Genomic DNA, 72089 nt, shown 5'->3' with positions numbered 1-72089 from the left:
CCGAGGAGCCAGACCAGATTTCAGCACTCCTGGGACTCGGAGCCCCACTGTCCTTGATGGCGGCTTTGATTATCTCGGCAAAAGCACCCGCATGTTTAATTTTGTTCACCTTGCTTTCTGTTTGGTGTCAGCTGTAACTTATAGTTATTATGATTAAAGTTTTATGTTTGCAATGACACTTTTTCTGTTGATATTTTAGTATTTCTGGTGGAAGAAGGGGATCATAGCAAGTGGCAGAATCAAATGTAAGTGTTGTGTGAAATGGCCCACTTTTACAAATCTCTCCAGGCTCACCAGACATTTGCGTACACCTGTGAATAATGGGAACGTTACCTGTACGTTCCCATGTTATCGCCAAAATGGGCGGAGATTTATTAGAAACTTAAGGAAACTGAGCACTGCTTTTTAATTGTGGCAGGTTGAGAGCTTTCGTCATATTTTTCATAATTAAATGCATTACCATTTCCCTTTATACTGAAAATTCCCACTTACATAATTGTCACTATTTACAAGGTTAAATGAAACCCCAACTATTGATGATAACATCACTATTTTAGTTTGTAGGGCTATCGTGTCATCTGGATTTGTTGTATTGAATGCAACTACCTTTGCTCAGTATGCTGTTAAGTAATCCTTTGCTAAAGAACATTCCTTGCATTCACAAATTCAAATAAATCTCCAATTTTAAAAAAACAAGACATTTGATAATCGGGGCCTCGCCCTCTGTTTCCTAAGCCCGAGAAACAGGCGAGAGGGAGAGGCACCGACTGGTAGCGCCATTGTGCACCTACTTACTCCAGAAGAGGGCAGCAAACGCCCGTTTGACAGAACAACTCTGCCGCCGTCTCCGGGACAGCCGCTGAGTACTCCGTTCTGTCGTAAAATCGGAGATGTTCCTCCCCTCTGCTCCAAGTGCAAAATGAAATTAGATACCAAAACAAACCAAAAAAGGTTATGGAGAACACTATTTAAGGAAAATAAAAGACATAATTTCACCCAAAGCAGGTAATCTGAGATGTCAAAAGCAGGAAGGTCTTGGAAATGCCGTGGTTTTCTCTGTGTCACTGTTACGGAACTCAGTTAAAACCAGAAGAAAATTGTTTGTTTCTTCATTTACTTTTTGTTCCTGTCATTATGACACATAACCCCCCAAATTATCCATTTGCACATAAGGTATCAACTTACTGCTCATATAAAATGGTTGTAGATTTTTCAGAGTGAATATAATTTTTAACAAAACTTGGGCACTAAAAAAATAAAGATATCTCTATTCATGTTCTTTTTGGTGAGGTCCTCCTTAAAGGAAAATTCAGCCTTGAACTGGCACAAAAAGAGGAAGCAGCAGACTGCTTTTTTTCTTATTATCCACTTTTTTACATATTGTGTTATGACTTCAAATTTGCATTATTTAGGCACATAAAATTGTCCTTTTATATTACTATGAAATGGCTAATCTTAAAAATATCAAGCATGCAATTAGACACATGCAAATTTTGGGAAGTAAATGGAGAGCTGCGAAACACCTGAAAAGGTCAGTTACCGCTGACTTTCTGAGGAGCCACGTGAGTGTCACAGTGTGTGACCGTTGCTGTTGGGAGGGACAGAAGCAGGGCAGGAGGCAGAGGGAGGGTGCCCTACTGAAGCCTGTGAAGCACGGGCAGTCCCTCGTAAGGGTGGTGCCCAGGGTAACGCCCATGGAATGACAGGTTTCTCACACTCTAATATCAATTTAATTTTTCCTTTGGCACTTCTGCAACTTTCAAAACCAATCTTATCTTTCATTAATAACCCAAACTAGGTAGTAATACTTGGTCATGCAAAAGGCCGCCCCGACTCTGAATACTTCTGGGCTAGTCATTATCTTTATTCCTTTAACGCGGCAGCCTCCTCTTTGCCCCAGCACTGAGCCCACGTTCCTATGTCACCTGTGCAGCATTCTTGGCAGTGACGCATGGTGTCCGTAGGAGACAGCAGGCTGGGATCGCCTGCTCTAAGAAAGCATCGCCATCATCCCATCGCTTCAAAGCGAACTTCTTCCTTTTGTGGCCACAAGCCCTCCCCAGCGGCCACGGGGCTCTTCGTGGGCATCATCTTCGGCCCCTTCTCCCTGCGCTGTGTGCTCCACCGCACCTTTCTCTCCTCTCCGCGCACTGCAGTTGGACACCCCAGGGCCCTTGCTCCCGCTGCCTCCTCCTTTCGGGCTGCCCTCCCGTCCTGGGAAATTTGTTTCTCTTTCTAGCCCTGTTGAAATGTTGTGGCTTCTCTTCATGACATTGGAAGTTTTCTTTCAATGATCAAGTTTATTATATTTTGAGAAATTTGATGCATCACGGCACATAGGAAATTAGGAAGCAGAACGGTGAGTTGAACTGGGAGTGCTCCAAACAACACGTGGGAACTGGCTGTGCCACCCCGCCCCGCCCCGAAGCAGCCTAGATGCACCTGCTCAGGCCTCCACCCAGCCTCCTGGTCCATGGACCCCCACAGGCTGAATTTGGGCTCCTGTTTCTCTTGCACTTTAAAACAATGTAGCTAGGTATGCACGTACCTTTAAAAATGTAGTGCGTGTACACTCTCACTTTTGAATTTCACTAAAATGGTTCCTACTGTGTGCAGCCTTCGGCCAGGTGTGCTCACTGCGTGCTGTATTTCTAATATTCCTCCACGTCCTGGCCTTCGGTCAGAGGGCCAGCTATTTGCACAGTTGCCTTGTGTTCCATAGGAGACTATTGTACATTTGGTTTAAATTCCTTTACAATTGAATGTCTGTGTCCTCAGTATTTAAATATTTTGTTGGTTGGAGCACCCTGAGCACTCCAGGAATGAACACATACAAGAATTACTTTGGGGGGGTGTAACTATTGGGTGGTGAAACATATTCCTGTTCAACTTTAGAAGAGAAAACTAATCACGAATGTATGTGTCAGGGTGCACGCCTATCAACAGTGGCCGCTGCCTCTTCATTGTACGGAATCCGCAAGCTGCTGTTCTCGCGCGAGCCCTGAGCTCGTAAGGCGAGGAGCGGCATCCCGCCTGCCCCAGCAACAGCTCAGACACCCAGCTCAGGGACTGGTACACACAGGTGCATGAGAGGTGTGAAAGGGTTGCATTTTCAGTAGCTTAAGTACCAGTTAGAACAAACATCAAGAAAACAGAGGTGGTAGGTAAGGGCAAGAGAAGCAATACTATTATTCAACCTAGGGCATGATTTCGATTCACTGCCAGGCCCCTCCTTCCCTCCCCCACCCCCATGAAATGGCGCCAGAGCAATGGGGCCGGCACAAAATACCGGGTTTGTCTTTTTAACGAGGATTGTTTCTTAATATTCACTAGTTTATATGGAAAAATTTGTCAGTATTGTGGATTTTTGTACAATTTGTTGACATACTATTTTGATTCTAGAAACTTCATATTTATTTGTATTATTTGCTTTTCAAAACAAGAAGGACCCTATTACATTTTGTGGAAACCTTTTATGTAGAAGTGTGCTTTTAAAATTTTCCTTTTATTCTGTTTCTTGATCATTTTGGTGAAGAATATAATGCAAGTTAAAAAAGAGCCTTCACCATTCATAGAGCTTTGCTTTCCCCATGAGTGTTTATATAATAATATTGCTATGGTAGTTCCCCTAAATGCCCTGGGAGTGCAGAGCCTTCCAGCCAATGAGGAAACAGAGGCCTGAGGAAACATGGGACTTGTTTGTGATGCGGCTTTTCCTACTTTGTCTGGTTTTGGATCAATATCGCTCACCTCAGAAGGTTTCCACAGCTCTCTCCACAGACGTGTTACTGAGTGGCTAATAGTCACTCCATCATTGAGCATCACCTCTGCATGTGATTTCAGAATGTTTCTACATACTGATTTTCATCTGGTTTTGTTTATTCTAAAAGTAGTCATGTGACCTTGATATATTTTGGTGTTCCCTTTTTCTTTATATTTTGAATTCCCAGACATCAATAGATACTTTATTTTTCCTGTGTATCTTATTATAGAGCGCACACCACTTTGGAGAGTATGCATCCCCTCCAACTGCGTGAAATCAGATATTCCCCGGAAAGCGGGAATGGCCTTTAAATCTCAGGTTCCGAGGAGACGAGGCCATCTGGCCACTCATGGAGAAAGTGCTAGGGAGAATCCGCAGACTTCCAACTGGGGAGAAGAAGCAGTCGGCTCGGTGCACTGGGTCTCACCGTGTCTCACAAGGTTTTGTTTTCCTAAGACCCTCCAAGTCTTTTCACTTTCACTTGAAATTGTCTTTGGCAAATATTTAAATAAATGTAAACATCACTCTTCCTACGGCTAATTGTGAACTGTAGCACCCCTCACACAGGAAATTTTTAATGTTTGCGGAGGCATTTTGTCAGCGTTTTCTGTGCTCTTTGAAAGATCAGCGTCTAATGGGATTAAGCTGGATAATCAAATAACACAGGAGATCTGGGTGCCTGGTCTGATGCCTGTGGAGTATTTCCTTGATGAATATAAATGAGAAGTGTCTCGTGGTTCGGGGTGGAAGTCGCCATGCCACTGTGCATGGCGTTTCTGCTAAGTCAGCACCTTGGCATGAAATTGATACTCAGAGGGGGGTGGGGGGTGGGGGGGACTGATAAGAGAGGAAGAAACCTGACAAGGTTGCGTATGAGTGGAATGGAAAACGTGATGTGATATTTGAGAAATAGTGGGCCTGGAGATGTTGAAGAAAACCCACTAATGCAGACAACAGGGGCTAAAATCCATTTGTAATGTCCTAACCGTCTACATCCTAGACCAATTCCTAACTGATAATTTCCGCAGCCTCTTGCTCTACTTTGCTTCTCGAGCCAGCTCACTTGTCCTTTACACAGAATAGCAGTATTTGCTATGTTTACTGTTTCACGCTCTATTTTACCCCCAGGGTTCCTTCTTGGTGTTTATTTTTCTCTAAAAATGGTTACGTGGGTATTCACAATTTCTTCTTTTCAATAAAAGTATCATTTAGCTTAGAAACAATTTAAGTTACAGGAAGAAAAAAGTTCACCGATCATCATATCATACTGTTACTATATACGTCATATTTATGCATGTATATGTGCTAATACATACGTGTATGCAATATATATAATAGTTGCAGTCAAAATGAATTCATGAATGATTTTTCACTTAACTTTCCTTCAAGCTTATTTCTTTCATGTCGTCCAAAATATTCCGTGTAGTGAACTGTCCAATAACATAATCTGTACCATGTTCTCAGCCATTTTGTTTTCTCATTCCCTCCACTGGATGTATTTTTACCTCACAGCTCGTTTTATGCGACCTGATGACAAAGACAGAGACCTTTTCCTTTTTTTTTTTTTATAAGTATTCCACATTGTTGTCAAATACTGTTGTTTCCCTTTAGCTCTTTTCTTCTCCTGTCACCCATGTGGTCACCGGCCTCAGGGTGTCCAGTCTCCTGGGCAGCAATAAGGCATTCGGCAAATCATTACATCATTCAATAATTTTAAGAAGTGCTAAAGTGTAAACTATATTTAAAAACGTAAGGGATGGTTTTCTAATGAATTCTGTGTGTTGTCCACCATGTTAGCCAAATTGTTTTAGATAACTTTCCGATGTCCCCAAAATAATTCTGCAACGGCAACCTGGCTTTCTCGCTCTTCAAGTCTGGTCAGGGCCCTAGTTCCTATTGTCTTATCAAAGGGTGAGCAAACTTGGCCTTCAAACTGAGCGGACACCACTCTGTGATCATTGACTTTCAGTGGAAGTCTTCCTATCATTACTGCACACTTCTACACGTCACAACAAGATTCGAGTTAATCTTCATGTTACGTGTACGTGATACATGTGAAATATGATATAGAGGGTTATCATACTGAAAACTTGATGTATTTACTTTATATTCCTTACTGGGCAATCATATACCATCTTCCTAGGTGGAATGATTTTATTGAGAACCAACTTGCAATGTTTCATAAAGTATTTTAATGGTTAGATGATTATTGGTTCAGTACAAAATTGGCCACCGAAATATATACCAGCTCGAACAGCCCATAAACATTTTCACTAACCCCGTGTTGAATACGATACATCTGGATACATTTTGTGTCTTGAAATGGATCCTTAAATAAAAAGAAGAGAAATTGAATCTCTTTTTAGACAACACGGTGCTCAGATCCCTGTCTAACTTATCTGTTTAATGTCTGCTTTCAAAGCAAATAGTTGGGTGCCAATTAAATTCTTTAAGTGTTGTCAATTAATTTCCAAATATTCACAAATTTTACTGGTCAAATTTTTGGCTTTTAAAAATTATCTATACATTATGATTTTATTTTACACATATATTTTATTGGTTTTCATTGAAAAAATTTTATAAAATAAGTATGCAATTTTGTCTCTAAAATATTGATTTTTTAAAATAGTATAAGACTCACATTATCTAGGCAACTGACACGGGTCACGGAGAAGTCAGTATATTAGAACATTTGGCTATTATCGACCTGAAGAAGTTTAAAAATAGCATTTAAGAGGTCAATGTGTTCATATCCTATTACTGATTCCAAATGTCCATTTCTCTTTGTATATGTCCTTGGGCTTCATTATAGGGAAGGGCTTTACTGATGATAATTTGTTCCCTTTCCTTATCTGATTAAAAAATCAATGGCTATGCATTGTTTCATGCGCGCATGCCTGTGTGTACACACAGATAAATTACAGTATATGCTTTGCGAAGCCTCATGGGAAATAAGCACTGCCTCCATTAGATATTATTGACACCTGAGTAATTCACTGTCTTGTTAAGTTTTCTGAGTTAAACATTCTCGACTCCTAACCAGACTAAAAGAAGACCAAGGTATATGTAAACATTTCTTCATTTTTATAATACTATGAAAAGATCAGTTTTAATCTACTATGAATGCAACTCCATTGCAACTCTGGTTTGCTCTTTTTGGTTAAGTTTATTTCTGCAAGAATACAGCATTGCAAGGGAGTACATGGCAGAGACTCTGAGTTGACTGGGAAAGCCATGTAAAAGCCCCTGAGCCTGGGCCCCGCCCGTGCCGGACAGGCCGAATCTCTGGGGATGGGCCCCCGCACGGGTGGTTTTTCTTGGCTCTCGGGTCTGAAAACCCAGGCATTAGGCACCTTCCATTAACTTCCTCTTGCTTAATTTAAATCACGTTTTCTTGTTTCATCAGGTGTGTTTCTTCTCTGGCCTAGAGCACAGGGCTTGCGTGAAATCAGCTTGCTTTCAAACTGCAACTCACCAAGTTACAAGCTGTTACAAGGTATGAGCATATACATGTTTGAATTTGGTATGAATTTATTTGGCCTGCAGACTATAGAGCTCTTCTGAGTAGAAGACCCACTCAGTTCTCCTACAAACACACAGCAAGAAATAGACACACAGACATACACTTAAGCTACACTTGAGGACTCAAAATACCACCCGATTGGTTCCTCCAGTTGAAATCACTCTGATTTCCTGGAAGTTGTTTTTGAGTTCTGAGGGTGATCAGCCATTCTCGTCTGCCCAGGGCTGAGGGTTTGCTAGAACATAAATTCCCCAGCTCCTTGTGCAAAAGGGTTACCTAACCAAAAGGCTTTCTATGAATCCATGCCAGTTTTCGAAACCCTAAAAATGACAGAATTAGTCTTCTAGCTGAAAAAAAGAGCATTGTAAGGTTTAACATTTAGGAAAAGTAGGAGAAGGTTGAGCTGGATGATGTCTAAAGTTTCTTCCAGCTGAAATATCTTGTTATTCCATAAAGAGGGGTATTCTACCCAGTGCCTCACCTGAGACTTACATCATTACTTAGAAATTAACAAGTCTCACCTGATTGTCTACCCGGGTCAATTACATTAAATTACTTAATTTAATTCAATTCAATAAATACTGGGCACTAGTGGGGACATAGAGGCCATCACCTACGAGATCGCCTGCTTGCCCTCAAGGAGTCCCCGGTCTGGTTGGTAAGGACCACCCACAGTGGCGAGGGACCTCTTGGCGGGATCTTTGGCTGATGCTCTTAGCTGGTATGAATTATTAAAATTTACTGCTGGGTTGCTCTTTATGTCCCCAAACAAATATACAATTTCATGTGGTTCTGTATTTGATTGTTACGGTGTGTAGACAGGCTGATTTGGCAACTACCTGAAATAATTCTGCTGACGAGGACTTTGCTGTTCCCGTACAAGGGGAGCAGTTCCCAGACTTTGCCAGATGACCTGCTGTTATCCTTTGCTGATACTTGTTACTCTGTTATTTGAGCTTTTCCAGTGTTTGACAGAAGCTAGTGCAAAAAGAACTGTTTTGGAGGCATCCTTTGGCAAAACAGCTAAAGAAGAATTGGTACAAAGGTACAATCTTTCTGTTTTGGACTGTAATCTCTTCAGTTTTCAGACCAAGTGTTGGATATGGCTCTTCTCCTTAGCAGGTGTGAGAAATTCAGCATGCTATCGAATCTCCCTAAACCTGTTTCTCATTTGTAAAATTGCAACAGTCCCTCTACCTCTTTTATGGGGCCCCTTGCAGATTAAATGCAATAATGCATGGGAAGGATTCATCAGGTTTCCTGGGACATAGTTAGTGCTCAATAAATATGCGTGTCTGTGTTGTAGTTGTAATGTCTCTGTGCCTTCACTTAGGGCTTCCTAAAAATTACTGAATCTTCTGTGCGTTTAACAGATATACAGTAGTTAGAAGGGATTTGGAATTTTCTATACCTGCACACTCTCTTTAGAAATAAGAGGCAAAGCCATGAGAAAAGCCGTATGAAGCCATAGTATTAAATAGACGATCTGCAAAAGACATTTGAGGGCATTGCACAAAGCAGAAACCATTTAAATCTGGGAAACTATGAGGCCATGAATAGTATTTGTTTCTAATCAGGGAGCCTTCCTCCTGCTTTTAAAAATTGTATCAACAAAGTCATCATCCACGTGCCTTTCTCCAAGCTTTTTTTGAAAGAAAGAAAGAAAGAAAGAAAGAAGCAAAGACTGTCCAGAAAAAGTCCAAACATTGTTAATATAATGAGAATGGCTTGTGTGACATCAATGTAACCTGGCAGCCAAGGAGAGTGGGCTGGAATGTGCATGTGTGAGCAAGGACGACTTCACTGTACTAGTCCAGGGGGGTGGTAGATGCCCGTGAGTGAGCATGTGTACTGTGTGGCTCTTATTCAAAATGACTGAGTGAATCTTCAGAGCAACGAATCTGCATCAAATTTTGTGTTAAGCTGGAACATTCCTCTGAGGAAACTATTTGGATGATTCTGAAGGCTTTCAGGGATGATGTAATGAGTGCAGCACAAATAAAAGTGTGGCACAAATATTTCAAAGACAATCAAGAATCTGTTGAGAGTGACCCATGTTCTGGAAGGCCTGCAGCAAGCAGAACCCCTGAGAATGCTGAGCGTGTGCAGGCTGCCATCAGCAAAGGTTGGTGACTGACAGTGTGGGACCTGGAAGCTGAGCTGGGGATTCCAGACACTACTGTGTCTGAGATTTTGATGCAGGATCTTGTCATGAAACATATTGTGGCAAAATTCATTCCGTGGCTTCTGCTACCAGAGTAGAAGGAACATCGTGCTGCAGTTTTTAATGACTCGATTCAAACCACCACCAGTGAACCACATTTCCGCAAGAAGGTCATGACCAGAGATGAATGGTGGGTCTACAGCTACGATCCAGAAACAAAGGCCCAGTCGGCGTCCGTGTCCTTTGTACAATGTTTCTTGTGTCTGGTATCTTCTTCAATAAATGTCTCCAGTTTTCATATTACATGGCTGGATACTCTGTGAACAGACCATATGGATATATTGAAATACTTGGTATATAAATTTTGTTTTCAATACCACTGTAAATAAACTTGGCAGCAGCAGCAATATAATGCAACAGAAAGCAACTGGGCAGTGTTTGTACAGATGGTGATGGGGGGAGAGGTGCGCAGGGCAGAGGGAAGGCCTTGGTTGCAGGGGGGTGCCAAGCAGGCTGCAGTCAGGGGAGCGGGACCCAGGCCTGCTGACAGGTGAATGACAGCGAGAAGGCTGTATTCCACGGTCACAGGCTCTGCTAACTTGCTGGAGCCATCAGCTCTGTGATTATAGCTCCTTTGTCTCTTCTGCTTTATCCATGGCCCTGTGCTTTGGGTCAGCAGACAGCAAACTGAAGGGACAATGCTTCAGTTGTCCTGTTTTTAAGACGCCCTATATAAAAACCAATGCAAACATTATTTTCTTATCTATACCAGTTGAGCAGGGTGTTATTTTCTGTAGCAAAGGACCCCTGTTGTCCCATGGAATGGTCTCCTGGTTTTTTGCTTCTGCCTCAGTCACCGGAAATAGAGGCTTGAAGCTTGACAAAGATGAAGAGGTGATTTCGGGCCAGTGCCTCACAAACCTGAACAGGTGTGTGTGACAGAGGTGACTCCAGCCCCACACTCTGTGCAGCCTCTGCCTTTTTTCAAGGGGACCGGAATGTTTCTCAAGCATGAAAAATCTGTGTCCGACATGGAAAAACAGCTGTTCCTAAAACCAGCGTTTCCCCGACACGCCCCGTTTCTCCATCCACAGTGACGAGGATTGGTAATGGGATTTCAATGAACACCGAGGTTGGAAAGGATGAAAAAAAATTTCACTGTGCTATTTAAAAGTCCCAAACAGATAGTTTTTTGTTTTGGATTTTTTGGTTTGTTTGATTTTATGGAATAGGAATGTGGTTGCTCTGCTCTTTAAAATATATCCTGGTGAGAATTTTGTCTCCTGAGGTCTGAACAAAATTGGAGTTTTGGAAAGCCCTTAGCTTACTAAAGCTTGGGGCTACACCCCAGCCTCTGTTGCTAGATGACTGCCAGCTCAGGGTGGGCGGGTTATCGCAGAGAGACGATTCCTTTTACTTCTACGAGAAGAGCTCCATCACGGGAACCCCAGCTGTACTGAGGGCTGTGGCTTCTCTCTGCACAGTACAACAAGCAGAAGGGCCAGAATTATTCATCAGCAGAGACTTTCCTGGCTCAGTGTATCATGAGATCTCTCCTTGGGTTTTTTCAACATTTCTCGAACTGTGACGTTTACCTTTATATAATTTTATTCTCAATGTGACTGATTTGTCACTGGCTACCTCCACAGAACCAACGCCTGGGAGGTCTCCCTGTCTTTCAGGAGGACGTGCTGCCTGGACAGGAGACTCTTGTCTCGGCATCTGGCTCCATTCCTTCCCTTTCCCCTAATTCAGTGTGGTGCGGCGCGTGCTGAGCATCGTGTGCTGAGCATCAGTAATGTGAGGAGGTACAGGAAATGCTGTCCTCCTCGTTTCTGGATCCTGAGTTCTGCGGTGAATGAGAACACTTGTATTCAATTCTCCTTCAAAGCTTGATAGAGCGTCGGCACACAGTAATTTATTCAGCATCTGAGAGAATTAGAGGAAATCCACAGCAGGGGTGGGCAGGGCTGGGCAGGGCTGGACGCCCCCCATCAGCTCTGCTCCCTATTCTGTGGTATTTGGACTAAAGGACATCCAGACAACTGCCCCTCAATGTCAACTCAATGTCAAGCCCCTTTAAGGATTGTAGATGAGTCAAAGTTTATGTTGCTGCACGATATGTATTGGTAGGAGTTTCCACGGGACAGCTGGGAGAGCCATTTTCTCTGGGCAAAAGATGTACCTCATCAAGGTAATGCCTCTCAGGCCACCCCGTGCTCGCTCTCTCTCTTTTCTCTCCCTTTCAGCTTTAAGCACAAAATCCGTCTTCACTGATGTGCTGGGAATTATGCAGCTTTTCAGAATGACATTATTTTTTCCGAGGGGTCATCTCATTTTGGGGATAACTGCAGACTTTGCTTAGGTGTAGTTTCATTTCCTTTTCTCTTACAAAGCCGCAGGTTAAATTCGGCATGACAGGGTGAGTGATATGCTTGCTAAATTTGCACTAACATATGCAAATTTGGGGAGGAATTATTTATCAGGGAGTAATACGTTTACTCTTTTTTAATAAAGAAAAGTCTAATAAGCATAAAAGCGAGCTCTGTATGAAAGTGGTGACAGACTGGAATTATTTGTTGAAGGAAATGAGCTCATGGGGAAGTTCTAGGGCCGCAGAAACAGCAGGCGGGCAGACTCCCTTCTTGGTTCTGGACTTTTATTTTTGGAGAAGAGTGTAAAGGCCTCACTGGCTTTCAGTCCCATTTCTGGGCTGTGACGGGAGGGAGGCAGCCTCCCACGGTGGGCAGGACCCACACTGTCTGCTCCACCTGCCTAAGTCAGGCTCAGCGTTCCCGCCCAGGGTGCAGGTCAGAGAGACTTCCCTGTGCGGCCCTGGCTCCACAGGTGATCTAGGTGAGCTGTTGGCACCTGTGTGGACGGTTCACCAAATGGATGCTCGTCTTTCAGTCAAGACCCCCTTTTTTAACTCTCTTTCCTTAAGCCTCAGGTCCGCTGTTGCACATTTTTCTCGGTTCATGAGGAGGAAGACAAGGGTTTAAGATTAACTCACTCCAACAAAGCCGTTTTTCCTAAAGCTGAAAGCTGATGATTAGAAAGTTATGGCAAGTAGAACCTTATAGTTTGTGAAGAGCTTTCACACATGTTAGTTCTCATTAGAGAGTCAAAAATAATCACATACATACATATGGTCTAGCGCAAATAACACCCAGTTTTTAGTACAAAATCTTTTATTACAAAGTCATAAGCATGTAATTGTGTAACATAACAATATCACACTCAAGCACACCATATGACGTTTTAGGCGAAATGTTCAAATTAAAACTATAAATTATTACACCCATACTCTTTCCCTACCAACCGCACTCAGGCAGGTCTTACTTCTGCCGGGCCCCATATCTACATAGTGAATCACATGTGCATAATATATCTGGTCCATGCTCCACACCATTATGCTGACTCATGCTCATTGCGCATAGAGACTTAAGTGTTTTCCTTTCTTATCACAATGCTTAGTCATGATTTTGTTTGGCTAAATGTTTCTTATTTATTCCTCTATTTACTTGGTATGCCAGTAAATCAAAAAAGCCGGTCCCACAAGCTGGTGATTACAGTGCATTTCTACTATCGGGGGACTTACACACAGTTTTGCGCGGACCTTTCTCTGGGGGCACCGTAACTCCGGGGCTCTCTGGTTCCTCCAGGCACCCCAGGCTGAGAGGTGAAAGGCGGTTGGTCTTTTTTCCACATTTCTTTTCTTTTTTTGACTTATTTATGAAATGATGCAAATTCAAACTGTTGATTTCTAGTCTGAACTTCCCATTCTATTTTTGAATTTACATAAAGAAGCCACAAAATGAACATGTGAAAACAAGTTTCCAATGGTGGTTCTTTTCACAGTGAAAGTTTCATTTGAGTTCCAGACAGTTTAGTTAATGTGATACTGCTCATGATAAGTTTTTATAAATTACCTTTTTATTATGTATTGGGTAATTCTTGCAAAGTCAGCCGTGTGGTTTCATCCTAACGTGAAACAGCTGCTCTTTAAGGGCTGGCTTCTTCGTCTCTGTGGCAGTGTGTTCTCTCTCTGACAGTTCATCATTTGGCATATAGTTGCTCTTGTGCCTCTGTGTCTTCTCCCAAGCCTGTGAGATGCTTGAGGACAGGGACCCTGTCTTGTTTATTTGTTATTTCTTTGAATCTTTTATTAGTGACATTTGTGGTCTGGAACGGCAAGGAGCCTAAGGAATCACACAAAAAATAAACACTTTGGAAAAAATTGAGTATATGTTTTTTTGTGGAAGCCACTCTCCTTGATTGTTTGGTTAACTTAAGAGTATTCCAATGACTTTTATTCTGCACGTGTCTGTGACTTCTCCTTCCTTCTTTCTCCAGTTACAAGATCATGGACTGCAGCGCAGGCAAACAAACCGACAGGACAGTCGGAAACGCCTCGGATCGGATCTTCTGAGAAGCTGATCAGATCACAGAAGGTCACAGCCCGCTCGCTATGATTTTGTACACTGCCCAGAGAGAACCGAGACGTTTGCTTTTCATCAGGGCTCTTGCTTTTATATTTCTATTATATAAAATATCTATACATAAATTATATATGATGTTATATATATACTTATATGTGCGTGTGTGTGTGTGTGTGTGTATATATATATATATATATATATATATATATATATATATATATGAGAAAAAATGAAAGGCAAAAGTGTTTTTACTGTAGTTGGGTTTTGGAGGCAAAGTGAAATGACCTCCAGGTGTAGATGAATCAGATCAGTAAATGTTCCTTTGTTGAAAAATGACGACTCCTTTGTAAGGTACAGTCTGACCTGGATCCACCCCAGGGTGATTCGGGAAGCATGTTATTATGTCAAGCAGATCCTTCCGTTCGAATGTCATCTTCCAAGGGAAATCGGAAGCTCACCTATGTTTAGTCACTTTGCATGGAATTGGACTTTTCCTGATCAATATTATGTAGTAGATGATGTTTCATTGTGGACTGTGTATGCTGGTCTAGGGTTTTCATGCCTAATTTCTGCTAACCTACATCACATACAGTTATACTGAGACTTGCAGGCCTGCATAAAAGACTGAATTTCTTTTAAAAAACATCTACATACATTTACTCTCATCCATCCCTCTGAAAAAATATAATACCCTTTTTATTATATTTTATTATAAAGAAGACAGAACATAATTCAACATCTTTTGATAGTCTGAGACAGCATGAAATACTCGTGTTTTAGGGTAGTACTTGTGTAGCGGGATTACCTCTGCTTATTGTGGTTTGTGTGAAAGACTCATAGAACTTCTTGCTTTTTTTGCAAACTCACTTTTGTTCAATAAATGATGCTCTGAAATATAGTGATGAATCTCCAAATGTTGGTTTTCTTGTCAAAAATGGCACTGTGTTTATAGTATATGCATCAGCCTGCTTTCAATTTTAAAGAACTAATATTAAAAAACCCTTTGAAAGCTCTGTAAAAGCAGTGGATTTTATTTCATAAAGCAAATCCATTTTAGCTTTTCTGGTTTAGCGGAACTAAGATTAACATCGGAGAGAGGGGAAAAATCTGCCTCGATGCCTCCATTTCATTAAACGAGAGTTGACAACCCAGAATCCATCCCACAATTAGAAAAGGCTCCCTTTGGTTTTAGTGGAACAATATTGGATTTCAATGTCATTATTGTTCCAGCTTTTATGTACTAGTTAAGCCAAGCAAAATTGCTACTGGAAATTAGGCTCTTCCCGCCCCCCCCCCCCCCCCCCCCCCCCGCTTTGGACAGTGAGGATGTGCTAGTTTAAAACAAAGCCCCTATCTTTTAACCCTCGATGCAATATGGAATCAGGCAAGCAATGAGGGGTAATTGTATTCCTGTCTTCAAAATGTAAAAATTTAGTATTTCATTTTAAAGCATTATCTGTGGGAACTCATTTACCTTGAAAATATCAGGTTTTATTTTAGGAGGAGAAATTTTCAAACCCATCTGTGGTACTTGGACATAAGCAGCTGACTGAGATCATTACTTGTGACCTGGGTAAGTAACTTGACTTGAGCGAGTTTATGGGCCCAGGTCATCACTCGCCATCATTTTTAGTAGAGTTCAACACAATCTAAAAGACCAACGCGATGAAGATGAATATCCTACGGAGCCAAGGGCTGTGACGGCAGGCTGGCCCGACTGCGGGTCGGCGAGAGAAAGCTGTGCTGGGAGCACCTTACATCCCTGGAGCTGGCTGTAGCAAAGGACGCATGGAATTGTCTGTGGTCCCCAACTGGGTTGTGCAGGAAATAGGGAACACAGGATGAGTAATGGGGCCCAAACAGGGAGCTTCTTTGTAGACGGAACTTGAAAAACAGGCTGAGAAGAAACACTAGGTGGCCTGCTTGGGAGGAAATCGGCTATTGAGAGATGTCCATAAATGAATGGGCCCTGGAGAGTGGCTATGCCACCCTTTGTGCTTCTAGAAGATGCAGTGCTGAATGTCCTTGGCCACCAATGCTCGACCCTTAGAGCCCGGCCAGTGAAGATCCTTCTTGTTCCTGTCTCTCTCTCTTCCCCACTTACAGCTCAGTGGGCTCCAGGTCATGGTCCGGGTGGGGGTCAAAATGGAGAATAGGCACCAGACATGATGGAATAGACAAGAATCGAATCACACCCTCTTCCCCATGACAGGATTCGAATGGCATGCCAATAATTTCCTATCATAGAAAACCAGATATTTTGAAATGAACAAAATGAGAAGCTTATTGACAAAATGTTCCTGGAGAAACTCATTATCTGAGAGACTACAGTGCAGGTGGGACCTGGTCTAAATTTCAAGCAAGGGGCAGGGAAGACCTGGATGACAGAGCAGGTGGGGGTGTGCGGGGCAGAGAAGGCTGGGGCCCACCCCAGGGAGGGCTCTCTCTGGCAGAGTCCTCACACTCACGCGTGTGCAACGTGTTACAGGGTAGATGACTTTGCACGCGAATGTAAACCTCACGTTGTCTTGTGCCTCTCCTAATCACCTGTGAAACAAATCGAGTGAACTGGAAGGCCTAGTGTGTGTTCAAAGTCCCATGGGCTGTAAATGGTAAAAGGAAGAGCTCCGGTGGCCGACTCTCTCTTCTTCAATGAGCTGCCTCTTCCGATTAGCTGTCTTCATTTACTCCACGCTGTCATTCTTTCCAGAACTATTTACCACATTTGGCCCAACACTGAGTACAGAGTGGGACCTAGCGTGAGCTCAATAATACAGGTTGAATGAGCAAATAGATGGATCAATAAATAACAGCAAGCAAACATGTGACTCGGTGTTCAAGATACAGCGGCCTGAGTGGCTGGTCACGTTTGGCATCCTTCGAGTTGCGCTAACACAGTGGACCCGCTGAGTTTTCCTCCTGCAGACGGTGGCGTAGCCCCGACTTTGTCTCTTTCCCTCTATCCCTCCACAAGCGCTAGCTTGCAGATTGCCACTATTTCGCTTTTTGGAGGGGGGATGGTCATACGCTTCATTTCAGAAACCTAATATCTTATGAGGATCCATCCATTGTGAATGCTACAGCAATTTGCGGTTGTATTCTCATTTCAGTTGTGTTTAAGAAATCTGCTAAATAGAAAAATTAAAGAAAGCCTTTGATATTTTCAGAGGGTACAAGAACCAGGTCCATCTATCTCTTGAACTAGTCTTAGACATATTTTCTTTAGAATTGGTATTTTTATCATCAGAAGAATGGAAACGTTTGACGGTCCCTAATCTTCGCTGGTATTTTCTATTTTCTAGCACAGTGGACCCACAGTGGTCTCAGCATTTAGAACTCCTCTCTGGTCACGTTCAATCCCGTCAGGGACACTTGGCCGCTTTTCCAACTTTGTCTGATAGTCTCTTCAATTGCCCCAGTCAATGTGTTAGTATAAACATTGATTTAATTCTGATTCTATTTTCACTACGAGCTTGTCATTCTGTATTGAATTTGAATTTTCAACCTTACTGCCATGCGTGAACATTTATGCCAATTGTGGGATCAGAAAAGGAGCTGAATGAACGAGGATGAACCGTCAGTGTACATAGTAGCTGTTGCTAGGGAAACAGTTCCCTAGCAAATATTTTTAATGGTAGCTGAATTTGAATCAAGGTAGTTTTCACAGGTAAATGGTAGCATTAGAATAAATGTATTATCTTTTTAAATATAAATACATAATGAAACCACATGGACTATGCCTTTGAACAAGAACTTAGCGGTGCATTCATATAAAGTCTGCAATTAAAAGGATTGCTTGTGTTACATTTCTGTTTTCGCACATTATTGAAAAAGTACACTCGGTGACTTTTCCCATCAAAACTAGATGACCCTTATCTTATACCCATGATTTGAACAGCTAATGAGTTTAGATACTTAACAGAAAAAGTAAGGATTCAGTGACTACATGATTTGGAGCCAATTACTCTCCATAAGCATCGGTCTCATGGTGATAACAATGTGTACGTGGCATGTTAAAAACGTTAGCTTGCAAAATGATTGTATTGTGTTATACTACAGAGTCAAATGCGCTGGGTCCAAAATAGGACTGATCATTTGCCAGGGCACTTGCCAAAGTCAGAGGTGATTCTCTGAACAGTAAGGCAGCAATTTTAGTATACTAAGAGCTCTAGAGACCAGTCAAAAATATTCGTTCCACTTCCTCTTAATTACTACTCAAAGCCGTATTATACAACTGAAGTGCTACTAACTGGTTTCATCATTCTTGCAATCAGAGGGTCTGCCTGTAGCAGGAGCTCTCACACCCACGTCTCTGGCAAAGCCCTAGCGGGGGTGTCCAACCTTTTGGTGTCTCTGGGCCACACTGGAAGAAGGAGAGTTGTCTTGGGCCACACGTTATATACACAAACACTAACGAAAACTGATAAGCAAAATAAAGGTTTTAAGTAAATTTATGATTTCGTGTTGGGCTGCATTCATAGCCATTTTTGGTTGCATGTGGCCAGCGGGCCTTGGGTTGGACACCCCCGTTTACAGGAAGACTCCTTAGGTTGTATCAGTCCTGACTTCCTCCCATCTCTAAAAGAACCTCCTCTTTGTGCTAGAGGCCTTGCACATAGCTCACCCTCGCTTGGTTGCAGACTGCGTTTCTCTCTTCCCTGAATAAACTGTCTGTGCTGGAGGAAGACCTAGCTGACTTTTTATCTAAGGCCAACACTTGCCACTCATTCCTACAGATGTCTACTCTTTTAGAAGACAGAGCAGACTGGCTTCCCCACTTTGGACGACAGGTGGTGACCGGAGTTTTGCCCCCCCACCCCAGGCCTCCTTCAGGAGCCTGCAGAGAACTTCATGCCACCGGCAACGTCCCTGAGGTAGAAAAGGACGGCCCTTCACGCTAGTTTAATGAGCTAGTTTGTCTATGTATTTTGAAGTTATAGTAATAAACAAGCTAATGGTTTTTGAAAATACCTTTTTTACAGGGTAATTTAGAGGTAAATTCCAGACATTTTCCATGGGTAGCAAGGATTTCCATTGGCAACACTGAATCTCAAGGCAGGTGCCCAGAGATCTGGGTTAACGAAGAAGAGTTTACAGTCACAATTTGGTAGTTCCATCTTTTTAACTGCCCAAGAGCAGAAAACACAATGAAAATATGATAAAGATTAAGTGGGCTCCTAGACTGTAAATACTCTCCCGGGTTATCATCTTTTTCCATGTGAACTCTGGTGTATCCATCATTTTAGAGTCCCTTAGACTGAAAACTCCCATGTTCTCTTGAACTTCTTTCTCTCCCAGTCCCTACATGTGCAAATTGGTTGCCAACACCCACCACTGTAAGTCCCTGCCAACATCTGCCAAATGGTAGTAAGTCCCTGTACTACCATTTGTTAGCTGTATGAAAGATAAAAATTTCTTCCTCCACGTCATACATCTAAAAAGTGTGATAATGGAAATCATCCTTTGAAAGTGGTATGAGCGGTAGTGGTTTATAACCTTACAAATGCACAGAGGTTTTATAAATCAAATAATAGCCACTTGAGCTCCTTGTTTAAAAAATATTCTATACACATACCAGTCTGCATTCTCATACAAAATGGGAGCAAAGCTTATATGCCAATGTTTTTTGGAGACTCGCAGGAAGTGAGGCAGGAAAGGAGGGAATGAAAGACAGTGGTTGCCAGGGTTCCGCAAGTAGGAAGACTGGAGGCCAGACCCCGAGCAGGTCTTTAGAAAGCCCTCACAGAATCCCTGAAACTTTGAACAGTCCTCCTCCTTCTGTCTCACCCCTCCTTGGTGCACGTTAACTGTCCTGCACATAGGGATTGTGTTACTCACCCTTCTTCAGTCCTTCCCCACCCAAAGGCCACACCGGCCTCTCAACGCTGCAGGGACAATGAAAGTCAGAGCATTATGAGCAGTGAGGTTGAACTTGTCTGACCCTGGGATGTCAGTGGCCCCCACGATGTTGATGCTGACCAAGATGGAGGCTTTGGCAAAGGGTGGTCCTTGCCCGTGGGTGACCTGAAACTGTGGGTAGTATTAAGACATAGGCAATCCAGGCAAAGACCCCGACACCTCAGGGCCAAGGGAATCTGGGAGAGGCTTGGACTGTGTCTGGTACAACAGCAGTTCAAGAAGATACTATTTTTGACATCTTTGTGAGGCAGTAACTTGAATTTTACAAATACACTAGCCTATGTTGCTCATTAGGTGTCAAAGCAGGAGGAAAAACAAGCAAGTATGTCAATTTCTAAATATGACAAATGGAATAATAGTGGATGTGGGAAGAAAACAAGTGAGAGAGAAATCAGTTAGTAGTTAGCAGTGTGATTTACTGCCCAGCGCAGGAAGACTTCCCCAGTGCCAGTTACCAGTTGCCGCAGGAGAATTCTCTGAAGCAGAGGATAAAAATGAATACGACATCTCACCACACCTATAGATGTCACTGTCAGGGGAATGGAAAGCCGAAATATCAATAAGGTCCCCTGCAGACACTTTGCCAAAGCTCCACAAAGAAGGTAATCTGGCCACTCAAAAAAGAGAATTTCAGTGATTCAATACTTCTATTTTTTAATTATTTTATTGATTATTATTACAGTCTTCCCATTTTTTCCTCCCCTCTACCCTGTACCCCTCTCCCACCCTCATTCCCCCACCTTAGTTCATGTCCATGGGTCATACATATAAGTTCTTTGGCTTCTTCATTTTCCATACCATTCTTACCCTCCCCCTGTCTATTTTGTATCTACCATTTATGCTTCTTATTCCCTGTAACTTTCCCCCCATTCTTCCTTTCCCCTCCCCGCTGATAATCCTCCATGTGATCTCTATTTCTGTGAATCTCTTCCTGTTCTAGTTGTTTGCTTAGTTTGTTGTTGTTTTGTTTTTTTAGGTTCAGTTGTTAATTGTTGAGTTTGTTATCATTCTACAGTTCGTATTTTTGATCTTCTTTTTCTTAGATAAGTCCCTTTAATATTTCATATAATAAGGGCTGGGTAATGATGAACTCCTTAACTTGACCTTATCTGGGAAGCACTTGATCTACCCTTCCATTGTAAATGATAGCTTTGCTGGATAGAGTAATCTCGGATGTAGGTCCTTGCTTTTCATAACTTTGAATAATTCTTTCCAGCCCCTTCTTGCCTGCAAGGTTTCTTTTGAGAAATCATCTGATAGTCTTATGGGAACTCCTTTGTATGTAACCATCTCCTTTTCTCTTGCTGCTTTGAAGATTCTCTCCTCTTTAATCTTGGGTAATGTAATTATGATGTGCCTTGGTGTGTGCTTCCTTGGGTCCAACTTCTTTGGGACTCTCTGAGCTTCCTGGACTTCCTGGAAGTCTATTTCCTTTGCCGGATTAGGGAAGTTCTCCATTATGTTTTCAAATAAATTTTCAATTTCTTGCTCTTCCTCTTCTTCTTCTGGCACCCCTATGATTCAGATGTTGGAATGTTTAAAGTTGTCTTGGAGGTTCCTAAGCCTCTCCTCATTTTTTTGAATTCTTGTTTCTTCATTCTGTTCTGATTGAATGTTTATTTCTTCCTTCTGGTCCACACCATTGATTTGAATCCAGATTTCATTCCTGTCACTGTTGTTTCCCTGTACATTTTCCTTGATTTCACTTTTCATTACCTTCACTTTTTCCTCTAATTTGCGACCATATTCAACCAATTCTGTGAGCATCCTGATTACCAGTGTTTTGAACTCTGCATCTGATAGGTTGGCTATTTCTTTGTAGCTTAGTTGTATTTTTTCTGGAGCTTTGACCTGTTCTTTCATTTGGGCCACATTTTTTTTTTGTCTCCCTGCACCTGTTATGTAGTAAGGGGTGGAGCCTTAGGTGTTCACCAGGGCGGGGCAACCCACATGGCTGTGCTGTGACGCTGTCTGTGGGGGAGGGTCTGAGAGGGAACAGACCTCCTCCTCCTCCTCCTCCTCCTCCTCCTCCCCCTCCCCCTCCCCCTCCCCCTCCCCCTCCCCCTCCCCCTCCCCCTCCTCCTCCCTCTGCCAGCCTTCAGTCACTTCCCCCACTACCCACAAGCAGAGTGGGCCCTTCTGGTGCTGATTCCCAGGTGTGTGTGTGTGTGTGTACGTTCTAGGACCCTGTGGGTCTCTCCAACGAGCTCTCCTGTGAGGCTGGGAGTTTATCCTGCCGCCTCAACCCCCACAGGTGTTTTCAGTCAGAGGTTTGAGGCTTCATTTCCCCGTGCTGGAGCCCTGGGTTGTGGGTCTGTCTTGCTCCCCAGTCATTCCTCCCAGTTCATCTGCTTGTGAAAGAGGGATGGCCCGGTCCACCAGCCACCACCTTGCTGCGAGTCCTCTCTGCCCAGCTGCCCATCTCCGCCCTTCCTACCGGTCTGGGTGAGTGTTTCTTCTTTAACTCCTTGGTTGTCGTACTTCCATACAGTTTGATTTTCCAGCAGTTCCAGTTGTTTTTTGTTTTTAAATTTGTTGTTGTCCTTTTGGTTGTGCAAGGAGGCACAGTGTATCCACCTATGCCTCCATCTTGGTCAGAAGTCCCTTTTCTCTATTTTCAATCAACCCACAGCGCACCATGACTTCTTGTTCACATTTCTCACAGTGTGGTAGCCATTTGATAGCAGGAGCTGAAGCTTAGGTCCACTTGATGGCTGTTTGAAACTAACATGGTTCAAGACAATTAATAAAGCAATGTCCATGGGATTAGTGACTCAGGTTATAAAATAAGAATAAAAAAGAAGCCCTTTTATGGTCAGTATAAAACAGAACTTTTTTTTCCCTGGGATTGATTACTGTGTTGAATCATTGCAATATATTCATAAATATTAATTAGTCTGTCACTTTACATATATTTACTCATACACACATATATATCATTTCCTCATTTGCATGTATATATTCAAAGACAATGTGAATTAATAAGAGTAGCTGCTTAGCTTTTAAAACATTGTATAAATGGAAAACTAAAAACCATTAAAACTAGATCAATTGCACACAATAAATAACATTATCTACATTTATTTGAAAGTTACTATGTATAGAATAATGAAGTAGTCAAGTGCAGAAAATTGAAGAAAGAATTTTAGAATCTAAAATATATGTGTTGAACACCACTACATTTAAGAACATCTTTGGGTTGAGTATGGCATATTTTACATAAAAAGAAAGATTACCCATTTTATATTTTAAAGCTACATTTATAAGCACATTATTCACATATTGCTGGCGATGGTAGCAGGGGTAGATTTTCATCCAGTGCTGCATCAGTACAGTTTTCCCTTGGTTTTGAAGCATAGCCCTTCCCTTGAGAACCGCACCTGTTAGGAGCACCATCGGAGGGAAAACAGGCCTTCCTACATCAAAAATCTGTGGCATGTGGTGTATTGTGCTGAGATTATATAAGTTTATATTCATGAAGAGAGAAAAGAATGAGATGACATAGTTGAAATAAGAGGAGCTTTACTCAGTCAGCCTGAATGTGTCTTCTCCATCGACCTCTGTCACTAAAATGTCCTCACATTCCCGTGAATGCCTCACCTCACTTTGCTATGTATTCCCAAATGCCAACTCTGTTTTTGCTCATTCAAGTTGCATCTACTGAGTGCCAAGAGCTGAGAAGGATAAAAGACAAGACCATAAGATGCTGTCTGACAGCCAGGAATGTACCTTTCGGGGGGACTCAGGGACACGTGATTCTTGAAGATGGTTCGAGACAGTCATTTGCATATCAGAATGGATTAATTCCATAGTTGCCTTCCCCAGAGTGGCTCCAAGGGCTGCTACTGTCTGCAGTCACCAATATGGCCTACCTTCCCACCTCAGTGACAAATCCTCTCAGTGAAGGGACTGAACCGGAGCTGTCAGTCTGTGCTGTCACCCCACGGCCCTCCTCAACCAGACTGTCCAGCCCAGAGACCCACTGTCCCTGGCCAAAGCGTTCATGTATCTCTGCCTACAAGTGTGCACTGGCTTCCTGCAAAGTCTTTGCTTCACCATCAAAGACAAAGGAAGTATGTCCTGTTTCTGTACTAAAGTGTAAGAATTCTTCCTCGTTCTTTGTGCCATTTCGTAAATGACCAGTCTGGTGTCATTAACAGAGTGGCTCGCTTGTTCTCAGGATGCTAGTTCTGGATTCCATGAAGGCTGTAATTAGGGTTTCATGAAAACTCACGGCAAATCACAGAATAATCCGCGATGAGCTGACTAATTGGAGGACCAAGTCTTTGCCTTTAATTTAATATTATGTTAGCTCTTTGAGGAAAGGCTTATTTGAAATCCTGAATATCTGCAGTCATTTCTTGACAATAGAAACCTCTAGGACTTGCTATGGGGCATGGGTACTGCCTGGACCTCATGTTAGGGAGCCACACAGCCGCGGCTCATGTGCCTGGTACACTACCCACCTTGCTCTCCGTGGGAGCTCAAGCCGATCAGCCAGTAACATTAAACGCTACTTTGATGCTTGCATATATAATTACTAAAAAAATTAGGAAACTTCAATTTTTACTTCAGTAGTTGATGCTGATGGGTGTTTTATAGTGGATTAACACCAAGATGGTATTAATAACAACTAATATTCTCGAGAGGTTATTCAATTACAGATACCATGATGAGATATTTATTGGCATTGCCTTGTTTAATTTAATCCTAACAATTCTGTAAGAATAGTACTGTATCATTATAATTTATTTTTTGGATTAGAATTCTGAGTTTAAGTAGGTTAAATAAATTGCCCAGTGTCACACCATAAATGACAAAACCAACAGTTAGACTCAAAATATCTTACTTTTAGTGTGTAGTTTAGAAAAAAGAATAAAGCAGGCTGTCAAACTCATTGTCACCGGGGGCCACATCAGCCTCATGGCTGCCTTCAAAGGGCTGAAATAATTTTAGGACTGTGTAAATGTAACCACTCCTTAACTGTTAAGGAGTTGAAATTACATTCGGCCCTTTGAAGGCAACTGCGAGGCTGAAGTGGCCCCCAATGAAAATGGGTTTGACACCCCTGGAATAAAGCATACAGAAAAGTTGTAAGGGTAATGCAATAAACTCACAATATCTAGGTTCTCCAGTTGTTAAAATTTTGCTACATTTAAACTATCATTCTCTCTCTATCTCCTCCCACATCAGTGGTATTATTTTATTAATTATATATTTATATATATTTATCTATGAAATTAGATGTTATATGTTGTTATTGACCCATTTGAGAGCAATTTATAAACATTATGCCCTTTTACCCCTAAATATTTCAGCAGGTGTCTCCTAAAAAGGGCATCTTCTCATGTGATCGCTGTACAATTGTCACTGATATTTAACACTGATATTTATCCAGTGTGCAGTACCAGTTCAGATTTTGCCAATTACCTGTAAAAAGTCCTTTATAGACTCTAAACTAACCCTTTAATCTTCAAGAATAGTTCAGATTACTTTTCACATGGACATTTAGTAGAGTGCAGGTCTGTTGTTTTTGAACAACGATTCTTAACTTGGGTTTATCTGATTGTTTCCTTATGACTCAATTCAGTTTCTAAGGTTTTGTTAGGGGTGCTGGGTGCCCACTCACTGTGCCCTGAGTGCATCCCATCGGGGGCACTGACGTCAGTTTGCGTCATCATTGCTGAGGTCACACTGACCGTGTGGTTGAGGTGGCTGCCAGCTTCTCTGTACAGTTACTGTTTTTCCCATGGAACTAATAAGTAATATGGAGGACATACAATGACACCATGTAAATATAGTGTCCACCGTCAACCAATAAATCCACTGATAATTCTTGCCGAATCGATTATTGCTATAATGGTTGTATGATGATTTAAAAAGCCTACTGCATTTGTGTCTGAGGGCTGCCATCACAAAATACCACAGACTAGGCGGCTTCACTAACAGAAGTTTATTTTCCTAGAGGCAGGTTTGGTTTTTCTGAGGCCGCTCTCCTTGGCTTGCCGACAGTTGCCTTCTCACGGTCACTCGACTGGCCCTCTGTCTGTGCCGTGAGTATTCTACTTCTGTCTTATAAAAACAAAAGTGTTATTGAATTAGGACCCACCTAATGAACTCAGTTTAACTTAATTACCTCTTTAAAGGCATCCTCTTGAAATAGAGTCAAATTCTGGAGAATGTGCTTGTGTTGAGGGATTTAACATGAATGTGGGGGAGGCCATGACTCAGCCCCTAAGACCTGTCATTTATTCTGCATTTATTAGGTAGCAGTCCACTTTAATAGAGTTTTCCCTTTCCCCAACATATCTATTTTGCTCTCAGAATACACTTATAGATTCTTTTTAAATTAGTGGATTATAATCTGTTATCGTCATTCATTTCATGCTCGAATTGTTCCAGCATTGGTTTGTGAGGATACTTTTGTTTCAAACTGACGTGTGTCATTTTTACATGACCCCCTAATTTGCTGAGCCCTTCCTTACTTTCCAGAATGAAAATCTGAGACTTGTCTCATGCTTTTCCTGCACTAGCCCTAGAATTAGCCACATCTCCAAGGAAGCCTGACTGTGTTTAGTGGGCAACAGCATTTAGAATCTAGATCTGGGCCAGAGCATATATTCTCAAGCATTATATGAAAAAAATACACTGTCAAAATATACAAAATCGGATTGGTACAAATATAATTAAATAGATAAATACATATTATAATGTGGCCAAATTTGTTGAAACATAGGATCCAAGTAAGAAAAGGGTGACAGAAGTCTATCCTGATGAAAAAAAGACTAAAAATTACCTGTATGTAGAATAAATCGGGGTACAGTGGGATACAGTCCTTAAGAAGTACAGAGCAACTGAAAACACTCTCCCCATGTGTTTGGAAAGCACGGCTGAATAGCACACTCTTTCTTATCGTTCCCCCTTTCAGGCCTCTTAAGTCTTCATGTAGATTTCTAATCCGCTTTCCTGGTAAATCAAGTTACAAAAGACCTTTAAAGTAATGCTCAACAATCAGGACTAAAATGAGAGAATAAATTCAAATACCACCCGCTCGACGAAGAGGGAATATTGCTGACATAAGTTGTTAATAATGAAAGTACTGACCAGCAAAGAAACTCACTGATGTGGAGTCTGTCTGAAAGCGTATTGATTCTTGAGTACATTAATCCCTGGTAGAGAAGAATTAATGTCAGAGAGTGAGTCATGGGCCCGAATATAAGATCCTTCCCAGTGGGTTTTCAGAGCTTGCAGTCGCTCGTGTGCGGTGACCCCTGGTTGTTAAGCAGTTCAGCTGCTTTCCATAACCTGATCTTACGATGCATCAGAGAGAAGAAAATAGTTTTTAAGTAAATTTCATTCCTCTTCACCATTTTAAGGCAGCAAAGTACCAGTGAGTATTCTGGGAGGGAGTAATTTATTATTTCACATATATCAGATGCTTTAAAAGATACACATATACTAAGATTATGAAATCTCTTATGTATTGTACCAGGTACTGTCCACATATATTATTATAATGAATTTATAACAATATTAGGCAGCTATTATTATTGCTATTTTGTAGGTGCGGACAATTTGTTCTAAAAGTGTTAAATAATTTTATAAATGCTGTACATGTTTTAGATAAAAGATTGATATCCAGAGATCCTTGTCTCAAAAGTCTGCATTGCATTTCTCGGCACCATTATCCTTCATGACCTCCAGTTATTTATCAATGGTATAAGAAGTGATGAAAATAAACTCGCTATTCTGTGAAGTTTAGCTTGGTTGGTCAATGCCCTGATATGGTGTGAGGTGCTGTGTATAAAACGTTAGGTACAAAATATTATCAGGGGCTTTTGTTTCCAGGACAATGGGGTAGACACGCTTTTACCTATTCCTCCTACAAAGAGTAGCTAACGACCCGGACATTATATAAAGCGAGAACACCCCGGGAAGTATAAAGAAGTCTGCAGACTGGCTGAGCAGGCTGACGGCTGAGCAATGACACAGCGTGAGGCCCGTGGGGGTGCTTTTTCCTCGATTCCCCTAAGGTCCAGGTCTCAGGTGGAGGGCCAGAGTCCTTGGCAACCCAGAAATTTCAGCAAGAGTGGGGAACAAACTTAAGAAAAGTCTGCTCTCCTTGGCAAAAGGCCAGGAAAGTGGCAACTAGCGAGACAGACACCTTTTGGATAATAACCGCTCCGCGGTGACTACCCACCATAGAAAACGCTGCAGGGCCATGCTCAGCCCCACAAGCGAAGGCCATAGGGGGCACTTAGACGCCCCCCTTTGCCAGTCTGCAATGGAGCAGCCCAAACCCTCCAGGCGGCATTTGCAGAGAAGTCCAAGTGAGGCGCTGGGCCTTCGCCCTAGCCGGTGATGATGAGACCCTTCCCCGGTGGAGTCAGCGGGGTGCATTGAGTAGCCCGAACTTCTGCCTGGACTAACGGTACTGAGGCCGCACTCACCCTTCCTGCAGGGGGCGCTGTCGGAGGAGACCCGGAGGAGGGCAGTGATGGGACACTCCTGACCCCCCCCCCCCCCCCCCCCCCCCCGACAGGGTGGTTTCAGTAGCAGGAAGCTTGGACTTCCACCTCACCGGGTGGTAAGGACGTGGTGTACCATTTCCTTATGGGGAACGTCATCAGAGAAGTCCTGCTGTAATAGAAGATTCAAATGACATCAGAGTTTCATATCTCAGAATGTCCAAACGACAGGCAGATGACTTGTCATACCAACAACCAGGAAAATCTTAACTTACGCGAGAAAGATAACAGCAGATGGCAAGATTGAAATGGTGCAGGCATTATAATGATCTGAGGAGGGGTTTAAGGCAGCAATCACGAGAGTATTCAACGAGCAATTACAAACATGTCTGAAATACGTGAAAAGTCAATTCTCAGCAAAGAAATAAAAAGTATAAAGAAGAAAGAAATGGGAAATTTGGGAAATTTAGAAGGGAAAATGCAATAATAAAAATTTAAAAATCTCAGTGGATAGGTTCAGAAAACAATAAACTTACAGATAGAGCAGTAGAATCAGCATAAACAGCAGAGGGGGAACAGACTGAAGTAAAACTGAACAGGGCCTCGAGGGCCTGTGGGGCTCAAAGTAAAGATCTAACATTTACACTGGAGTGAGGAGGAAGAAGGGGGACCAGGGGAGAGAATGAAAAAGTACTCAAAAAGTGGTTGGAAATTTCCCCAAACTGCAAATGATATAAACCTACAGATTTAAGAAGCTGGTTGAACCTCAAACAAAATGAACCCCCCAAAATCCATGCCAAGACACGTCATAGTCAAACTTCTGAAAACGAAAGAAAAAGATTAAAACATTGAAAGCAAAAAGAGAGAAGTGACATTTTACCAATTGGGAACAAAACAACGTGAATGACAATGGATTCCTCACCAGAAACTAGGAAGTGGCCCAGCATTTTTCTAGTACAAAAAAAAAAAAAAAAAAAAAGCCTGGCAAACCGGAAATCTGTATCTAGTGCAAATATCCTTTAAAGGAAAAGGAAATTGAGACATTCTTGGAGGAAAGAAAACTAACAGAAATTGTTACAAGGAGACCTACCCTAAAAACGTGGCTAAGAAAAGGAACCTTGAGGCAGGAGAGCACAATGACAGGAAAATGGGGACAACTGGAACTGAACAATGATAAAAAAAATTTAAAAAAAAGAAAGGAATCTTGAAAACTGAGAAAGGAAGAAAGAACAAAAAACATGGGTTAATACATCTTTTGAGTTTTCAGGATTATGTTTGATGGTTAAAGCAAACATTTTAATACTGTCTTATATGGTTCTCTATGAAGGGGAAACATTTATGACAATTAGGTTATAAATAAGAGAAGACAAAGGAAATTAAGGAGAGTAAATATTGTTATACTTCATTTGGAGCCATAAAATATTGATACCAGCAGACCGCGTCACCACTAAAAAAGGTATATGTTTATGGCAGCGTTATTCACAGTGACCAGACATGGAATCGACAGGCCCCCTCAGTAGGTGGCTGGACAAAGAAGACGTAGTACATACGCTCGTACCAATTAAAAGCCAGAAATTGACAGTGGGTTCAGAACAGAACAAAACGGGATCAACTGTGTGCTCTCTGCAAGACACTTCAAATACAGGTTAAAAAAATCCCTATGGACTTATCTCTCCAGAAATACAGAATTACTCAGAAAGTCTGAGGAATATGGAAATATTTGTTTTTACAAAATATAGTTAAGTAGTGTGCATGAATAAAGCATTATGGAGATTTAAAATGTTAAAATACTGATATTAATTGAAATGTAATTTAAACAAGGACATGAAAATTTCTTTATGTGGAGAAGAAAGTAAATAGAGGGAAGCGGTGGTGTTGATGGTGTTTATTTTTCATAAAATACCTACATCTAGCCCAGAAATCCAGCATGAAGAAGAGCTAAAATTGTGCTGAATTGTAAACAAATATTTCTTTTGCAAAGAAATATTGAATAGTTATATCTTAAAGCAATACCCTATTTCATACTGAAAGAAATGTTCACAAGGGTTTTGATTTTGTTGGTCTAATTTAGTTTTTAGAAATAAAGAATTCAAGCCAAAAAATACTGTTAGGATTGAGAACCCACAATATCAGGTGGAATATGTATCAACCAATTGTGATGATTACCATGCAATAAAAAAAACATTTTGGGTGGGTGAGAACACATCGTTCCTACTGTTTTCCAATGCAGGGTATTTGAAATGGCTCTTCAGAGTGACTTCGCTACTGGAAAATTTCATCCTACCTTGCTGATAGGTGGGTATAATCTCATGCTAAGAACTCCCTAGCATTCTGGAGCATTCTAATACCAATGAAGAGGAACTTTTATCCTCCCATGTCAATATGTACTATACTTGGATGTTTAAGAGTTTACCACATCAGCCTGTTTTACTGTGGACAAATGCAACAAGCAGTAAGTCGCTATAATAAATAACTCACTAGACTTTTAAGGAGCTTCTTGAACAGTTGGAAGCAAAAGTTTTAAGAATTTGATATTAAAAATGTCTTAGAGCTCAACATCTTAGGAATAAAGAAAGTCCCTTTTACCTGCTTTTTAAAAAGCGTATATCACTGAGCTAAAAAAAAATAGTACAATTTAATAATTTAGATTCACATTCGATCTATATGTAACTCAAGTAAGGCCATTATTTAAATAGAAATAACTAAAAAATAAGTACCTTTCAGCATAATGTGTTGCTTGCTGGTCTTTTTCCACATTAAAAAATATAAATTCAAGTTGCAAATGAAATAAGTACCTTTTAGCATAATGTGTTGTGGGAGTATTTCATTTCCCATTGCTCTGTTTTCTTTCCCTTGTTTTTGTTGTGAGAATTGTTTTTCATATTATATAAATTGTATCTGATTAATACTATATTTTTTACAATTATTTCTTTATTAAAGCTTTCACATTTGCTAAATTTAGATTTATATTTTAGTGTTTTCTTATTTCTTCTGTTTTTTTTTCTTTTCATGAGTTAGAACCTGGCTATTGTTTTTAATATTAGATCTTTATCTTTCTATCAGTATAAAGTAATGAAGTTTATACTATATGAACGGCTGACCAGCTATCCCAGAAAAGAACCTATTCATGGACATGCTTAGCTTCTAGATCAGGGGTGTCAAACTCATTTTCACCATGGGCCACATCAGCCTTGCAGCGCCCTTCAAAGGGCTGAATATAATTTTAGGACTGTATACATGTAACTACTACTTAACAGTGAAGTGAGAGCTCAGTGCTGTTACTGAGTAGAAATAAGGTGGAGAGCTGGATTCGGCCCACGGGCCTTGTGTTTGCCACCTGTGTTCTAGATGAATCATTACTAACATCTAGCATAATGTTTTTTGCTGGCCCAAGTTTCCTAGGTTTAGAGTTTGGTTTATGAAAGCAATAATCACACAGTAAATTGTTAGAGCTGTTGTGTTGTTTTTCTGAAGCCTGGTAAAGACTGTCTAACTTGACTTAACTCAAGACTTCACCCAATGCATCATCATGTATGTTTTTCTAGAGGCAAAGGACCTCTGAAAAATTACTTGCAGCTCTGTGAAATCATCTTATAATAATAAGTACTTCTTTGAATAGAATTATGTTTGTAACTTTCTTAAATCTGACAATTGTCACACATCTGGTTGAGATTGTCCTACTTAAGTTTGTTTGTTTTGTCTTTGCAGGGTGTGTGTTGGAGATACGGTTCATACTTTGCAATTGGTTGATGTGGCTTTTAAGTTTCTCCTGATCTGTAGGTGTTGCCTTTCGCTCTCCCTCTTCCCCTCTCCCCTCTCTCCCTCCTTCCCTAGTAATGTATTTGCTGAAGAATCTGGATTCTTTGTCATATGGCTCCCTAGAGTCAGGATTTTGCTGACTCCATCAAACCGTAGTGTTTAACAAATGTGTTGTGTTCTACCACGTCTTTCCTGTAAATTGGTGGGTAGTGTTTGGTCAGATTTATATTTGAGTTTGTAAAAAGGCAAGACATGTTATTTCTAGTGTTGTGGATTTTTACCAGAAGGCCCACAATGTGTAATCTCTCTCTCTCTCTCTCTCTCTCTCTCTCTCTCTCTCTCTCTCTCTCTCTCTTTGTGAAGGAAAGAGTAGCTTCCTTTCATTCACAACTTCATTACCCATGGCAGAAATTTTATGAGAACGGAAGAATAAGTGCCAGATTCTGTCTAATATTTACAAAAAATTAAAGCTTAAATGATTGTATCAAATGATTGATACAGTGGATTCTTTTTAAACTGAAAAGAAAATATTGAATATGAAAGTTTTTATTAAACTCTCAAAGGCAACCTCATAAGGTGAAACCACATTGATTTTAAAATCTCCTATGAGACAAAACTAATTTCCATTCTCGATTGTACTGTTACTGACGATTCTGCTTAATGAAGGTGAGTGCTTTCAGTCTGGGCATAAGGCGGCCCCAGGCAGCTATCAAACGGCACATCGAAGACGAGAAGGGCAGTAATGTTTCTTTTGCTCAGACTGCCCATACTCCAGTTTTAAAATTTTAGTCAATTTTTTTTTAGTTTAAAATAGTTTAATAATAGCCTCAAGGCCTTTTTATATGGTAGTGTTATCTCTAAGGTAAATGATATCACCTCTTTACCTGGATATGCCATAAATCTTGCATCCTTGATATCACATGAATATAATCGATTACTTGTAATTATAATAATTTTGAGACACGTAACCCAACTGCAGTGGTAACAAAACTCACAAGTGCTTAAAAGTCAATCTCAGCTTTTGTGTGTGTGTGTTTTAGTGAAGTGACAATTAAATATTAAGAAATAAAAAGATATCAGCTAAAGGAGTTTTGCATTCCTCACACAAATAAGATTTTTCAGCTTTCCACCTTAGAGTATTTTATACAAATATGATCGCATGGTCTGTTTTATGGTTCATGAATGTCAAAACTGCAAAACAAGCCCGTTTGTATCCAGACCTTCAGTAGTGTGAAAATGGCATACAGTGGTCTGCCTTTTAAAAAAAAACTTAGAGTTTGGGGTTAATGCGTATTTCAAATTGGGGTACATGGTACAGTCTATTATAAAGGTCTTATATTTAAGCTTTATAATGAATTTTTTACTAGCAATGATAACTTCATAAAATGCATAATATTCAAAACACTCACTGTTTTTTGGCTTAACAACCAGTTGTGTATATTCACAAGTGTGCCTGTGTGTCTGTACAAACACACGAAAGCCATCGCAGGAGTCGGGGGGCACACACAGCCACCCTTCCCTTCGCAGCGGGTCAAAAGGACTTTTAGCTCAGTCTCTGAGGGTTTCCTTCTGTTACAAATACGAAAGCGGGCTGTTAAAAAAGCCTACAATTTAATAATGATAAGAAAGCAAGCCAAGGCTGTGTTCTGCCTGATGGCTCCAGAGAGCAGAGAGAGATTATGTTAACGCACAAATGGAGCTTTAACATTTTAAATCCAGAAGGTCTAATCTAATCTAATCCTTTTCAATCCAATTTTTCAAAATGCATCCTGGACATCAGATTAAAGCATGTGCTTTGCTTTCTAGGCCATTTTCAACACACTCAGCATCTGTGCTGCTGACCCACCACGTAGCAGTTACAAAAAAAAGTGATTTAGAAGGAAGAAAACCAGAATAAACTGTGTGTGTGTTTGTGTGTGTCCGTGTGTATGTGCATGTATGATATTCACGTGATTCCGCTGAGGCTGATTAGAGAATGGTTACTGTGTACCTCTGTGGAACCGGCAGGAGCATGAGGGTTGAAGCCTGTGTGCACAGATGGCATTTGGGTGACCTGATAGCCTTGCTGAACGGCCCTGCCCCGTCCCGGCTGCTTCAGTTCATCTCGTGTCTGCTTTGAGTGCTGGAGGCCAGCCCGTTGTCTACCAGAGCTGGCTCCACATCGAGCTAGTTCCAGTTTGCTCCAAATATCCTTTATGTGAGAGCGACTGCTGGGTTAATTGCAGCCCCCCTCTCCCCACAACTGCCCCTCTGCCAACAGAGGCCTGAGCATAGCGCCCTCCCACCAGTCCCCCCCCTCCACCTTGGCAGCCCTATAAAAACAGCAGATTCCCTCTCCTGCTCAGATTTCCATATCCACTATGAAAAAGGGAAGGAAACCTTTGCCATGTGGCAGTTCTCAGATTCGTCCTAAAATCATTGTGTCCTCAATTTGGAATTAAGGTACTGACTTGCTTAAAAAAATCCCTAGGTTTCTCTATCATCCTTTCTTGTGTCATTTATTCCTAAACTTTGCTCCAGTGTTTTTAGTGATTTAAAACAAAATAATTTACTTAGTTGAATTGTTACCTCCTCTTGCCCCAGATTGTGAAACTGCTGCTTATAAGAGACATATTTATGAAACTCCTATTCTTCAGCAACCAAGGTGCTTCTCTTAGAAAGATCTGAAACCCTTTCTGAAGATAACAGGGCAGTCTGTCCACAGCCATCCACTGGGTTCTGCCGAGGCACTGATCTCCCGCTGCAAAGCGAGAGACTGGGCCTCAGAAATAGAATCGGTAAGTCAGGGCTTTCCTAGTGTTTTGTTTGCTCTGCTAGTACCGACTTCCAATGTATGACGTTCAGTTAGATGCATGATGATTTTCCCTAAAACTTTGCTATTCAAAGACTAACCGTTCAACAGCTATGCATCCCCAGGATCAGGAGGGTAAACAAGAATCCCAGGCCCCACCACCTTCCCACTGAATAAAGAAACAACATTGTAACCAGCTCTCCAGGCGAATTCTATGCACGGGAAGGTTTCACAGTGCTCTAAAATACTGTCAGCTCCTAGAAGGCCGCCCACAGTGCACCTTCAATAAATGTGTGTTGAGTTGGATCTTAATACTCAAGCCACGCAGCGTCCGTGAAGTCACAAACCAGTTTCAGCTTCTGGGTTTATGAACAATAAAACATCTGCACACTCACATGTGTATATATAACTTGGAGAAAATAATTCAGCAACATGCTCAATTAGTGAAACACTATGTACACACAGTATAGTAAGTAAACAAAGTAACTTAGATGCACTAAAGAGAACTATGCAGAATCTCAACTGATGTCCTGCTTACTTCTGCACACCCACAGATCGTGCCTTTGAGGGTCTTTGTAAGAGCAGCCCAGAGCTGGGGGAGTAATCAACAGGACAAAGCGTCAGGTTAACAAGGGAACGCCTGCTGAAGGGTTTATAGGCTGCCCTCTTGGTTCTTCTCTTCAGCCATTGTCTCCAGAACAGACGTAGTCTCAAACCTCCCATGTGTTTTCTGCTCCGTTAGATATTTGAATCCCAAAATGCATCATTTTTTGTATTAAAATAATTCCAACATTTTCTTTTTAAAAACATTTATTCTTGATACCCTCTCAGCCCTTTACATTACATCAACATAAGTCAATGAGCTCCTCATTCACCTTCCTCTAAATGAATAGCAAACTATTTTCAAACTAGAGCTCTTCAACTCCCCTCCAAACTTCTTCCCGGTGGTACTTCCTGTCTCTCCGAATCACTCCATCACTTCCCAGCCCTCCCCTGCCAAGCCAAACATCTGAAGATCTAGATAGATTCTGTACTCTCCATCCCTTGCCTATTTCTTGCTGACAGAGTGATTGTTCAAAAGAGCATCTCTGACCTTAACGCACCATGGCTGGAGATCTTCCCTGGTTCTTCATAGTTTATGGGAGAGAAGTCAATTTCCTGACCTTGGCCTCTAGGCCTCTCTTTGACCTGCCCTGGCCCTCCCTCATATGTCTATGAGTCCTCCCTTCCTAAGTCTCTTGTAGTCCCCCCAACACCCCGTGCTTTTCCACTCCTCTGTGCAGCAGTCCACTGATCTCTCTGTGCACCGAAAGGCACCAGAGAGACGCCAGAACGAGCAGTCAGCCAGACCCGGCTGCCTCCCGGCTCTGCCACTGACTGGTTGTGCGGCTTGGGCCAGTGTATTCATTTTCGTTTATAAAGTGAGGATAATAAATGCATCTCATTACATTAATCCTTACATGATGATAGCATGTAAAGATAGCATGAGAACATGTGTATCAATTGCTTTGTTTAATAAGCATCACTACATTTTGGTAGCATTGTTATTTGCTGTCTAAAATTCAGCTCTGGTATCATGTCTTTTGGGGACTTTCCTGTCTCTCAACCTAAGTTAGAGTTCCCACGGCTTCTGCAGAGCAGCTTCATTATGATAATATTTATTGCAGGGCATCTTAGCAGTCTCTTATTTCTCTAAAATAAACTGAACTGCTTCAGACAACAGTGCCTTTCATTTCTCAAGGCCAAAGCTCAGGATAGTAGCAACTTAGAATAGAAATTCAATAAATACTGCTTACTCTATATTGTCATTTATGTGTGTAAGCTTTAGACCCCAGCCCCAGAATATCCGAAAGCCTCAAACATGAGCTATACACTAGTTTAGTAGAGAACTGACTGAATTCTAAAACACAAAATACAAAATTCAATTTTAGTATATATGAGCTTTTTTCCCTAAATATGTTTTGTTTAAATTTTTTAGTGTTAGTTACTACCCTGGTATATGGAGTAGAAAAAAAAATGTATAGTAATAATAATATTAACATTATTTAATTTTAATTGTCTCTATCTTGAACAAATTGACATTAATTTAAGAATATTTGGCATAGTAAAATATATAGTGAACAGACAAAATTATGTGTTATCTGCAATTGTGTAAAATATCTGAAATGAATAATTATAGCGTGGATTTGTCAAATAATGCTGCCAAGTTAATAAACTGAAGAATTCAAACTCATAGTCTTGAGAGGAAATGTCACTGAAAAAGGCCTTAAATAGTTTGAGGATCTGTGGCAGTTGTAATGTAGACTTTACATCTCTGATATTAGATTTTACATCTCTAGTATGGATTTTACTTCTGTGTTTTAGTTTATTCTGAATAGCCTCTGTATTGCCAGACTAGACAAGTATCAACATCAATTATATGTCTAAAGTCACTTTTACAATGGCCAAGGGGTCAATTTAATCTTTATTGTTTCTATTTATTCACAAAGAGCAAGAAATAGTGGGAACTTTGACTCTAAATATAGACCACAGGTGGCAAACACAAGGCCTGAGGGCTGAATCTGGCCTCCACCTTATTCCAGTCCGGTACCTTGTTTCTACCCGGCGGCAGTGCCCAGCTCTCGCTTAACAGTTAGGGACTAGTTACATTTCTACAGTCCTAAAGTTACATTCGGCCCTTTGAAGGCGACCGCAAGGCCGATGTGGCCCCTGGTGAACGTGTTTGTCACCCCTGCTCTGTGGAGTATATCCAGCTCTATTCTTCTTATTTATCTACTCATCCACCCACCTCTATTCAGCTGAGGAAATGTAAAGGGAGATACTTGAGAACTAATACATCTTTTTTCTTTTGGCAATAGTAACTAGTGGGAATTGTATTGAAAAGCCTAATTGTGGGGAGGGGGGAGAAAAGACTTCGAAGACAGAGAAAAAATAATTATGGGCAAAAATTATAATGCCAAATAAGTCAGCAGAAAGAGAAGGCCCCCTTCCACCACAGCAGACCTGCGGAGCACCGTGACACCTGCGGTGCAGTCTGTAAATTCCATCCCGACAGGGGCCCACACTCGAGTCAGCTGACAAGGAGACACAGGGTGGTCGTGTGACCGTCATGAAAACGCCAGTCATCTGTGCGCAGGAAAAACACATACCAACTAATTTGAATACATTTCCCTAAGGTATAGATGCCCACAGAAAGGAAAATGAAAGTAATGTGAGAAATACAAATATTTTGATCATTAGAGAACATCTTTACGTACTTATTCCCAAAGCACCTCCCGTCCCCAGCGGCAGCTTGACTGTGCTCCAAACTGCCGTCTGCTAATTAACTCAGCCGCCACATTCCCCTCTGCTGCCATTTGCCACCTGCACTGCCTGCTGCTGGGCAGATGACAGGCAGATGTAAACTTGAACTCCTGAAGGAAATCTTAAAATGTTGCTGGGGAGTCGAAAACAATGTGATGTTGGCCAACTAGAGAATTCTCCTAGGTGAGAGCAGCCCAACTAAGGTCGCCAGAGGGAATTCCAGGTGCCGATGCTGAGGTCACTGTGGTCCCTCCCCACGACAGTCTACTGCTTTCCCCGTGTGAAAGGAAGCAGGGGATTTTCTAACGTGGAAAGCCACACCAGCCATTTCCTTAGGGGTGGTTTAGATATGACGTCCAAAGAAAGAACCTCCCCCCAGCCCAGCCCGCCCCGACCCCTGCCTGGTGTTCTATGGGAATTGCAAGACAGAAAAAAGAAAAACTGCTGAACTTTTAGGACAAGAAGAAAAATTAAGTCTGCACCGTGCCCAAACTTCCCTTAGGAGCCCTCCAAGTAAATTTATACTCTTTTTCCTGCAAGCAGACCTCACCGAGCAACAGATCCCCAAGTGAAAACAATTCACAGTGACTCGTGTTTCTTTGGCCTTAAGTTAAAGGTGTTTACTTTTCACAGAACGGACACAAAGGAGGAAGACGTGGCCAAGCCCGAAAAACCTGGGTTCTGTTAAACTGAAAGGCTTCAACCGAGAAGAGAGGGCTTAGGAGATCAAAGAGTAAATAAAGATTTCTGTGGCATCACCTGGCCAGCAGCTTAAGGCTCCCCAACCTCATGAGGAAGGTGCCAACCCCACCTGCTAAGTGTTGGCAGGAGAGAGGACTTGGCTCTGAAGTGGGTGGAGAATGTGGTTTACAAAAGAGGCCTTGGAAATTTTGGGCTTTGATGAGAAACTTGCTGCTTCTCTTTTTACCAGTTTCTTTTTGGATTCTGGAATCATTTGGTCAGCACTGTGGGTAGGAAGACGTGTATGGAGACGGTCCGTGCTGAGAGACTGAAGTGGCACCTGTGCAGGCCTGATAACGGGGGTGGTCCCCCCACTGCCCTGGATGGCAGCACTGCGGATGGGAAGTTCGGGGCAGAAATGAGGGACCAGTTTCCATCTGGAGAAGACTATTAGAGAATCATGGGGTGGGGGGCAGATCTTACTCCCAGTAGAATGAATATACTGTGCCCACGATACCTGGGAGAGGAAACAGCACAAGTGGAACGTGAATCAAATGTGAAAGTGGAATCCATTACTGCAGATGCAGGAGGCAAGCGGGAGGAAATTCTTCATCTAAGAAATAATGTTGTGAGCAAGAAAGATCTGCAATAGGGTTTGTGGAGACAAATAATAACACCCAACGTTGCTGAGTGCTGGCTCCGTGCCAAGCAGTGACTGGTTAATTCGTTTAGTCTTCCTGACGGCTGCCTGCGAGGCAGGTGTCACTACTCTCCCATTTGAGGGATGAGGAAACTGGGGCTGGGTGAAGCTAGCTAATCTGACACACCTCATTTGTTATGCAGAGTCAGGACTTAAATCCAGGGGTCAGGAGGCCAGTTTTTTAAGCATAATACTATACTTCTGCGCCCAAGCCAGACATTCTCCTCCTCTTACCAGCAATTCCCGGGTGAAGCTGATAGTTGTGTTAGCAAAGGCGTGGATAGGCCAGCCCGTGGCTTGAGAGTGGAGTCTGCCATCCTGATTTCTATGCATAAGTATCAATAATATTACTTCTCCAGTTTTCTGTTTTCTCATCTTTAAATGTAAGTGATGGTGTTTTAGATCCTATAGGATCTTTGTGTGGTTAACTTAGACAAACGAGCCTTAAACCACAGCAGTTTGAGGTGCGTGGGTCCACCTGCTGCGTGTGTTTTTCAATAAATACGTAGGCTCTTTGTACTGGCGGGATTCGCATCTGGACATTCAATTCAACCCATGGTGAACTGAAAACAGTATTTCCACTTTCCCAGGCGCAGCTTCCCAGCGGCGATCCCCGGCTGCGGGTTGAAAATACTGTTTCGGACCAGCAGTTTGTTGAATCCACGTGCCTCCGCAGGGCTGGCTGTGAACTCAGAGGGGACACGCAGATTTTTGATTGTGCGGGGTCAGCATCCCCAGAACCCACGTTTTCCGAGGGACACAGGTGTTCAGGTAAGTCAAGCGCTCAGCCCATGTCTGTGAGCAGTGGTCATGAGCAGGGCTGGGTGAGTGTGCTCCGGAAGGCTGGTTACCGGAGAAAATGAACTGCGGACCTGCTCTCACGCAGCGATGGAAGCTTGGGAGCTCAGGGAGCGGATGACATCGGCTCACACTGTTTAGAGCACTGAGACACAGGCAGGGAACCCCACTGTTGTCATGGAAAGTTGTTCACATGGTGCAGGGGTTTCTAGGGACATGGGATTCCTGTCTTGGGCCCATAGACCTGCTGCAGAACCAACCTAGGTCATAACAGGCGGCAATGATAAGCTTTGCCTGGATGCGAGATGCCTTGGATGGGACTCCTTAGAAGCAGAGACTGAGAGAGGGGTTTGGTGCAGGATATTTGGAGAAAGGGCTTTTTAGAGATAAGGAAGGAAGCATGACAGGGAAGGGGGAAGAACTAGTAAGGCTGTGCCATTTCAGGTGAAGTCTAGCCACTAGCTAATACATACATCACACAGCCGAGCCAGCAGGCCGGCCTTCAGGAAGTGGGCCGGGGTTTGGGATCTTTTGCAGCCCATGGGTGTCCCCCCATGGTGCGGAGGGGCAGGGAAGGTGCAGCCTCCCAGGCACACTGGGGGAGTCGATGCTCATCAGCTGAGGGCAATGCTGGGGGGTGGTGAAGTGAAATCACTCAGCAGCTGGGGGATGAGGGAGGCTGTGTGGAAATAAGGACAGGGCACAACAGCCCCAGTTCAGGAAGCTACCGCCTATTACTGAAGAAGTTGCCATAGCGAAAGAGAAGAGGTTCAGAAATCCGAATCAACCCCAGGATGGGGCGTGCATAGAGGATGCAGGAGTGGGTTGCTGGAGGTGAGTACCAGGCAGGAAAGGGTTCCCTGCTGTCCATGGACACCGGGAGCTGGTGTGGCAACAATCTCACCGGAGCATGCAGGACTCGGGAGGGTGGTTGTGTGGTGGCTGTGGACACCATTTCCCTGTGGGTGTTCAAGTGGCGGGCAAGGTGACGTGGAGGCAGAGGGTGAAGCCGCAGGAGAGGCAGAGACAGAAGGAACCAGAGCAACCCAGAAGGCATGGTCTGGGAGGATTTGTTTCCAGTGACCTGAGTCACTGGAAATGGTTGTTTCTGAACCAAGATGCTTGAACAACAGTGTGCATTGGGCTTTGCCACGTAAGGTCAGGACAAAGTAAAGGTGAGCCCCTGAAGCTGTTAGAGCTGGAGCGGCTGATCTTTGGCTAGACCTCAAACACAGGACTCAAACTTGCGCTTTGTAATCTCTTTAATGTCTAAGTGCTGTGGCTTTTGATTTAACTGTCTTGTTTTTCCGACCTCCTCAGGTTTTCTCTCTGAAAAATCCCACCTTGCGTGGATTTACACACTCTGTCCCAGGACACACAGGAATAGAGCAGTGTCCGTGGGAGGCCCTGGTCGTGGTCAAGGTCCCCTGAGTAGTCCTGGGACTGGGAGCGATACCAGACAAGTAACAGTCAGACTGCGGCCCCGAGGGTCGACCTGGTCGGGGCAGTTGAGCATGTGGTGTGTTTTCTTGTTGTTTTCTTCTGGTTTGGTTTGTTTTGGTTTGGTTTTGCCTGGCTGTTTCCTCCCTTGATTTTCAACTCTGGTCCTGAGATACCAGTCTGAACGCTCTAGTAGGGTATTGCAAAATAACTATCTGTAGTGTTTTCCTGGACCCTGGTAATCTTATACAATGTGAAGACTAGGTCACTGCGATGACTCTCATCACTTCCTAATGGTCTCTGCTTCCTGGCTTGTTCCCTCTACTCACCCAAACTGTGTTTCCTGAAGCACAAACTTGATTATGGCCCAGTGAAAGCATTTCAGGCCCTGATGTCTCTCTGAATCCCTCACTCACCTTTAGCCACATTGAGCTTGCCAGCTCTCCACGCTGTTGCATGTGCTGGGAATCCCATCTCTACTTCTTCTTGTGAGCAACACTCACTCTTCCTGTGTGACTTGGTGCTGATGTCACCTCTGCAGAGAAGCTTTTTGAATGCCCTCCCCCAGGCTGAGCTGGGAAGCCGACCCCAGGTTTCACTGCCATCTCACTTCCACACTGTCTCAGAGCTGCCTCCTGACCTGCCTGTCTCCCCAGTTCTACTCCAGAATCCTTGAGATTATATCTGAGTCGCATTTGAGTTTCAAATTTCCGGTACGTTATTGACGAGCAAATGTCTGAATGACCGACCTCATCATCATACTTGTAATAAATTAAGTACATTTCTTAAGACATGGGGCAGACAAGTTATATTAAATGATTTCATTTTTATTCATTAGATTCCTTCTGTGTGTGGATGGCCAGTAGGAGGTCTGTCCTCTTCTTGGTTGGTAGTGTCTGGTATAGAAGTCTCTTTCGGGAAGTCTGTAGTGTTGGGGTGAGCAACTCAAGTGTATGGTTACTTAACTCATCCCAACTTTTCTAACGCACTTTTAAAAGAAAAAAGCCGTTCATTAGAAATATGAAGGGTAATGGAATTAAAATCCATGTTAGAAATGATGACCTCCTTGCTGTTTACTTAGTATTTTTGATAATGTGTAGCCATCTAATAAAATATTCATATTTACCCTCTTCAAAGAGATGTAATTTTTCTTGAAATATTTTTGATGACCTAGTTGGTCACTTACTATAAATAAAGTCAAAGATACAGAAGACAAATGAACTTGACTCATTTACTATTTACTATGTCTACAAACTAGTAGACTCATCCCACCAAACATCAAAAGCAGAGCAATAACATATTTGCCAATGATCCCTCAGACAAGGGTTTGATCTCCAAAATATATAAAGAACTCACACAAGTCCACTCCAGGAAGACAAACAACCTAATTTAAAAATGGGCAAAGGACCTAAACAGATACCTCTCCGAGGAGGACATACAGAGGGCCCAGAGACATATGAAAGGTTGCTCAGCATCACTAGCCATCAGAGAGATGCAAATTATAAGCACAATGAGATACCACTTCCCAGCAGTGAGAATGGCCATCATAAACAAATCAACAAACAACAAGTGCTGGAGAGGATGCGGAGAAAAGGGAACCCTAGTGCACTGTTGGTGGGAATGCAGGCTGATGTAACCACTATGGAAAACAGTATGGAATTTCCTCAGAAAGCTAAAAATGGAACTGCCTTTTGGCCCAGCAGTGGTATTAGGATTATATCCTAAGAGCCCTGAAACACCAACCCATAAGAACCTACACACCCCAATGTTCATAGCAGCACAATTTACAATAGCCAAGTGATGGAAGCAACCTAAGTGCCCATCAGTAAGTGAGTGGATCAAAAAATTATGGTATATTTACACAATGGAATTCTATGCAGCAGAGAGAAAGAAGGAGCTCATACCCTTTGCAACAGCATGGATGGAACTGGAGAGCATTATGCTAAGTGAAATAAGCCAGGTGGTGAGGGACAAATACCATATGATCTCACCTTTAAGTTGAAACTAATAAACAGAACAAACAAGCAAGCAAAATATTACCAGAGACATTAAAATTAAGAACAATCTGACAGTAACCAGAGGGGAGATAGGAGGGGATAATGGGGGGAAGAGAGAGGCGGGTTTTCAGGAACAACTATAAAGGACACATGGACAAAACCAAGGGGGGTGGAATTGGGAGGGAGGAGGGGATGGCTAGGGTAGGGGGGAGTGGTGGGAGGAAATGCATACAACTGTATTTGAACAACAATAAAATAAAAATTTTAAAATAGCAGTAACAGTCTAGTCAGGAGGAAAGGTGAGGTGATTTTGGGAGAAGAATAGAAAGTTATTCACATAATTATTTACTTATAATTCACATTGTTCCATAGAAAGCATTTAAAGTGAATTTAATTATAGGGCATGGTAAATTAAATTTAAGTTGAAAAACTAATCAGAGAGAAAAGTGAAAACCCTAATGAAGACAGGAGGGAGGTGATTCTGTGAGAAGCACACCCGTCCTGACCAGCATGGCTCAGTTGGTTGCATGTCGTCCCACCAACCGGAAAGGTCGCCTGTTCGATTCCCCATCAGGGCACATGCCTGGGTTGTGGGTTTGGTCTCTAGTCTGGGTTGTGTCCGAGAGGCAACTGATTGGTGTTCCCCTTCCTCTCCTTCTCCTTCCCTTCCCCTCTACCTATAATTAAATAAATAAAATTTTCCAAAATAAAAGAACATGCACACCTCAAGTCCAACAGCACCAGTAAAGTTACACTCTTTGGCCTGTGCCTGGTATGAATACGTTTTTGAGTACAGGCCATCTGAAAAAAAAGAGGTAAACCTGCTTCAATGCAGTCATTGCATCTCCCGCCAGGTCAGCAGCAGAGGAACCAGCAGGGCTCCGCAAGGCAGAAATGCAGCTCGTTGCGTTGCCTGCCCCCATGCTAGCGGGGGGAGGACAGCGTGTGCCAGTCAGATTAGTGAGGAAGGAATGCGAGGCTTAATGACAGTGGTTTTTACCCCCGAATTCCACACACTCTGAGGTCCGCCTCAGATCCTCTCTCAGCCTCTGCTTGGCTACCATCCTCAGAACCACTGTGGTTGTTTGCAGAAGGTCCCCAACCTGTTTGTCTCCTCCAAACCTCTCCTTCCCCCGTGTTTGCCTTTGATAATGTGGGGTAAATGTGGCATGACGAGGGCACACACTGGTGTAAAATGCACTTCCTTCTTGCCCCGCAAACTCACACTTAGGAGACTTTTAGACTTGTTACCTTCTTACCGGGGCCACATGAACAATTGGCAGGGATTTCTCTTCTTGTTAGTAACCATTAACTGAAAACTCTTGTGCTGCCAGAACCCACAATTTGTGTCTGAGATACAGCAGTCCTCACCTACCTTACAGGAGGTGCAGGGATAGTACAAATTGCTCAAATTAATCATGATCCCCACACCTGGGGAAACGTGTCGTTGAAGCGCTCGGGCCATAAAACCAGATGGTACACTATGTTTAGATAAGCTGTTTGCCTAAACACTGACCCAGATTTGTAAGCACTGGATCAATATTTGAGGGTTAGGTGCCAGCTGTCTTTCAGGATGCCGTTAAGTGACTGGAGCTCGTCAGCGGGTCTCAAATAAGAGGCATCTCTGGGCCGGGCCACTGTCCCTGCATTCCTCTGTTACACGGCAGCCTTGTGAACATTTCGGCCGTCTCCACAGGCCCAGCAAACCGAGCACAGATTGTCGCCGCACTGCCACGATTTTTCCTCAAGAGTTTTATTCATTTAGGGCTGGCAATAACTGACTAATGGACTGACTGTTTATTTGCTTGCCATCCCATCCTAAATGCTCACTGACCAGAGATTCACTTCGACCCGCATGCGATTTGGGTTTAATTTGCCATTTTGCCGTTGCCGGGGACCCGGTGGTTTACACTTGGCACGCCCCAGTAAACTTCGTGGTAATTGGAGGGATCTGCCGTGCTCCCCCGTGCCACATGGCGCAAGGACCTTAAAAGTAAATTAATAATAAGAGCGGTTAAATGGGTATTTTATCAAATTATTTGTTCGGGGACAGCTGACATCAGTATGTTACACTTAATTCCAACCAGCAATAAAAAAGATTGTTTCTATGATTCTTAACCTGTCCAGCCAACCCTTTCTGCAAAAGCTGATGGGTTTTCAAGTTTTTCTGTTTCCTCCCATTAAATTTGGAGGCAATCTCACCCGGGGTGCGTGTATACATTTTCTGTCCTATTAAACAGAAACTGTATGGCTCAAACAGGAAGCTGACATTTAGTGGAGAGTCTGGTTTGAAGTCAGGAGAGAGACTTGTAATTTCGTATCTCCTTAGCACACTATATTCTATGAAAATGAAGTTTGAAGTCAGAGTGACTGGTTTTTGCAATTCAGTAAATTATTAGTTATACCTGCAAGTTATTTAATTCCTCATAGCTCATTTCTTCATTGAAAATAGGGGAAAATGCCTGAGGATTTTATGTGGATTGATTAAAATAACATATGCAAAAATATAGTAAACTATGGTGATTTAGACAATAAATGATCATTATTAGTACTAATATCAAAATTTAATTCTTTAAATATCTAGTGTTTTAAAAAAGCATATGAAGACCCCAACGTCAATGATATGTGCTAGAAGCATATACTAGATTTATATTTGGAAGGCTGATTATATTTAAGATGTTAGTCAGTTCATTCTAATGTAATTTACAGCAAAAGGGAGGTAACTGTATTAACTTTGTCTTCAGATCTGGAGATTTTTATAGAAAAAGTTTACTGGGGGGTGATCTGGGGAGAAGATTGGGGTGAGGATTGGTAATAAATTGCAAATGTGTAAGAATGCCTAATTAGAAAGACTATTCCAGACAAATATGACAAACAAGGGTCTTTATTGTTATATAAAATATGTTATGAATTCTAAAATATTTAAATTACTTACAGCTGATGTTTGAATTAACAAATGTATCAGAAGAACAGAACAGCTTTGAACTAGCATATATGACCAGGAAGTTTGTAGTTAATCACAGTGGAAGTAATTAATTATTTAATAAAAGATGCTGAAATAACTGGTTATGTGAAAAATCATAACAACAGCCTGGTAGATTTCTAACTCCTAGCATATGAATTCTGGGTAGATTATAGAAGTTCATGTAAAATGAATATAAACAAAACTGGAAGAAAATAGAGGTTATAAGCTAATATTGGTAAAGAAAACTATTCTCAACATAAAATTAATACAAATGAAGAAAATTTCATTTGATTCAATCATATATAAAAAGCTAATGTAATGAAAAATTTAAGCCAAATTTAGAGGGTAACTAAACTGGAAAACATGAGCAATTACCAAGACAAGCTGGAATAGCTTTAGTTTATGAAGAACTCAGTAATAAAACAATAGTATCCCAAACTGGGCATTGGAGATAAACAATTCACAGAGGATGAGATTAGACACAAAATGTACCAATCCAGCTGAAAGTTTAACTACTGTATACATTTGAAAGAGCCATCAGATAACATATTCCTCTTCTCAAGGTATTGGGTTTAAATTTAATTTAAATTTAAAATTTTCTTTTTTTTAAAAAAAGATTTATCTATTTTTAGAGAGGGGGAAGGGAGGGAGAAATAGAGGAAGAGAAACATCAATGTGTAGTTGCCTCTTGTGCGCTTCCTTCCAAGGACCTGGCCTGCAACCCAGGCATGTGCCCTAGCCTGGGAATCGAACTGGCTACTCTTTGGTTCACAGGCCTGTGCTCAATCCACTGAGCCACACCAGCCAGGGGTAAATTAAAAATTTTCAAGTTAATACATGTATATAATTTAAAAATCAAAGGTGAAGATGCCCCCTCTTGCTTATTGCCAGCTCTCTAATTCTACCCTAAGAAATTAACTAATGTTTGCAATTTCTTATGGAAAGTTTTTTTACATTACATTTGAATCAATATTGGTGAGGCCTCAGTGAAAACTTTTGGGGAGAAAACCTGTGGATGACTGGAAATTGCCAATAGCCACTCCAGGAAATAATGTAGCTGTGCAAGCTTTACCATGTTTAATTGTCGATCTGTTCATTCACCTTCCACAGTCTAAGGATCTATTGCAAAGAAATAACCAGACACAGGAACAAAAAATTGTGAATTGATTATTAATTACATCTTATTTGTAATAGAGAAAAACCAGAAATAAATTTAACGTATCAGTCTTCCCTTGAAATGCTTTTCCTACACTGCGATACAAGTATACCATTCTCCACTAACTTCTGCAAATGGACTACGGGGAGGCCTATTTCTGAAAACAGAGAGAGTAGAGGATTTTTGATAACTTATCTCCTGCCTTTCTTCATTCCTCCCTTCCTCTCTCTTTTCTTTTTCTCCTCCCTCCCTCCCTCCCTTCCTTCCATCCTTCCTTCCTCCCTCCCTCCCTTCCCTCCTTCCATCCTTCCTTCCTTCCCTTTCATTCTTTTATTTATTCTTATTCCAAACACTGTTGTTGGTGATAGACATTGTTTAAAAAAAGTAAACAAAATTCCCTGCCACATAGCTCAGGATATAAATCTCACAGAATCATATGATGACAATTTGCTTTACTTTTTGTAAATATTTTGTGGTTCTTTGAGATATTTAAACTTGGTATGAATTTTTAAATCACTCTAATGAGTTTTCATAACAAAAACACTCCCACCCCAAATATAGAAATACAGAACCTTCAGTAATTCTACTAAAGTTGAATTATATTTATTATTAATTTCAGAAGAATTTATATTTCTATAATATCATTTCTATATGCAGGAACAGGGTATTTCTTTGTTCACATCAAGTGTTCAGTCCTAATACTATTTAACTACTTTATTTCTATATGTGTTTTTCCTACATCATTCAATGTATTTCCATGAACATAAAATACAATTAAAATATTTACCAAAATAAAATAATAAAGTCATTAGAAAAATTTGAATAATGCAAAGAGATATTCTTGAGCAACACAGGACACACAAAAATGATAAAGGGATAAAGCAAAAACATAACCATGAGTTCTAACCTAAGAATTTTAAATGAATTAGATCAGAAGGTAATCATAATAGAGAAATGATAGAATGTAAGGGATATTTCCAGTATGTGGTGATATGGTCCATTGTCATTTAAATTTACTCTTGATAAGAAAATAGTATATAATCCAAATGAAACAGCTAAAGTTAATTCATAGAAAAAAAAACCCAAATGGCCAATAAACAAGAAAAGATGTTCAGTCTAATTACTGATGCAAATTAAAACCCTAAAGTAACATTATTTACCCTCCTCCCCAAAGGAGCTGAAATGTAAAATAGTGATAAAGCCATTTGCATGCGAGAGTATGAGTAATCCAGTGGTCTCGTAAATTGGTGGGTATATAAATTGCTGTGATGTCAACAGAAATGGATCTACCAATACCTATCACTATTAAATATTCAAACATTTAATATTCACACATTTTATTTTGGGAATTTGTCTTGAGGAAATGAGAACAACTGATAAAGCTACATCAACAAAGTGTATATTGCAGCTTTGTTTGTAGCGATGAAAGTACTTCAACAGTCTGATCGCCCAATAATAAGGCAACAGGAGATTAGCTCATGGTGCATTCCGACTGTGGAATCACTGTGCTGTTACACAGAGAATGAAAGCTTTATCTGTTAACCTGAATGGATGTTCATGATGTCCTTTGAAGAGAGGCATGCAAGTTTAAGAGTATTTACCAAGTATGATCCACTTGTTTGGAAAATAAACTGACAAAAGAAAGGCCCAACTCTTGACCTTGTCAATCCGAACGTGTGTATTTGATTATGCTGTGGATCCCAGGGCTGGAGAGACAGACGTTTCTTGTCTTTGAGTGCTTTTACAAATTATGAAGACTTTATAGTAGCTAATTTCATTTAAACTACAATGTTTGAAATTTAAAAGTTATAGTTAAAACAAGAATAAAACAACTTGCAGTAATTTTGTTTTAAATTGCAACTACTCAAACATATAATTCTTTGGAAAACTGAGTCTTGTATGTAACACATTAAAAATATGTTAAGTTTCAAAGTTACTATAACTTTAGACTTATTCAAAAGTTGTTTCAACACAAAGTCATTATATTGCTCTTTTTGCTTATTGAACATACATCATGATGAATGTTACATATGCCTCAGACTTGAGAATATATTCGCGTTCCCACCCCCTCCCTCCACCCCTTTTTAAAAAAAACCCTGGAGTACTTTTTACCTCTGGTTCCTCTAATATAACCACAGGTATCTTTTTTCCTCCTCTGTCTCTAGTAACATAGCCAATGGAAGAATTTAATGGAACTATTTGGTAAAAGAGATTTTAAATTAACTCTCAGTGTGTCATTATATACTTGCACAATTTCTGTAGAATGACTTCCTGGAAAAATCAAGTGACACTTCAGGAAGGCAGGTAGAGTGAGGGCATCTGGAATTAGAAGAGAATAAAGTAGGCACCTTTCCAAATGGTGGTGATAGCTTACTGTTTAGGAAAATATATCTTTAATCCAATCATGTTATTTTCCCAGTAACTCTTTTATAAAAGCTTAGGAAATTACAAAGGAAAGGATCTTAGTAGCCAAATATTTGATTACTGAGGAAACCAAGAAATTTTGTTATTGTTGCTTTTTTTGTTTTAATTTAACTGTGATTAATTTCTTCATGTAATCAATAACAAATTATTCTTCATAGCTCAAACTGATAAAATTTTTTATGAAAAATAACTGTTCTTTAAAAAAAACAGTTGATTATTACAAGATATCTGCAGATCTCTTTAGTGTCTAACTTAGAAGACTGCTGTACATTTGTATGTGCTTCAGTTTCCTGGCAAAAATGTATTCTACCTTTGTGAGATAATAATAACAAAAAGGAAGATAATATTTTAGTGATATTATAGAAATAATTTTTACATAATAGACTTCATAAAAAGATCTCAAGGACCCTCAATGAGTCACAAGACCACACTTTGAGACTGCTGGTTTAGTAACTGATGTAACTACGCTGAAGGAAAGAACACATATACAATTAAATTATGGAATCCAGAAGAAGACTCCATGAAATTTAGCCCCCTGGAACGCACTGATTCTTTCCGAACAAGGTGAACTGAGCTGTTTTCATATGAGTTAGAGAGAACTGGATAGAAACAGTCCACATTGCTGGAAGACCCTCTCCCAGGATCAATGCTATAAGTAATCCTAAGTGTTCCTTCATCTCCCTTTATGTTCAGGGTTCTGGAAGGAACCATCCAGGTAGCCATAGTTAAATCACTTGAAGTGCCTTGGCTTTCCATGAGTGAGAGGAGGTAGAGTGTGGTCCCTTTCCTTCTCATAGCCAGGGGTAGAATGTTCTCCAAAATTAAAAATAAAAGAGAGAATTTGGATGCTGGAATAGTGAAACTAAGACAAGCGTGCATTGCCCTTCCTAGTGGGGATTTCCCATTTAGGTTCTCAATCGTTCCCAGATAAAGGTAGCGAAGTACTGGCTCCTCATAGTGGTCAGCGTGTCACCCTTCAATATAAATCACCACTAGGAGATTGTGGGGTACTTGGGTAGTTGAAAACGGTAGGGAAATAGGCACTTAGCTGAATAAAGACAAAAACTTAATACTTGAACAATGACCAAATTATTTCACATTATCTAAGTAACATTTTATAAAGGGCTACCTTGTAAATTCCTTGATATTGTGCTGAATCTCAAGATCACATAAAAATCTTTATGGGCAAATTGAAGCTAATTGTTACTGTGATCCTGACCTCCAGGTCAGCCTCCATGGGAAGGCACCATTTTCCTGTCCAAAGATTTGTCAAATGTTTTGTTCTCAGTAGTCAGCCATCTTCCACAGTAAATGATATTTGGTAGGAAGACACCTGAAGTCAAAGGTTCTTTGTTTGCCTATTACTACATGTGTTGAAAAGTTGAGAAACCTTCAGCACGTCCTTTGAGAGGCACACCTGTTGGAGTGTGGTGAGCCCCTATGCCGCGAACTTCCTGAATGGTGAGTCTCGGTGAGAAGGCCGCTTACTGGAAAAGAAGGTCGTAGCTCCTTTCCCATGTGCTGGAAAGGTCATTCAAACACCAGCAAGTTTGAAGAGAACCACAGAAGTAATTAAGCTCCAAATAACTATAGAAGACTCATGCGGGATAAATTGCCCTTGGCCCCTATTTACTTTGCTCGAGAAATAGCCTACATTATTTCATTTCTATCCATGGCTGGTATTGTAAGTTAACCTTTTATTTTGTGCTAAAATAAGGTCAGGGAAGAAACATGATATGCTGAGAAGGGAACAATGACGGGTCTCTGTAATGTGTAGTCAATTTTAAGATGTAGATACACAATGAAAAACCCTAGAAATATCAGTGCTGGTTTGTCACGTGGCCCTGTGTTCCTTGGAACCCGTTCAGGTCACCCTCCCTGGACGCTGGGCAGTGGGCCACGAGCAGACTTGTCTTCCTGTGTTTGCTACAATTCCAAAGGCCTGCTCCTACCCCTCAGAGTTATTGGGAGTTCTTATAACGTGAGGATTAAAATATCATTATTTTATTTTTAAAAAGGTTATTTGAAATAAATATTTAGAATAGCAATTCTAAATTGCAAGTTGGACTAGAGGTGCGTGGCTGTCACGGAAGGAGATAAGAGTAAAGTTGGGCATTTGGGAATTGAAGTTATATACAGTTTTGAATAGTGTATTTGATAGGATAATTCTTTCCTTATAATTGAAATTAAACTTAAAATGTCAATAAAATTCCAGTTAGGTATGAAGGCAGATGTTAATTGTTCATTTGTTTAATTTTCCAAAGTGAACATGAGGGGTTTAAACATGGTTGAAAACCCTCGATTTGGAGAATTACAACATTTTTGTCTCAATGATGGGTCACCAAAAGTGAGTTACTATCACCAAGAAATTCTAGCTCAAGAGAATTGAAATTAAAATGTCTGGCCAATGTCAGTACTCTTTGGATGAGTGAGGGGTTCTAGGGAGTCCATGCAATTCTCCCTTCTTTGAAATGTTTGAAACTGTCCATAAGAAAAATTGTATGATTATGGCCTACAATGGCCTAATGGCTTGAAATAGTCAGTGATGAAAAAAATATGTCAGAGGCATAAAAATATTTTGGCAGGAGGAAGGTAAATGCATATACATGCTTCTTTAAGAAAATTAAGTGTGTGTTGACGGACTTTGCTCAGCAAGGAACATTTTCTGTTACGTGTCCTGCTTAAAGTTTCACTGGCTCTGGTAGTACAAACCTACTGGAAAGTTTAAGTTTTAACTGTGGTTCTTCTTTTGGAGAAGAAATAATTTGTGCCTGCATTTACAATTACTTCTCCCTCCCCTATTCTTTGTTTTTCTATTAAAAAAATTTTCTATAGTTAATATATATTATTCAATATAGATCTCCCTAAAAGAAAGGAAATTCTTTTCCTCATTTTTTGAAGAATCCCTTTTTAATTAATCAATGTATGTTTAAGTTGAACCTTTCTCTTGGAGCAAGGCAAGACTAAACAGATAATAGAAATTCTTGGTATCAGCAGGGACAAACATGAAGAAAGCCTGGCTTAGTCATTCTTCAGGACAGGTTACCCCTGTTGCTCCTCCCTCCTTCTCTGAACCCTTCCCTCCCCTCCTGCAGTCCCTCCCCCCTCACTCCCTTTCTTCCTTCCTCACTTCCTGCTTTCTTCCTACTATCCCCCTCTCACTCTTTCTGTCGTTCTCCCTTCCTCTCCGACTCCCTCCTCCCTTCTAATCATGCATTTTTAAATTTTATTTATTCTTTCACTGCTGCATAGCTAACTTGATCAGACTTAGTGGTGTCAAACGTTAGCCATTTCATTTTGCTCACTATTCTGTAGGTCAGGAATTCAGAAAGGGCCAGATAGAGATGGCTTGTCTCATTTCCGCAATGTCTGGAGCCTAAGCTGGACAGATTCAAATGACTAGAAGCTGGAGTAATCTAGAGATTTCTTAGATCCCCTGTCCAGCCTCTATATTAGCATGATTCAGGTCGGCCACAGCTGGGACTGAGCACCTACAGTGTGGCCTCTCCGTGTGGCTTGGGCTTCCTCCCACCCTGGGCACCTCAGGATAGTGGGCTTTGTACAAGGTGTCTCAGGACTGTAAGAGCGATAGTCCTGCATCATGACTGAAGGTGAATGCACTTTTATGACCTTGCTGTAGAAGCTACAGGGTGTCACTTCAGATATATTCAGTCACAAGCACACCCAGACGCACGAGAGGGGATGAAGACTCCACTTCTCCATGAAAGAAGTGTGAAAGAAATCACAGCTATATTTTACAACTGCCTCACTTTCTTGCTGTCGAGGGGCTTGAAGCTTCCTGTTCACATCTGCTCGGTAACTGGCCACGAGAATTCATTCAACCAAGCCTGCACCAGCACCCCTTCCCTGAACAGGCACTTTGAACTCATTTATTTCTGTGAAGTGAAAGATCTCGTTCAAGTGAAAAGCTAATAAACAAACCTATTGATCTGAGAAACACAGTACATTTTAATTTTATTCCTCTTACGTGTTCTGGAACATTAGCAGTGACAGAGGGCAGCATTAAAACAGTGACATGCCCAGGGAAGCATTGCTCTGAACATGTGGTGTCCACATCCTGGCTTCTCTGAGGTCGCATCGTCAACGGGCCTCTTTCCTCCTGATCTGTCGTGGGAGGTTCTACTTTTTCCCACAGAAGCTCAGTGCGTGGAAATGGAGGTCATGCCATTGGCCGCTGTTCCTTTCCCTTTCCCTTCACTAGCGATCAAGAGGTGACCTGTAGGTTCAAGAATTATATTTCATAACTGAACCCCCCCAACAGTGTATGGACTGAATCAGAGAGGGCTGCCAGAGAACTTTCTGCTCCTTCCTTCAGCTGGGCTGCCAGACCTGGCGGTTTCCGCACCTAGCCGCATGTGTCTGCCACTCCGCAGGGACCTAGTGCCCGAGTGCCCGGCCTCACCGCAGCACTGCTGGCGTCTCAGGGCGGTGACTTTGACACTGATGGAGACAGGCTTCTCCTGAAAGTGCAATGATCCGCACGCCCTTTCTTTATGTCTTTGTGGGACAGGCCACTTTGAAAAGATTGGATGTGGGTCTTGCTAATGAGTGACGACTGCTTCTGGGCACAAAATCTGCCTGATGGGGAGTCAGGGGTGTATATGGACATATTCACAAGGGGAAGGTTTGTTTTCTGTAGCATTTCGAAGGACTCTGCTAGGTACTTAGGTAACGTCGCTCACTTGAAACATATTAGCATTGAAATTGTAGCACTTCACAATTGAAGTGTATTACACACTCGAGATACAGTAAACTACTGTGTTTGAATTAAATCATGCAATCATAGATATCAGAGCCAGAAAAGACCTATTAGGTTATCATGTCCATCCGCTGCCATTTGTCATTGTTATTTACAACACACTGTTGTATCGAGGCTGAAACACCTTGAACAATAGGACTTCCACCACTGAGCCAAGAACATTTTCTTTTATTGTCTAAAGGACCTGCTCACTGGAGCAGTTTTTTTCCTTAAATTCCATTGAAATTTATCTTTTGCTCCATTTTCCTCCAGTGCTGTTGTGCCCCCATCCCTACCCTGTAGCCTTACTTCCATTTTTGTCTTCTCATTGCGGTGCTGTTTCACAGGCTGAGCCCTTTAAAAGCCATACTTTAACCTTCAAAATTGTGACTTCCTTTCTGCCCAAATTATGAGACCCTGAAGGTTGGCTTTCCCCAGAAGCACACACTGAGATGGGATACCAGTGTAAACCGTTTCTTTGAAGGGGAACCCAGGACGTGCTGGGAGACGACTGAGGAAAAGACCCAGGAGAGAGAGGAAAGCCAAGAAAGGGTGACTGATCAGACCAGCGCCATTGCAGGTAACTGGATCTTAATCCTGCCCAGATGTTGTTGCTTTGCACAGAGCAGGGGCATCCGAATTATTTCCCCGAGAGGCCAGGAAGCTGGGGGGCTTACACACCTCTATCCTGCCCTACACGGGGCACAACAGGCTGTGACCCACCCAAGAGACGCTGAGACCACTGTGCCTCTGAGCTTTCATGCTCCGCAGTGATAAGGCCTGGGGGTTTGGATGGGACCCAGGTAGTCTGCTAAAGGGGACAGTGTCCAGCTGTGGGTGAAACCCCATGTACCCTTTCATTTCGCTCACACGAGGTCTTCAATCTGTTTCCTGGTGGCCATTGTCTCTGAGTCACAGGTATGTTATTAAATAATTCTAGAAATGCTTCAAAAAGGTTTTTGTCTTTTATAGAAAGGTGACGTTTGATGTCATTTTCAGCCATGCTTGTTCACGAGTACAGCAACACTCTAGCATCATTATCTTTAATTAAAAAAACTTCTAAAAAATAGAAAAATACATTTTTAAACAGTAAAACTTTTATAGAAAAAGCATCCTAGTGGTTAAGTAGATATGTTGACATGTTGTTGCTATTACTAAGAGTATATCCTACAGGAGCATTAATCATTACACTTTGCTTTTTACTCATAAATGTCAATAACTTATCAAATAAATAGAATCCATTTGAGTAAATTAGTTTCAAAGTCTTACATTTCCTATGAGGAATGATGCTGAATTATTATATTCATGCAATAACATGCTTCTCAAGACATGAAATCTCACAACCATAATTCATTTAAAAAAATTCTAATACCCAAAAGTAGTTCAAAGTTCACAGCTGGTTTTGCTGCTACCGCCATACAACATAACACGGCTGAAGCGTGTTTGTCCACGTATTTATCTGCCTGTGGCACCACATCTTCCAAAGACCCGCTGCGTTTGAGAATGAAATATGTTCAGGTCAGCCTATTTTTTAGGGTAAAACAATGGAAGGTTTTAAATATTCAACAATATTTTGAATAAATATATAAATATATTATGTCTTTGTCATGTATTTGAAGATTCACTTTTATTTAAAAATTAATTTCATGACCTTAGAAATTTCCTGGACAATCTGGATTGTAGAATTTCTTTCACCTCACCTCTTCAGTTTTATCTAATCTTTTGGAGTTTAACCAAACATACAAAATATTGTCTATGTACAACCTAATAGAGGAATAAGTAATAGGTAAAATATTATTCAAGGTAAGTAGAATTGATTGTTAATGGCTTAGTTATAAAAGTTCACGTGCATTTTTACAATAATAATTCACAACAGATTAGAAACTGAGTTGGTGTTGTTGAAGAATTTCACTGGGTCATTTTTAATTTTATGTTATGGTTTTGTAATAATCTTTCTATGTATGTTCATACTCTTCTCTCATAAACCACATAAGTTTTCTATATGGGTTAAAGACACTTGTTTCTAAAGAATTTTAAGTCATTTTGATTATTATTCAAAAATTAATCAATTGGTAAAAATAGCACGATGGAAAAGTTGAGGTCTAGCAGGAGGGAATAAAAAATGACTATATGAATGAAGTTGTACCGGGATTCTTTTAGAAGCAGCAAAATGGCTTTAAACAATAAGGAAATGTATAATCTCACAAGAGAAGTAATTTGGAGATAAGACATTCCAGAGTTAAAAAACTGAATGTCATAACCATGTCACCGAGCGCCGTGTTCCGTTTGTCTTTCCTGTCACCGTCGGCATTCTGGCTTCGACGACAGGTGGCCGCGTTGGTTCAGGCGTCACTATGTCACACAGACCCTAAGAGTCAGAAAACGGCAATCCCTCAGGTTTGGTTCTTCCCAATCAAATAGGAATGTCTTTCCTGTGAGTTTCCTAAAAATCACCAATTTGTTTTTAAAATTCAAGAACATTCAGTAATTCATATAATAACACAAATTCAGTGGACCTTGACCAGGCGCACTCCCCGAACACGTGGCGTTTGTTTCTGTGTCTGTGAGTTCCTGTTTAGTTATAAGGCCGCAGTTGTCCATGGGAAGGGACTGGTGAGGGAAGGGAGACGCAGGAGCGAACAGGGGAGATGAGTGAGGTGATAACCTAGGAAGCAGAGGCAACAGAAACAACTTTCACTGGCTTGGTTGAATTTTTCTCTGTTGAGGCCTTCAAACCACAGCCTATGTTTAAAATATTCTTTATATTTTAATTTGTTAAAATTTAAATTGGCGATTATCCAGTAAAGCACTTTAGAATTCCATTTCTTCTATAAGATAATCCTATTTCAAAGGAAAAGAAAGAATTAATTTCCAATTGATCTTTGTCTAAATAGCCCATTTATTCCCCCTTCCTCTTTGCAAATCATCTGCTAAATGCAATCACATTTTAATTTATAATGAAAAATTTTTTCATTAATTTTTCTTATTTATTTAGTCTGCCCTTTCTATTTGATATCTGGCACATAAATTGTTACAATAGCCTTCTATCTCCTTTTATGATTTCCATTATTACCATACCCAATTCACCCAGCCAACCTGCACTTTATTAGTCTGCATGAAAGGCTATTATTTTTGTGCTGCTACTACTCTCAGGGCTCTTGAAACTCACACTTGATGAATCCTATCTCATGGTGTTTTTCCTGAAACCTGGTTCCTCTTCCAATGTTCTCCATCTCAGGAAATGGAACTCAAGTGTGGCTCAAGTCAGAAACCTGGTTTTTTTAAACACCTTAAAACTTACTCACTGGCCATCCATTCCCAGGTCCTGTTGGCTTTGTCACCCACATATCTCTTAAATCTGTTCATTTCACTGCAAGTACGCTAATACATACCAAAATCATTCCTGTTTGAGAGTCTGCAGAAGCCAGGTAACTGGTCTACCTCAACTACTCTTGCCTTTTATTTCTTAGATCTGCTGTTTACATACCACTAGGATAATCTTTTCAAGAGGACAAATATAATCATATTTTTAATTTCCTTTTTCCCCCCTCCTAGTATGCCATCCCCTTCCCCTGTTTCTTAAGTCCTTACAGCTCTTGGGATAAACACTAAATTCTGAACTTGACCTATAAGGCACTAGCTGTAACACCTATTTCTCTTTTTCACTAACTCATCTGGAATTGTGTCTCTGTCTAGTCTATTTTCTCTAGCCACCTTGGTCTTTTCACAGGTCCATGAGCTTTCCTTAGTCCCTTTTTAAAAAATAAACATTGGTTATACTTCAGATATTATATTAATGTTAATTTCTTAAGGGTATTTTTCCAACCTTCCTATGTAAGTCAAATTTCTATTATTTGCCCTTATATCACAACATACCTCTTCTTTATTTGTCATAATTATAATTTTATATTTATTTATGCAGTTAAGTTACCTTTCAGTAGATTGCAGGCTCCATGAAAGAAGAAATTATGTCCATTTCTTTGGTAGAAATGTAACACATGTTTCTGAATGAATGAAAGGAAGTAGGTCTTTGTTCTAGGAAGGATAAATTCTAATCATATTTGCCAACATTTGAAGGTCACCCACAATTTACTATTCATACTTTTCTGATTGTACTTCTTGTAACATAGAGATAGAGATTTTCAGAAGAGGGTTTTTTTTTTGTTTGTTTGTTTTGTTTTGCCATCAGGGTTTGAAAACACAGCTCTTCCAGGCTAAATAAGATGCATAAATATCCTATATAAAAAGACAAGAGTGAAAAACCTATAGTTCTGAGATTGTCAGAGTTCTTCGAGGTTCACAAACTAATTTTGAAATCCATGGTGGCAAAAATAATACTATTTACAGAAAAAGTAAATACCCCATTACCCTATTTATCCAGTGTAAATAACCTATTTTCTAGGGTATTTACATGAAAATGACCTAAGTGAAATTAAAATTAAATGTTCTTCTAATTAACCTCACTAGAATTTAGAAAAAAAATAACATGTTTGGTATGAAGATATAATTTTTAAATTGGTAGTATCAGGCCTTGGTATTTCTGCAACAACTAAAATACTTGTGAACTTTAGCTTCTGCAGATGCTTAGGTAGGTCGTATGAAGATTGTCTTCATCCTAAGTCATGAGGTGGGGAAGCGATACTCTTGTTATTCCACAAGAGAGCGCGGACCAGAGACAGTCGGAGCAACGGCATCGGCCATCCAGCCAAAAACAGCATGTATCGCGGGGTTGAAACTTCACTGTCTTTAGGACATTTGGTTTTAGGAAAGTCAGAGCTAGAACAAGTTTCACGGAGGGTAAATATCAGGAGAAGAGGGAACATGCCTGACCCCACTGGAGCCGAGAAAGCCTTAGACCCTCATAGATCAGTATTTCTGCTAATTTCATAGGAAAAAAAGTGGAGTGTGGCCACGTAGGAGGTCAAGTGATGGATTTATAGCTTTTTCTTCACAACCCCAAATAACTTAACTGGCCATACTCTCCTGAACTAAGTTTGCTAAAGTGAGCTGCATTGCTCATGTTGAGTTTAAGCCCTGGGATTTATTTTTATTTTCTCCTTTCTTTTCTGGCTCCTTGGGGTGGCTCTATCCTCAAAATCAGAGAAGCCAAAAGAGGTTCCACTCTTCACAGTTAAGTTATTTCTTTGGGAGTATACCTCCTCCAATGCAAAAGCCTTGGGTCATGGTGAGTTTTTAAAAAATGGAATTCTTTGTCAAAACCAGGGATGCTCTATTAATAATTAAGAAACAAATTTTCATGTGAATATAGCTTACAACTCTATATCTAATATTACAGCAACATGCCGATACACTGGCTTTCTCACTACCTTTAAACTGAGATGCTTGAAACAGAGCCTCCTCTGCATCTTCGTGAAAGGATTCTGGGCGTTTCCAAAAGGAAGCTTAAGGTTGGAGGAATGGACCCCCAGAGAGAGTATCTTGAACAGTCTGCTGATGGGTAAATAGGGCCAAAGTGGGCTGGGGGTGAAGCACGATCCAACTTGCTAGGGTCCTAAAGTGTAAACGATGGAAAGAGCAAGCTCCGTGTGAAGTGTTTCAGCCAGCCTAGCCTTGCCAGGGGTCTGTGGCAGACTGGTGGCACAGGGGCCTGAGCCAGGCTTCCAGCAGCACGTGGTGAGAGGTGGCGAGAAGAAGGGCCACTCTTAGCACTGCCAAGTGGCTTCTACCTGAGGCCAATTTTACTCCTATTTCCTCTTGACAGTCCCAAGATTCCTGGGAGAGAAGAACTTAAGGATTAGGTCACACCAGATCATTCTAGGCAGGTCAAATTACCAAGATAAGCATCCTGCTTCTTGTTTTAGTTTTTAAAAATATGATTTAATCACGAGTGTCTTTTTATTTGAGTTTGAATGTGTCTGATGTGTCTCATGGGTCTAACAGGAGCTTTAACACCAGGGCAGAAGATAATATTAAAAAAAAATGCGTTTATGGGAGTAGGAAGGATTCACTCAAAAATAAGGTGAACCTGACAATTTTAAGGAACTATTTTTGCCTAGAAAAATAAGACACGGGGAGATTGGCTGCAGAACATACTAAAATATACGGCACGCAAGGTGTTCTCTATTGGAAAACCATGGGCCGTATAATAGTAGCATATGCGTTGTATACCTCTCATGGCAAAAGTGCAGAAACCTTTGTATTTTCTGGGATGTTGCAGCAGATATTATGTATATTTTTCACAGCAGTGCAGTTCACATTAATTTTCCTATTCAACAACTGCTTTACTGCATGGCCCCGTGCACTGGCTGGGGTTTATTGAGTAAGGAACTGAGAGAAGGTGCTGACTGTCCAGCTAGGCTGATGGTAAGCTGCAGAATACAGATCCCAGGTCCCAAACAGAGATCTGGGGAGGCCCAACGAGGGGGTGTGGCCTTGGAGAAAAGACTCCCTGGGAAATGACTGCAGCTGGATCCTGGGTGGTGGGTAGATGAAAGTTTAGTGAACAGAGAAGAGATGAGCCTAGTAATAGTCTCCATACTTAGGAAATAAATTTTATAAAATAATGAATTTAACACGAGGACGGCAGTGCTATGTAGTGGTAGGTGGGGAGTTTTCCGTAAGCAATGATGAATTGTCCCAGCGAGTACATTACGAGGGAGGGGGAAGGGGTGCAGGCGAAGGCCACGCGCATGCGGCGTGCACCGGTGCAAAGGGTTTCCTGACACTTTCCTATTTGATCCTCACCGCAGCCCTGGGAGCTGAGAAGGCAGGTGCAGGGTATTAATTCACCCATTTCGTGGTTGAGAAAACGGAGCCCTGAAGAGATTAGGTGACTTGCCTCAGGTCGAACAATTGCTTTGTGGTGGACTGAGACTGGGGTACGAATTTCTCAATGCCTTGGCGGAGCTCAGCTCTCCTAGGCCACGCTGCCCCTGGCAAATACACGCACTTAGCCTTCCTTTGGCTTCGATAAAAATTTTCTTGCAAATCTTGAGGAAGGCTATATATGTTATTTTTCCACAAAGAAACACGCACACTCTCACACACACGGTTTTACACGTATTGTCACAGGACTCAGAATCCATCCAAATTTCATACAAGCCTGTGCCAGACAGCAGAGTCCCACATTCTATGACTGTGGATGAGGTTTTGAGGGGCGGGGGCATCTCTCGTTACAGAAGTGGGCTCCATGATGGTGTGAAATCATTTCACTATCAACCTACGCCCCCTAGCCCCAGGCAAATCCCAGTGACAGGTCAGGGTTGCTGCCCTTAGAGCCCCTGCCCCACTGCCCACGTGGTGGCTCATTGTCAAGATCTGGGGCCTGTGCCACGTACTTCTTCTATTCTGAGTTTTGAAATTCAGCATCGAGATGCTCTAGAAATGGAGTCCTCTGTTCCAAAGAATGTCCAATACGTAAGGATATTCTGTTCTCAAAATTGAAAGGTACATATCGGTGCAGCGGTGAACAAGCCTGAGGTGGACTCCAGCCTGCATTCACATTCCATTTCTAGAGTAAATTTAGCAACGTCATCACTCTTTAGATGCTAATTTATTAAAACGCTTCCTACAGTTTTACGTGGGTCACAAAGCTACTCCCTGAAGTTGAGGAAGCGAGTGTTGCGGATGCTGTTGGTGTTCTGGGAGTGTGACCGCAAAGTCCAGCAGCAGACTCCGCCCCCTGCCTTCAGCTGTTCTGCCCGCGTGGATGTGGGGATTCCAAAGAGCCCCACGGGCACACGGGAAAGGGTTCAACCCCGAACTGTGCCTGGTGGAAGCGAAGCACCATGGGCCCCGTTTGGGAGAAGGAGCCGTTCTCATAGCAGAGCTTTTCTCAGTGAAAGGCTTTCCGAAAGCTGGGTCAGGGGCCCGGAGATGCCTGCGGCCTTGCCCTTTTCGGGTTCACATTGGGAGGCTAACAGGATCCCTGTATTTTCACCTCCCCACGACCCCAGAGCTTTTAATTCTCCCTACTTTTCTATTTCCATTCTCCTTTTGAAAACTTCATGTAAAATGAAACTGGGACTACTCCTCAGCAGAGTTCCCCCTGAAATTTTCTGTCCATCTAGAAACAGAAGTGGCTCTTAGCATGTGAAAGGGGAAAATAAGCTACATGTTTTAATTTCATGGTATTACTTTCACTGAGCGTACGTGACCATTTGAACTTCTTACTATGTCATCAAATTGAACTTCTGAACTTTGTCTGAGAGCCTATAAACCTGAAAGTCAAAGCCGCATGAAATCGTTCTCCGAGGCTGCCCTGGGTGTCTGGGCGGTGGTGTGGTCCGGATTAAAGAACAGAAGCACAGCGGCATGGAAATGGCATGCCGAAGGGACACTTCTGAGTGTTTTCTGAGGCTTTCAGTCCGCCGCCGATCTTTTCTCCAGCCCCCCTATTCTGTCTGTGAAACTGGGGGTGCACTCTATCCCTTTCTAGTTTGGCAGAACGCATCTGGGGATTGCCATTCAGCATGAAGTGCGCCCAGGGCTTTGCGCTCCCCGGAGACCTCCATGCAAATGGGATTATCTCACGGTGGCTCCAGCTCCGCACCCTGGGCCCAGGGTCACCTTCCTTAGTGCCTGCTGAGGACAGTTGTGTGGCATTTATGACGGCCTGTTGGAGTGTGCATTTGAAGTGCTTCACGTTCTTGCCTGAGTCCCCCGGCTCACGGAGACCCAGAGGGTCATGAACAGTTTTATTCACACTTCTTTATATTTCCAAGTTCCCCGTAAAGTGCTCCTTGCCCTGAGGTTGACCTTTAACTTCAAAGGTAAAATCATTATGTAACTCAAAACAGCTAAACTGATATGGTGATGAAAAGAAATAAAATAGTCTTCAATTACCCTGGGAAGATTTAGAAACAATCTTACGTAAGGAATCTGTGTGTGTGTGTGTGTGTGTGTGTTGTAATTAATAAATATGAAATGCATTACATACATACAAGTGACTATACAAAGAGAGGATTGTGAGGAATCAAGAATCGAGCATGGAGGCCAGTTACTTAAATTATTTTCTGTATCAGAGCTTATAATTATTAAGTGATGTTCTAAGTCTGTCAGTGTAACTAGATGGTAAACTCTTCACAAGCACATGTTAAGGCCCTTGGTACCCCTTGCAGTATTAATACTTAGGAGAGATTTCTTGATTCTGATTTTGGTGGATTCCTTGAATGGAACATAATATTGAATACTCATCTAGGCACAGAATAATGAATGGTCCTTCCAAATGTAACTAAAATTGTGGGCCAGTCTACTGAATCAGATAAATATTGAATTGGAAAGGACAAACATAATTAGGTGGCTTGGAATTTCCTAGTGACCCAATATAGGCTTCCTGATTGGAGAGTCTGAGATTTCCCCTTTGGTTCGGCCACTGTCTGCAACCAGTCAGTAAGACAGGGTTGTTGAGGGCTGTCTCTGTGCCCGTCTGGTTCTCGGGCTGGATGCGCATGCAGGGCCACGCAGACCCAAAACCCGGCAGCATAAGGCTTCCGTTCTTTCCTGGTTGCACTGATCTGGGGAATTAATCCTCAGTAAAATGCACTGAAAGTGGGAAGTACTAGAGAGACATCCCACAGAGATAGATCATCCCATGCACTGAGTTACTGGTATTTTCATCATAAAGCCGAATTGGCCAGATTATTTCTATATCATTCCCCATGTAATGATACGGAGCCCTTTCCACTCAATGCCCATGGCACGCTCAGAGCTTCTTATGTGTTTGTTAAGAAATATAGCAGAACGCTCAAGAAAAGTAATGCAAGTGACTTAGTGCCGTAGTGTGGTGGCTTTTATTGAAGGGCAGTTTTCCAACTCATAGTCAACGGGTGGTGTTTCTCAGGGACTTTTTCCCCTTCTTGTAAAAATACACCAACGCCTGCATTGCTATCCTGAAACTTCACAAAGTAAATAGGAAATAAATCAAGTACATTACTTAATGCTAGTCTTCCTTGAGTTTAATCACTTTCAAAGTCAAAGGATTCACTTACTTTCTTGACAGATTTGAATTTTGAGGCTTAGTATGAAGAAATCTTTCATAAGTATTAATACTACAAGGGGTGCAGAGTGTATTAACACCTGCTCGTGAGGAGTTTGCCACCTAGTTATATTGACAGACTTACTTTACCTTCCCTTTATTTAGAACATCACTTAATAATTATAAGCTCCGATATCGAAAGCAATGAATGTAAATGGCCTCCACGCTAGATTCTGATTCCTCACAATCATTTCTCTGTAGAGTCACTTACATGAGTGTAACTCATTTCATATTTATTAACTATAACACACACATACAGTTCAAATTCAGATTTGAGCCTAAGTCTGTTTAGAGGACAGAGCATCACTCTCAACACAGACAACACATGTCTGCCCCCAAATACCTAACACAACATTAACTTCCCACAGTGTGGCTTGTCCACCACTCCTATGAGCTAGAAATTATCCCATGACTGTTGTTCCAATGGATTAATTGGTGAGGGCAATTGTATATTTTTTTCTAGGAAGAGAGAAAGATAAACTTGCAAAATATCATTTTAGAGATCAGGAAGAACCCCTAGGTCTTGGTCAGGACTCACAAGTTCAAAGACCGGCTGAGGTCTCACAGGGCATGGCAATGAGAGGAGCTGGACGAGAGGGATGAGATAAAGTGAGTGATGCTCAACTTCAGAGTCAAGGGCACGAGGGAGAAGGCGGATGCGGTAAGCCCTTCTCAGATGCCCCATCTCACAGCTACCCATCTCTGCTGCATGTGGGAAAGCTAGCCGGCTGCTGAAAAATGTTGGTGTTTTCAGAAGTACCCAGAATTCATGGTTTTTATATACAGTATCTTGAATTTAATTGCTAGATCAAACAGAGCACGTTTGGCTAAATATAGGGCTACCATTTAGTAACTTGAATAAAAGATGATTGGTATACATATTATTTTGGGGAAGCTTTTACCTTGGGTGAGAAATGGAATCATGGATTCACCAGGCCCTTTCCCTCTGGTCCAGTACCTATTGTTTCTCCTCTCGTGATTGTGCTAACTCTTTCCATATGAAAAAGATGTCATTATTTAAATTAAAGTAAAAAAAAATAACGGCTAGAGAGGGGTTCCTTTTGAGATAGCCTGAGGCAGTGGTCCTGGACTGTACAATGCAAAGACTAGACCTGGACAGCAGGCACAGTTTAGAGGAGGGGACAGGAATAACAAAGGGACCGTGTAAGGGAGCAGACAAGTATGGCAACTAAGGGAAGGTTTAGGGGGCAAAGGAACAGGAAGACATACTGAGTTAGGGAGGTCAGTTCCTGGCTGATGGCTGCTCTGGAAAAAATTCAAAGAGGAAAAGAAAGATAGTGCTTTGGGAACTGCAAGAAAAAAACCCCACATTTTTCCTACTTTGAAGTTTTGCCTGGGGCTGTCTGTGAGCCTGTTATATGAAAATAAGAACAGAACTGGGGTCTTCAAAGAGCACCCCCTTAGCCTAGAGGCAAGAATGGCATCTAGTAATCTACTTACGGTCACTTTGGGTGCCTCTTAGGGACTGCAGATAAAGGATGGAGGCTTTTATTTTTCTTTAATTCCAGGTGTTTAAAATTTTAAATAATAATTGGAGAATACAGTTTCCAGGCCCAGGAATCATCAGACTTTAGGCATCGCTGGGCAGAGTCGCGCTGAATGTAAACACAATTTATTTTCCCCCGTGCTTTTCTATTTGTATGCGGCGCCTGTCAGCACGGCCGCGGTGGACAATGATAAAGTGCATTTTTCTGCTTGGGTGGTTGGCCCTTTCATTTTTACAAGTGACAAAATAAAAATCTGCTGAAGAGTGAACATGCTGCTTTCACTGTGTCATCTCAGCCCTGCGGGTCATTTTATTACAAAAATGTAAAAATCCAGTCAATTTTATTTAATCAGCTGAAAAGGAAAAGTGTTTCCAGGTCATTAATCAAGCGCTCCTTCTCTGTGGGACTTGTCTCTTCAGAAACTGCCACATGAATCATTAATAAAGCAGGGAAGATTTTTTTTCTTTTTTTAGCCAGCAGGTTTTTGAGAAAGCTAGATGTTATTAATGTAACAGAAGTAAAGTAGTTTTAGGTCAACAAATAAAGGCTTCTCTAGCCAGTGCCTCCAGAACTGCACCCATGTTATTAAAAGCAGTTAATTCTTTACTTTCTAAACATTTAATCATTAGAAATGTGGCAATGTTCAGCTGTTTAGATTGTATATGATTATATATTCCATAATTACATGTTTTCTTGAATGTTACCTAACCTTATATTTACAGTAAACTTTTATTATGTGAATTGATCAAAACATAATGAGACAGTAGGAAGAGATAATTACTACTGTATCTATAATAATAATAATGATAGTAATTAAACACAGCCAACTGCATTCACATAATGTCAAGCTTGTGCTTCAACTGTAAAAGCTAGTTGTGCAATAGAAGCTTGAAATTCTCTCCTAGAAAAACTGTGTTCCTTGTGTTGATATCCTTCATGGGGACTTATCTTTAAAAGATGGTCCTGATGAGCACGAAGAACTTTCTAGTATTTGGCCAGCAGTAGTTGTTACTTTAGAGATCATCTTCACATTAAACCCACTCTCTTTTCTTTTTTGCATCATACTTACAATGAAACTGAATAAGAAAGTCAACAGACAGGGGAGGAGAGAAAGAGGAACCACTTTTCTGAAAGCCTATGAATCACGGTCGCACAACTTGAAAGGGGGTCAAGAATAGAGAACATTAACAAATGTGCAATTGCGTTAAATAATCCTGTTTCTTTCCATTTGTAAATTACTCATGGATGAAAAGATCACAAGGACCACAGTCTCTTTTTTTAAATTTTTGTCAATTGTCTTAGTCTGTTATAGCTGGTATTGCAAAATTCCACAGACTGGGTGGTTTACAAACAACAGAATTTAGCTGTCACTGTTCTGAGGGGCTAAGAAGTTCAAGACCAAGGCAAAGGCAGACTTGGTGTCTGGTGAGGCCCAGCTTCCTGGTTTAGAGGCTGCTCTGCCTTCTCAAGGCAGGAGGGGCCAGGAAGCTGCCTGGGGGCTGCTTTTGGAAGGGCACTAATGTCATTCATGGGGGCTCCACCCTCATGACCTAGTCATCTCTCCAAGGCCCCACCTCCTGAGGCTGGTATATGGGGAACAAGGTTTTCTCAGCTGAATTTGGGGAATATGCAAACATTCAGTTTTTAGCATCAGTGTAATCCAGTCACTCTGGAATTTATGGGGAATCTGCTTCTTCTTTGGCCGACCCCGCCATTAGTGATTGTTATGTCCTACCTGTTTCTGGGGTTAACTTGTTTTAAAGTCTCACCCAAAGGATACGTTTTATTGATTTCAGAGCGAGAGAGAGGGAGAGAGAAACACTGATGTGAGAGAGAAACATTGATCTGTTTGCTGCCTTCGGAATGCGCCCCGTCACGGGATTGAGCCCACAGCCTTCTGGTGCACTAGATAACGCTCCCACCAGCTGAGCCACCCTGCCAGGGCTGTGGGGTTAACTTCTGAGGTTTAAATTTATTTAGTCAGGCTCAGCCTTGCAGAGATTTTCTTGAAAAAGCTGTGGTGGTGACTCATGCCATGTCTAAGATTATGATTCAATGTTTAATTAGCATGCTCTTTATCCATGTATGACCATGGAACTCTTCTTTTTCATTCCAAGATCAAGTCTAGGGATTGTTTATATCAAATATGAACTTGTTATTCCCCCCAAAATCACTATGAATGCACACACGGATACTTAAAACATGTACATACACACTTCCCTACCTTGAAGTATCATTTGAGTCATTAGTCAAATAGTGCAAAACCTCAGATGTGCCTTTGCAGAACTTTGCAATCAAAACACATCTCTTAGCAATTTTGATAACCACCCGAGCTCCTTAACAAAAGAGCATATTTGTACTTGACACATAATGAAATGAGTTGTCTTTTCTTGTAAAAGTATGTTTTTATCTGAAAAGCAAAGATTTATAATTACTGAATAGTTTAATGGAATTGAACAACCTATTTTCAGGTCACTGAAACCAAATCATAGCAATCTACCACAAATAAAATATCAATTTAAGATTCAAAATGATCGTATGAAACATGGAGCATTTGATTTATGTCACAGCAGCACAGGGGAGAAACACCGAAGCTGACCTGGACAGGGGCTGGGGTCAGTCAAGTGTCTCTGGCTGAGTCGGTTATGGTTGAGCTGAGTCTTCAAGAGCAGAGGTATTGTCCAGGAGAACTGGGGAGAGAGTGGGAGGAGAAACCCAGTTCAGACGCAGTAGAGAGCGCATTCACAGGTCCAAAGTATGAAAAGCATGGCTGTAAAGAGAGGGTGCAATGGTGGACCGAATGGGACAGCGATGGGAGAGCGTTTGGTGGACGTGGAGGCACCCAAGTACTGGCACTGCCCTTTTGTCTCCACGTCCATGATCCGAACCTTTCAGTGACTCCGTCCGGTCCGGAAGGAAACTATCAGCTCCCTGAGGCCAGGTGGCCGAGTTCTCTTATTGTATCTCAAACACCTAAAACACTGTCTGACACGTGTTAGGTCCTCAAGACACAACTTTTTGAATTATTAAAGGAAATGAAAATAAATAGTTATCATTAATGTGTGGGTTAGGAGAAAGAGAGGAAAAGAGGAGCCTGAACTCAAAAGCAGAGACCAGGTCACAAACACTAATGAACACCATGGGGATGTGTTCGTGTTTAATTATGAAAATTGGGTTCATGTCGAACAATTTAAAATCTGAAAATATATCATTAGATTTTCCTTTTAAGAAGCTCAGCTTGATAATTGTGTAGAAAATGGCGTAGAGGAGGGTTTGGTAACGAAAATACATTAAAATTGTAAATACTACCTACTCTGTAGCTGGAATGTAGGTTTCCTTAAAAGCAACCAGCTGCCCAAGCAGTGCCGCCAAAAGATGGACACAACAGGATGGAGGCAGGGACTGCGTTTCTTTGCGTGCGCTCTGCGCTCCCTACTCTCAGTCTCCCAGCCTTCTGCCTTCTTTCAAACCTCTGGGCTAATGAATACTGATCATGCTCATGATTATATTGCTCTTTGCCTGTAACTTCCACATTAGGATAAATGAGAAATTGTTTAAGGGAGGTTTCATTTGCTAAATATTTTCATAGCTGCTTATCTACATGCATCTAATAATTATTGACTCAATAGAATTTTTCAATTACTAAGCTGAACTAATTACCCATAACAAAAGGTTGCCTAAACTATAAGTCATCTGCTGAGCGTTTTTGTCTTCTGTTTCCTAATACATTCATTTCCCACTATTTTTATATTTTTTCACCTATTAATGTAATACAGTCTATAGTTACATTTATATTTGACAATCGCAAATAATATGCATTATCATTGATGAAACATATTTTTCTCCAGTTTTAGGCATTTTCTAAAATCCACAAATCCATAATTTCCCATAACTTTTGAATAGTATCAGTAGACAGGCACATATGTGCTCTCTGCATTAGTTTTGCACTAGTTTTTACGTAAGAATATTCCAAACACTTAGTTTCAGTATAATTTCAACATCTGTGTGAATTTGAGAAAACCAATTAACCTCTCCAAGCTTTTGTTTCTTCATTTGAAAAATAGGGTTAACACTTGAATGGCCTATCATTTTTGATGGAATTTGGGACTAAATGGCATGATATCTAGCAAGAAGCTTGGAAGCTCAATATGTAACTGGAATTATTAACATATCATCTTTTGAATTACTGTGATAAATAGCCACACCGATCAATTGAGAAGCAAATTCTGAAAGTAGCACTCTTGCCAACTTTTCTGGGGAAAGTTTGTTCATTGGTGCTTAATGATAATATATTAAATTCTGGGTCTCCTAAGAAAAATATGTTAGAAACATTTTATCTCCATTATTCACTATGCATTGTGACTGTACAGAGAATCATTCATAATGTTGACATTTTTATTTATTCATACCAAGTTGTGTTCATCACTTAAACAGGCAGTTGTTAGTTAATGATACTGTTATTAATAATACCGATTTTCATACATTGTTTTCCTTTTTCTAGAAGGTGATGTGAAGACACTGTTTCATTTAAAAAAATTTTTTTATTGTTATTCAATTACAGTTGTCTGCATTTTCTCCCCATCCCTCCACCCCATCGACAGTAAGGGTGGGGGGGCAGGGGGGAGTTGAACCCAATTATCTTCATCCCCCAATCTGTATTCTCTCTTCTAATCACCTTAAATTCTGGATGTTCTGGTAATAATCCAAGTCCCTGTGAAGATGTGTCAGAAAATTATTTGTGCCCCGATATTTATTCTCCCCTGTTTTATTGGCCATAAAATTTCAGATTTTTTCAGCTAGGTACATGGCCGGTAGGAAAAAAGACTCATTTCCAAGTTTTCTTTACTCCTAAGTCTGGCTAAATTCTGGTCAATGGGATATAAGTCACATGACCTTTAAACCAATTCCATGCCCTTCTCCTCCCTTCTTTCCTGTTGAAGGAATGTGGACATGTCACCTGGGGCTCAAGCAGCCATCTTGCACCATGAAATGAAAGCTGTAAATTAAAGATGGCAGAATAATAATACAGAAGCAGTCTGGGTCCCCGATAATTTTACAGTTGTCTTATTAATTCTAGACTAGTAATTTCTCGGCAATGAGATGAGAAATCTTATGTTGTTAACAACAAAAGCAAAATCTCTTTAATTTTCTTTTTCTTTTTTTGTTTGAGACATTTCTTTTTAAAAAAAATATTTATTTATTTTTATTCAGTTACAATTGTCTGCATTTTCTCCCCATCCCTCCACCCCACCCCAGCCAGTCCCACCTCCCTCCCCCACCTCTACCCTCCCCCTTGATTTTGTCCTTGTGTACTAGTTCCTATAGACTCGTCTCCCCACTATCCCCTCCCCACTCCCCTCTGGCTATTGTTACAATGTTCTTAATTTCAATGTCTCTGGTTATATTTTGTTTGCTTTTTTCTTTTGTTGATTATGTTCCAATTAAAGGTGAGATCAGATGGTGTTTGTCCCTCACCGCCTGGCTTATTTCACTTAGCATAATGCTCTCCAGTTCCATCCATCCGCTGCTGGG

The sequence above is a fragment of the Desmodus rotundus genome, chromosome 1 (assembly GCF_022682495.2).
Source record: "Desmodus rotundus isolate HL8 chromosome 1, HLdesRot8A.1, whole genome shotgun sequence".
NCBI classification, from domain to species: domain Eukaryota; kingdom Metazoa; phylum Chordata; class Mammalia; order Chiroptera; family Phyllostomidae; genus Desmodus; species Desmodus rotundus.
This window is presented reverse-complemented; position numbering follows the sequence as displayed.